A 72,089-nucleotide genomic window follows, 5' to 3' on the forward strand; every position below is an offset into this window, starting at 1 on the left:
TTTATGCCAGTTTTCAGGGGGGAAGGACCAAGTAGCCTGCTGTCTTCTTTTGATCCTATTTTCTTTCCTAGTCTTAATTTTCCCTCCATCCTTATGTTTCCATCTCTAGTTGTGGAATAGTTCTCTTTCATGAGGCCATCAATTTTCTCTGCTATAATATCCTCAGGAGCTTCTCTGTCTCTAAATATCCTATTGTTGCGCTCCTTCTAGATTCCCTAGCAAAAGTGTGGGATAATCCAAGAACTCAAAATTTGGGATTCCAGGCCTTTGTGGTTGCTACTCCACTGGATGAAGAAATCCTAGATACTAGCTGGTGGGCACCAGTAGGAGTTCATATTGGAAGTCAGAAGACTCCACACTCTAGAGGAAAAGGGGCAATGAATGAAAATGTGATTAACCGTTTCCAGGTCATGCTTACAGAGGTAGCATCTGTTGGGAATAATTTGGCCTCTCTTGGCTAAATTATCCAGGGTAAGGATTTTGTCTTGCAAGAGGAGCCAAAAGAAAATGTTGATTTTGGGCGTTAATCCAAGGGTCCAGGCCTTGGCCCAAATAGGTTTCTCCCCTATGCCCACAAGGGAAAGATAGCCTAAGGCTACAATATAATGGCCTCCAGAAGAGTCTCCCCAGACTAAGGCGTCACCTATCTGGTTGATGTTGATAGCGTACAAAGAGGCCATCAAAGGCTCGAGATCCTGTGAAAGCTCCACCAGATTGTGCCATTCATTCCCATTTTTGTAGTTCCTAACCAACATACCATATCTGCCTATTGCCTGATCAGCCCACCTACTAAATGAAGGATGGTTAATGAGAGGTTCCTAGAAAAGCTAGCTATTCTGCCAAAAAAGGATTTTGTCTCCCATTTCAGCTTTCCATTTGGCCCTGGATTTAGCAAGGGGAAGGGCCTTCAAGATACAATTCAAAATATTAGAACCCAACGGCAGCTCGGCCCCCTGGAAAATGGAGGAGAGAGACAGGTCTCCTAGGTACTTCTCAGCCAAGATGTCCCTCCAAACCCCTATGCCTTGGAAGATGCACCAAGGGAGTTTAGCTAAGAGGGATTGATTGAGGTGAGAAATTTTCCTGATTCCAAGACCTCCCTGGCTTTTGGGCAAGCAAACCTGGTCCCAGGCTACCAGGTGGTATCTCTTGTGGTCATTAGTTCTAGTCCAAAGAAAGTCTCTCTAAATCCTCTCCATTCTATTTACAAACTTAACCAAAATCCCAAAGAGACTGAGGGCATAGGTGGGGAGGTTCTGGAGAATCGAGTTAACCAGGGTGCATTCACCTGCTTGACTGAGAGTGGACCCTTTCCAACCAGCAAGTTTCTTGATGAAATTGTCGATAATGCTTGTCCAAAAGGAGTTCGAGGGTTTGGAGCCTAGAGGAAGCCCAAGATAAGTCGCTGGTAGGGACCCAATGCCACAACCCAAAATTCAAGCAATTTTCCTCTGCCTCTCTAGAGGAGTGTTGAGGAAGAAGACAGAGCTCTTGTCTAAGTTAATAGCTTGTCCAATACCCCTGGTGTAGGAATTAAGAATGCTTTTGAAGGTCCTGGCCTCCCGAACTGAAGCTTCACCCCCCAGAATCGTGTCATCCACAAATTGCTGATGAGTGGAAGTGGATGGACCCGAAGAAGGCCTCAAACCCACTAAACACCTGTCCCTGATCTTCTTCTGGATGAGTCTACCAAGGCATTCTGCCATGATAACAAACAGGACCGGAGAGATGGGGTCTCCTTGCCTTAGACCCCTAGAGGGGGAGGAGAAAGGAGAGGGGTGGTCGTTGACCAGAATCGACAAAGAGGGTGAAGACATAAGCTGGGAGATGAGCTTGCAAACTTGATCATCGAGGCCAAAGGCATGAAGAACAGCAAAGAGGAACTTCCAGTCAACCTTGTCGTAAGCTTTTGACAGGTCCAGCTTAAGAAGGAAGCCTTCCTTTTTGCCCACCTCAAGAGAGTGGATAACCTCATGAACTGAAACAATTGAATCAAGGATCTACCTACTAGGGACAAAGCCAGTTTGCTAAGGAGAGATAATCAAAGGGAGAACTCTGAGGAGCCTAGAAGTGAGAGCCTTGGAAATGATCTTATAGAAGGAATTGCAGAGGCTAATGGGCCTGAATTTATCCAAAGAATCAGCACCTGGGATTTTAGGGATGAGGACCAAAAAGGTAGCATTAAGTTCTTTAAGCAAATTCTTGGCTCCAAAGAACTCCTAAACTGCTTTAACCATATCCTTTTTCACTACATTCCAAAAGATCTGAAAGAAGAAAGTTGGGAAACCATCCGGGCCAGGAGCTTTATCCCCCGGGAGAGAGAAGAGGGCCTGATGGATTTCCTCCAAGGAGGGGATTGCCTTCAGCATGGAGTTGTGGTAAACTTGAAGAATGGGGGGAATGGTTGCTAGGATTTCCTCTTGTTCAGACCTAGAGAGGGAAGGATCAACAAAGAGGAGAGATGAGAAGTAGCAGACAGCTTCCTTCTCAATTTCATCCTCTTTGGTAACCTGAACCTAGCCCTTAACAATGTTGGTTATTCTATTATTAGCCCGGTGCTTAAGGGTGGTCAGGTGAAAAAATCTGGTGTTGCGGTCTCCTTCCTTCAACCAACTGACTCTTGATCTATGTTTCCAGAAAAGCTCTTCCTTAGATATGATGTTGTGCAAATTCGAAAGGATGGCCTTTTCTTGTTGGCTATTATGAGCATTGTATCCTGAATGCTGGATTTCATCCTAAATAGAAGAGAGCTAATCCGATATTTCATCTTTCTCCTGGAAGATGTGGCCAAAGTCAGTTCTATTCCATGATTTGATGTTTCTTTTCACATTTTTTAGCTTCTGGGAAACTTTGTACATTGCAGTGCCTTCAACCTCAATGCTCCACCAATGGGAAATATTACCTTCCAACGCAGGGTGTGAGAGCCACATTTTCTCAAAGCAAAAAGGGAAGGCCTTGTTGTTGGAAAGGGGGGAGGTAGAAAGAGAAATTGGGGAATGATCAAAGCCCACCCTAGGGAGGAGGGATAATCTACAGGAGTGGGAGAGGAGCCATTCGGGGGAGATGAGGGCTCTATCAAGATGAACCTGAATACTATCACACCCAATTCTTCTATTAGACCAAGTGAAGCTGCCACCTTGAAGGTCCAAATCCAGGAAGGTGAGATTCTGAATGAACAAAGCAAGGTCACGTTTACTATCCTGATCCGAGGCATGACCCCCCCTTTTTTTTGCATCAGATAGAGGCGAGTTGAAGTCCCCCGTTATAATCCCTTTATTCAAGTTACAATTAGATAATATGCCAAAGAGCTTGGTCCAGAAGCAATTCCTTTCTTTCTTGGTATTGGGGGCATACAGGTTAAGGATTAGCCAAGATTCATTGCTTTGGATGTGAAAAACCTTATAAAGAAGAGCATTAGTAGAGCTATAAAGAGTAGTTAACTTGAAAGCTCTGGTGTTATACAAGGTTAGGACACCACCTGAACCTCCATCCGAATCAGAAGCTTCGCAGCAAAAAGTTTTACTGAAAGATATCCTTCTTACCAAGTCCCTTTTCATCTTAGTTTCCTATAACATCAAAAAGTCAGGTCTTTTGTCTCTAATCATATTTCTAATGAGTTCCTATTTGTGAACCCCATTAAGGCCCCTTATGTTCCATGAGATAACTTTCATTTCTTACTCCCTGAGAAATCCTTGATGGACCTCTGGCTTCCATCTGCCAGGTTCCTTCTTGTTTCTTCTTGCAGAATCTAATTTAAGTTCTTTCTTACTGCTCCCTTGGTGGGTGACCCAATATCAACTTTAACCCTACTTCTGGTTGAAGCAGGAGATAGAGGGGGGGGGGGGGGGGAGTTTTCTTCTGGTTCTTCTTTTTCTTCTTGACCATGCACTAATCATCAAGGCTATCCGTCGCACTGTTATCTAACCTATCTTCCTATAAGTTATGTTGGTTACACTTTATGTTACTAATATTCCTTTTATTTTAGATTCCTCTTAAGTTTTCTTTATTGTTCTACCAAAGGCTTCTACCATAATGATAAAAATAAATGGGGAGATTGGATATCCTTGTCTTATTCCTTTGGAGATGTTGAAATACCCCTCTAGAGTTCCATTGACTAGTATGGAGATTTTAGGTGTTGATATACAGTTGAAGATAAGGTTTATCTATCAGTAAGAAAAGTCAAAGGCTTCTAAATATTTGCAAAGGAATCTTCAATCTACTTTGTCATATGTCTTTTGGACATGTAGTGCCTCTTATGTTTGTAGTATGTACCTTGTTTATTTTGATACAAGATATACTTGTTACTCATGTTATGTTTCACATTTGAGATGACATGAGGGTCAAATGTTATACTTTGATTTTAGTATCATAAATGTTAGATTACTATGTTGTTCAATTGATCATATTTGTATGATGATGTCATTTTGAGATGATAGTATGTTTTATGATGATACATGGTTATTCGGTACTTGGACATATCTTTGATTTGGTCATATGTTGGATTTAAGGTTATGGTGATTTACTTCATTCTTTCTTTGTTATGCTTTGTGCAAAAGTGAGTGATGTAAATGGATTATTTCAGTATATGTGAATAAATGGTTAAATTATAAGGTATTGAATGCATTTATTACTTTGGCTATTTTATGATATGCAATTGCACTTGATCGTGTGTTTTAATTTGTAGGATTTATATCTCTAGCTATGGCACATGGAGTTAGTGATTAAGCCATTCATATTTTATCAATGTCATCCATGTATGGTCAACATATCTTAATCAATTGTTAGATATAACCTTTCAGTGATTTAATTAAATCCAGACTCATTTGCATTTTTTAATTAGACCCGTGAAAGTGTCTATGCATTTTGAGGTTTGGATTATCGTAAAGGTTGTTAAGGAAATTCTATGTTTTTTTGGGTTTTGGGGGTTTAATTCATTTTCTTTTTAATTTTTGGCAACTTTTTCATAGATGAATTCTAATTGATTGGAACATCCTATTTTTGTTTGGGTTGATTTAGGACTTAACTAGGGTTCCTAGTTTTTTTCTCTGATCAATTATTCACTCAAAAAGTGGATAAGTATCCTAAGAGGAAATTAATTCCTCACTTATTACTTTTTCAAATTAAGAATTTTAGAGCTTTTTCCAAAATTCTCTTCTAGAGGATTATGTTTCTATTCATTATGAGAGCTTTGGGCATAAGATCTTCTCAAAATCAGTCTCATTGGATCCAATTCAGGAATACCTCGTTTTGTCGTAACTTTCGGCAACTTCTATAGGATTATTTATTTTGTTGTGTTGATTTTTATTTCTACCCTTTTGTTATTAGGTAGGGCTCTCCCATTATTATTTTTAAGCTCTATTTCTAGTTATGTTTCTAGTAGTTGTTTGTTAGGAGGCTAAGAACTAGTATTACCATTCATTTCTATCTGATGGTTCTACCTGGTTCGCCAAGTATGAATATTTTTTGAGTTTTTAAGATGAGGGTTTGGGGTTTCACACTGTTATGCTAGCCATTTTTTCATACGGTGTTTAAATCCAAATTTTATTGTATTTTCATGGTTTTTGTGCCCCAAGACCAAATGGGTTTTAATTTTGAAAATTTCAAGTTATTGGGTTTTTACCTCGAATTGCATACTACCCAGTTTTTTTGGGTTTTCTGTGCATGATATTGGTTGTGGACTTGGATCATCTGTAGGATGTCAGTCAAACCATTTTTGCACTTTTATGTTGCAATACGATGTCTTTTACATCTATCCTCCCAAATTTTTATTCAGTTGAGTGTTATATGTTTTCTTGTGTTCTCATCTAGTCCTTGTGTTATGATCTTTGTAATGGTCGTGTGCCACACATGAGCACGTGTGCATGCCTTTGTCAAGTGACTTGTGAGATCTAATCTTCCATGGTATTTTCAAGAGTTATGATCATTTGGGGTTGGTCTAGGAATATTCATGCCTATGAGTACTCATCATTAGATGAGCATTAGTAGGGTAGGGTAGCACCATGGAGGGGGCTTCTATCTCACAGGCTAGTGATCATTGCGCCCCAAGGGTTGGTAGAGGAATTTTTAATCAAGTGATAACTAAATAAAATATTGGGTGGTAATAAAACTAAGATAATAAAAAGATTTTGAATTTGCTCCTTCTATTGGGAAGTGTGAGCTACCAATACTAGCTTGGGTTATCTAATGCTAAGCGACTCTCCATGTTGTCATCCCCTACATAGTTATCCATTGAGTGTCTAAATAATACCTAAAGTACTTGCATTATCTCATGATCTTGGTTTCATTCATCATTACTTGTGGCGTGAGTGTTAGCCATGGATGTCTATTTTATGTGTGTTTATGGCTAAATCATTATCTCTATCAACACAGCAAAAGTGAACCTATGGGTTTCACGTGGTTGGGATGTATAGCTACCTATTCCATTGCTAGGGACTAGTGTACAGAGATGGTCTATTATTCCAGTGTGGCTGGTTCTCAATGTTCACTTGGTATTTTAGTTTATCCAAAGTATGTTTCCTTGTGATTTACGCTTCCATTTGAATGCTTGGATATCATGTATATATGATGTTAGTTTCATTGACACATTTCTATATTATGATGTTTAGCATTTGACTAGTTAATGTGTTTTGATTAGTTAGAATATCTATTTCTTTACTTGTTAGCATGTTGGATTCCTTATTCTTATGATGTTATTATACTTTAGTAGTGATAAGACAACTCTGACTATCTAGTTGGTAGTTTGGGGTATTACACATGGGGGATGGCTAGGGCCTTCAAGGCATCATGATGCTATTATGGTTGGGAGGAATTGTGTAAGTGTTTATTCATTTATGTACATTACAATGTTGCTTTCACTATGTTTCCTTTTGGCTTTGGATTAGATGGTTAGATGTAGTTTGTATTTTGTAGTTATTGTGTTTGAGTATCCAAGCCTTGGCTTGTGGATCTGGTACTCCCTGATATGGAGGTTCTAACTCTCTTTATTATCCCTTTGATGATTCTTGTATCTCTTCTTGTAATTTCTAGATGACAATTTTCAAGCACTGAATGATACTTAAAAAGTATCGCACGTCCAAAGAAGGAATATCGTGTGATACTAGAAAGTATTGCATGCCTTAAGGAAAAATGTCATGCAATACTACAAAGTCACATGCCCATTGGATCAATTATGTATGATACTAGAAGAGTATTGCATGACCTTGGAAACTTTTTTACTTGGTCCCTAAAAGAATCACATGGCTTATTGAGAAATATCATACAATACTGCAAAGTGTTGCATAATGTTGCATGAAAGTGTCACCTGGGTCTTTGGGAAAACATGCTTAGGAGAATTGGGGCACTTTTCAGTTTGTTAGGAAGTTCTTAAGAGGTGTTTTGACCATCTTCTATGGTGTTCTTGAATCCCTTGTTATTGGATTTTGAATTCAAAATGTTTCAAATTTGAAATCGTTTGCATTCTTCTATGTGTTGTCATTTTTTGTCAGTAGTAGCGATTGGAGATCTGCTAGTGTTTGGATGTTTGTTAGTCTTCTGTTATGATATTTTTTTTCCTTATATGTTGATTTCCATGTGCATCCATACTTGTTTTAAGAAATATATCTTGGATTATGCAAAACCCAATCAAGATATTCAAAACCCGATCAGGTTTTGAAGAAATAAAAATAGGCTCCACTCTAAAAGCCATGAATTTCACATTTGGACTTTAATTGACTTCATTTTAAATGTGTTGGAAAGATATTGAAGAGATATATAACACAAAAAAACTAAAATAATAGTAGGAAACCAAGATTTTCTTTTCCATCCATTATAATCAATCATGGTCTAAAATAAGTAGTAATTATTTTCTAAACATGGAGCGAATAGGTAGGTAAGAGTACTATCATAGTTTTTATCATTCTATCATCTCTCTCACCCCCTCTATCTCTTTCTCACACACAAATGCACTCACTCATTCACTCACTAACTCCTAATTTCTCTCTTACTAACTATTAATTTCTCTCTTACTAACTATTAACCTCTCTCATTCTCACACCAACTCCTAACCCCTCTCTCTCTCTCTCTCTCTCTCTCTCTCTCTCTCTCTCTCTCTCTCTCTCTCTCTCACACACACACACACACACACACACACACACACTTATTCACTCTTTAGCTCATGATATCTATCTCTCTTAGAAAATCCTAACCTTTGTTTACCTCATAATCCTTAAACCTCTCTCTCTCTCTCTAAGGATCTTCGGGCGGGGCATTACAAGATGTCTAATTTTATCGACATGCACACTTCTTTTCTTTCTTGTAAAAAATGGATAAGCTCTTATATGGTTATTATTCCATCCAATATTGATCTATTAGGAACAAAACATGCCAGTTCCTCTAATATTAATTTTGAAAGGATTGTTTTTAGTCTAGTTACCCATGCTTTTCTTAGTATTTTATAAATAATATTGCATAGGGTGATTGGGTGAAAGTCTTCTGGGATCTCAAATTCTTTTTTCTTGTGTATTAGGGATATAAAGGTGTTGTTTATTTCTACCTATAGAGAGCTTGAATTTCTTGTTGTTTCAATTGTTCTCCATAAGTCTTCTCCTATGATGTCCTAGCATTTTTGGAAAAAAAAGTCTTGAAAGCCATCTGGTCCTGGTGATTTGTCTAGGTCAAGACTAAAAAGAGTTGATTTAGTTTCATCTAAGGGGAATTCTTTGTTCAAGAGCTTGTTGTCTTCTTTTTTTATTAGTTGTGGTATTCAGGATAATATTTTATTTTGTGTTGATAAGTCTGAATATTCATAATAATTGAATATCTCCTGAAAATATTGAGTAAAGGCTTATGCTATATGTAATAGATATTCCACATTAAGTTAGCCTTTGTCTTTTTTACTCACTCTTTTGTTGATGTTTATGTTTTTTAACATACTATTGTGGAAAATTTTTGTATTTCGATCTCCTCCTGGTAACTAGATTTCTCTTGACTTTGGTCTATAGAATATTACTTCTTTTTCTAGGTTGTTAGCTTGTTTTTCCAAAAGTCTTTTTTCTTTATTGAAGCTATTACTATCCATTCTATGTTTTTTTACTTGTGTGTTTAATTTTGTTAGATCTTCTTCTATTTCTATTTTTTCTTTGAAAATATTTCCATAATGTTCTTTATTCCATTTTAAGATTTTTTCTTTTATTGTTTTTAATTTTGATACAATATAGAACATTATTGAACCCTCTACCTCTATTTCCTTCCACCAATTTCTAATGCTTTTCATAAATGTCTCATCCAAGAACCACATCTTTTCACACTTGAAGGGATTTTTTGTTGGTTTTTGTTATTCCTAGATATCAAATCTAATTGAAAAATGTATGATCTTTTTATTGGTAAAATTTATGAGTTGAACACAAAGTTGTTTAGATCTCCTTTCATGGAAAACTTGTCTAACCTGCTATCTAACAAAAATCTTTCCTTCTATTGTACCAAGTGAAGACCCCATTTTTTTGTAGGACAATTTAAAAGGTTTTCTTGTGTAAACCATTCTTTGAAGTCCATCATTTTTTGTGAATAATGTTATAATCCTCCCTTTTTTTGATAATTTTAGTATTGCATCGAAGTCTCCTTCAATACAAATGCTCTCAATTTTTTTGAAGCTCATGATTGACCTTATTTCTTCCATACTTCTTTATTTTCTAGTGTTTGAATTGGCCCATATACATTTATTAAGATAAAATGTATATCATTATTGTGTCTCTTAACCTTACCTCCCATCTAGTTTCTGCTTTCTACTACGTTGGAGTATTCTAGTTTCAAGGGGTCTTATAATATGCCTAGTCCCCCTAAAGCTCCTTCTCTTTCTACCCATTATGTTATCCGTAATCCTAATTTCCTACTCATCTTGCCCCCTTCATCTTTACTTAATTTAGCTTCTTGTATTAATATAAGTTCATACTCAAAGGTCGTTAGATTGTGCTTTACGAGGCACTTTTTGTTAGGGGCATTTAAGCATCTAACATTCCATCTAGTGATTTTCATTTCTCTATGGGAAGGATCTTCCCCTTCCCAAATTTGAGTATTTTACTTATCTTTCTTTGTTCATCCTTTGTGTCTGATTCTAATCTCATCTCCACTAAAGTTTTCCTACCTCTTTTCCTTGATTTCTTTCCATACCTTGGTATTGAGATTCCTTCTAAGTTTTTTCCTATTACAATTCCTTTTCTTTGTTCACTTGTATTGTTTATACTTCCCCTTATTGGTTCATCTACCTCATCATCTTTTTTCTTTTCTAACTTTTTTATTATGAGATCACTTAGGTCTTTTTTCTTAGGTTGGTTTTCTTTCTAAGTTTTTTTTTTAGTGGGATACATATGTGTTTCTAGTAGCCTAAATTCCTCCCAATTCTATAAACTTTCCCTAATCAGATCTATATCCTCTTCTTGAGCATGATATTCTTCCTCTACTTGTTCTATCAAGAATGCTTATACTTCTAATGTTAATTAGAAAGAAGTTGTGTAAACTAAAACTGTATTTATGCTTATGAGTTTGAAGAGGTCTTGACCATTTTCTAGAGTTTGCTAGAATTTGTGTGATGTTTTTTTCTTTTTTTTTCTTTCTCACTATTTTTTTCTTCCATTTATCTAATGATGCTGGCAGAATTTCTTCCTCTTCTTATCCTTCTTCTTTTTTGGATGGTTTAGGGAATGAAATTGACTCTCTCTTTAAATTTGTTTCCCAATCTTTGTCCTTGTTCCATTCTACTTTGATTCACTCTTGTGTTTATGCTTCACTTAGGGGATTCATTTTTTGTTGATCCTTGCTTATTTTAGATTGGACTTTTCCTAACTATTGTAGAGATGATTTTTTGGTTCGTATAGTTCTGATACACTATGGTGGTTCCTTATTCTTTGGTTGTTTTTCATATTGGATATATTTGGTTCTTTCTTATTATTTTTTTCTCTTACTACTTGATTTTATTTCCTTTATTTCTTGCAGTGCTTCTGAAGTTCCTTATCTCCCTTTCCTTTGCTTCTCTTTCTTGTTGGAAATATAAGGGGAGTAACTGAGAGGGGAGGGGTGAATCAAGTACTACAAAATAAATCCTAGATCCCTTAGATGTCAATACAAAAATAAACTCAAAAAATTGAACAATGTTGATGCTTGACAAACACACATAAAATGTTGTAACTCAATAAACATTATAATTTCTTGATAATTTTGTAACATGCAACTCTTAAGATGTTATCAGTGATTATCATTACTTTAACTTAGTTGAAAGCACAAAAAAAGAATAGCATGAACACATTTGACACCAAGATTTAATGTGGAACCCAATTTGGAAAAAACCACCAATTGCAACTAGTTACTATTTTTCACTCTTTCGAAGTGAGCCTTGTTAGGAGCCAATCCTATTAAAGGTTACAAAACACATCGCTAGGTATGACCTTATTAGAGGATTTAATCACCTTGTTAGGAGTGGCCTTTTTAGAGGTCTTTAGACAATTCAATAGAACTTCCACCTTGTTAGAGGATTTACAAATAGTCATTAAGCCAACCATGTTAAGAGATTTAGAAAACTACTACAATGGTTAGAGAGTAACAATAAGATGACCTAATTTTTGATGTAACTAAATTTTTGTTCACAAATCTCTATGTTGGCTTGTATACTTGATCATTTCTAATCGAATATATATTTTTAGCTTTACAAGGATATTATGTTTATCCTTCTAATTCACTTCCTTTTGGCATCACCAAATCTTCAACATATTCACACTTCCATACATCTAATCATCAACTTGACTTATACTTATATCTTTCATATTGTCAAGTTAGCTCAACTACAACTTAGAATAATTAATATGCATTCTTTATAGTTAGTGATTAGAACTTCTACCAAGTTCACTCTCCCTTTTTGATAATTCTTCTCTTCCAATCTCCCTCTATGAAATCTCTTTACTATGATAGCACACTTCTGCATCTTTTCAACAAAATTTCTATGAGATATGATAGTATACTTCTCCCTCTTTGAAAACACATGTCAAAGTTAATACTTGGGGAAAATCAATGTACCTTAAGTACTGATTCATTTTCAAGATGCCCTTGTCAATATTGCACCAACTAATTGATCTTCAACATGCTCTAGTTGATGCATCACTAAACTTCATTTAGTGAGCTTCAAATAGGGGAATGACCCCTTGTTTACCTCTTAGATATAGAAATTTATCCTTAGGTAATTGTTTAGTGAATATGTCTACAATTTATTCTTTTGTATTCATGTATTTCAATTTGACTTCTTTATCTTGCACAATTATCTTAAGAAGTGATATTTGATAGCGATATGCTCTGTTTTGGTATGCATCATTGGATTCTTTGATATATTAATTGCACCAGTGTTATCACAGTATATGACTACTAGATCTTTTATCTCTATCTTCATACCTTTCATTAGTTGTTTGAACCAAACAATATTAGAATAATTAACTATTGTTGCATCATATTCTGCCTCTACTATGGACTGAAAGATACAATGTTTTTCTTGCTTGTCCAATACACTAATCTTTTACCAAGAAAGAATGCTCCACCACTAGTTTTTTATCTATCATCATTACTTTTTACCCAATCAGCATTAGTGAACACCTTTAAGTCCAAGTTGCCTCCTATTTTGTACCATAAGATATAGTCTTTAGTACCTTTCAAATATCTCATGATTCTCTTGATTGCCATCATGTGTTTTTTTTTGGGATTTGCTAAGAATCTTGCCACCATACCAATTGCTAATGCAATATCAGGCCTTGTGTGCACTACATACTACAACTTTCCAATCATTGATCTATATGTGGTTTGATCTACTTCTTTTGAATCATCATTCTTGGAAAGCTTATGTCCAGTAGACATAGGGGTTCCAACTAGTCTTGAATCTTTCATTCCAAATTTCTTTAGTATTTTCTTGATATATTTAGATTGAGTAATGTAGATACCATCTTCCTTCTCTTGAATCTGCAATCCAACAAAGAATTTTATTCCTCCAAACATAGACATCTCAAATTCTTTACTCATTTCTTCTAAAAATGCTTTGCACAAGTCATTATTTCCTATGAATAAGGTATCATCAACTAATATTTCTGCCAACACAATCCTTTTATCTAGTCCTTCTTTGATAGACAAACTACTATTATCATTTGTTCTTTGAAATCCTATCTATATCAAGTAATTATGAAGTCTTTCATACCAAGCTCTAGGAGCTTGCTTGAGTCCATATAATGCCTTGTATAATTTTCAAACCATATCCATTTTTCTAGGATCTACAAATCCTTCTGGTTGTTTAATGTAGACTTCCTTATCAAGAATTCCATTCAAGAATGTAGATTTTACATCCATTTGATATACTTTAAATCCTTTGTGAGCTATATATGCTAGTAGAGTTTTAACACCTTCTAATCTTGCAATAGGAGTAAAAGTTTCACCATAATCAATACTTTCTTCTTGAGAATAGCCTTTATACACCAACCTTGTTTTGTTTTGGAGACTTTTCTATCTTCATTCAACTTGTTTTTGAACACCCATTTCGTCTCAATTACATTTTTATCCTTGGGTATAGGAACAAGAGTCTAGGTTTTGTTCTTTTCTATTTGTTCTATGTCTTCATTCATTGCTTCAATCCAACTTTTATTATCAATGTGTCTTTAACATTTCTAGGTTGCAAGTAAACATGTACCTTTCAATTTGCTTCTTGTCATTGTTCCATCAAATTTGTCTCCAATGATCTAATTAGGTACATGATGCCTTCTAACACATCTTACTAACATAGGTTTTTTGGATTTGGAATGAGTTTCACTAATTTCATCATGAACTTTAGTATCAAGCTTGGGTCCCACTATTTGTGACTTAGGTCCTTTAGACTCAATTTGCACCAGCTCGGTAGCCTCTAACTTGGGTCCTTCAAACTATGACTCAATTTGCACTGTCTACAACTCAATAATTATTCGAGATTTTGGGGACTCGAGAGGTGAAGCCTCATTTCTTCCAAATAGATTTGGTAGGTTATCAAGTTCATAGTAAAAAAATCTTCTATAATCTTTTGGCTCTTTGTTGCTTTCTTCTTTACTCTTTTTTGCAAACTCATCAATTATCACATGTGCACTTTCTATGATTTTATGAGTAGACAAATTCAAACATTTGAATGCTTTACTTCTGCAAGATTATCCTAGAAATATGCCTTTATCACCTTTGACATCAAATTTGTCTTTTCTAGATTCTTTCAAGATATAACATTTGCTACCAAATAATTTCAAGTAACTTACATTAGGTTTGTAGCCATACCATAGTTCATAAGGAGTTTGATTTGAGTTTTTTTTATTTTGTACTCTGTTCAAGGTATGAACTGTAGTATTGATAGCTTCTTTCTAGTATTTGATTGCAACTTTCCTTCTATCATCAATGTTCTTGCACAATCCATGATGGATCTATTCCTTCTTTCAACTATGTCATTCTACTAAGGTGTACCAGGGGATGATACTTGTCTTTTAATTAATTTTTCAATGTAGAATTCATTGAATTCATTGGAGATGAATTCACAACCTTTGTCTAACCTCAAACATTTCAATTTCTTTCTAGTTTCTTTTCTTACTCCTGCCAAGTACCAGTTGAATTTTTGAAAAGCTTTTGATTTTTCTTCTAGATACATTACAATCATCATTCTAGAATAATCATCAACAAAAAGAATGAAAAAAATTTCTCCACTATAACTTTCTATTCCAATAGGTCCACATAAGTCTGTGTGGACAAACTCTAAGACTTCTTCTGAATAATAGTTCTTTCTTTTGAAACTAGTCTTACCCATCTTACCAATTTGATAATTTTTGCATAGACCCATATCAGGTTTCTTCAAACTAGGAATACCTCTTACTCTTTTATGTTTTCTTATCTTATTCAAATTATCAAAGTTTACATGACATAATCTTTTGTGACATAAACAACTTTCTCCTACTCAAGCAATAAAACATGAACTTTCACTGAGATCAAGATAAAATAGATTACCTTTTGTTTGCTAGCCAAATCCAACTAGATTTCCTTTTGCATCCAGTAGTTTGGCTTTTCCATCCATGAATTCTACCTTAAATCCAATGTTATTCAACTATGCCACTCTCAGTAGATTATGCTTTAATCCTTCAACCCAATAAGCATTATCACATACTAGTTCTTTAGTCAAAAAAAAACCTCATTTTCTTTTTATGTTACAAGGTTCATTGTTTCTGAATTTCACACTACCACCATCATAATATTCCATGTGCTCAAATTTTGTTTTATCTCCAGTCATATGATGTGAATAGCCACTGTCAATAATCCACGTATCATTTTTGCTAACATGAGAGATAAGTGCCATTTTATCTCCTTTGTCATCAAACTCATCTTTTACATCAATGTATATTGTTTCATCTTCACTGTTATCAGAATCTTTAGCTATGAAACAAGATTTCTTACCTTTGTCCTTGTAGTTCTTGTAGTACTTGAAATCCTTCTTACCTTTGTGCTTATTACTTTTCTTTTCAACCTTGTTTTCTTTGTTTGGACACCTCTCAGCAATGTGACCAACTTCTTCACGAGAAAAATAGATCAGAGGAACCTTACCTTTGTACTTTCCTCTATCTTTGGAATACTTTCTTGCAAGTAGGGCTTCAAAAACTTCAAGGTCACTGTCTGAACTTTCTTCTATTTCTTCTAGCTTCTTCACTTCCTGATTGATTGGCCTTTTATTTCTTACTCTTTTTCTTGAGTAAGAGTTTAGCTTCAAATGCAAACTTAATACCTTTCGAACTAGGAACATAGTTATCATAGTTATCTAACTCAAAAGTTGTTAATCTTCCAACTAAACGATCCAAAGATGTTTTTTTATTTGGATCACATCTCATCTCTTGAATAGAAGACACTCTAATTGCATAAATAGGGAGAAGAGTTTTGAGTACCTTGCTTACAACTATTTTGTCATCAATGTCTCCTCCAAATGCTTTGATTGCACTCACACTTGCTTTGATTCTTTCCACATATTTTGCAATATTTTTATCTTCTCTCATTTTCATCTAATCAAAATGACCTCTAAGAATTTTTTCTTTAGTTCTTCTTACATTGTCATCTCCTCCATAAATGTCTTTCTATTTGGTCCACATGTCATGAGTTTCTTTATAGTCTTTTACTTCATCGAATTCAGTATAATTGAGAGTAGATGCAATATCAATCATCATAATGTTATGATTCTTCTTTTCAACAATACCTTCAGCTGATAATTTTCTAGTGGGAGTATTGTATTCACAACTTGAATCAATAATAGTAGCCAAATCTAACCTCATAAGTCCTTGCCATGCTGTAAAATTGTCTCTATTCAACTTGGGAATCTCTCTTCTGTAAGACATCTTGAGCTTTAGCTTAGGTCCTTCAAATGTTCTCTGCAAGCACCAAAAGCTCTAATACCAATTGTTGGAAATATAAGAGGAGTAACTGAGAGGGGAGGGGTGAATCAATTACTACAAAATAAATCCCAGATCCCTTAGATGTCAATACAAAAATAAACTCTAAAAACTAAACATTGTTGATGCTTGACAAACACACATAAAATGTTGTAACTCGGTAAACACTATAATTGCTTGGTAATTTCTTAACATGTTATCAATGATTATAATTACCTTAACTTAGTTGCAAACATAGAAAAAGAATAGCATGAACACATTTGACACTAAGATTTAATGTGGAAACCCAATTTGGAAAAAATCACCAATTGCAATTAGTTACTATTTTTCACTCTTCTAAAGTGAGCCCTAATAGAAGCCAACCCTATTAAAGATTACAAAACACACTATTAGGTGTGACCCTATTAGAGGATTTAATCAATCTATTAGGAGTGGCCTTGTTAGAGTACTTTAGACAATTTGATATAAATGCCATCATGTTAGAGGATTTACAAATAGCTATTAAGCCAACTCTATTCAGAGATTTAGATCACTACTACAATGGTTAGAGAGCAACAATGAGATGACCTAATTTTTGATGCAACTGAATTGTTGTTTACAGATCTCTATTCTAGCTTGTATACTTGATCCTTTCTGATCGAATATATCTTTTCAGCTCCATAAGAATATTTTGCTTACCCTTCTAATTCACTTCCTCTTGGCATCATCAAATCTTCCACGCATTCACACATCCATACATCTAATCCTCAACTCGACCTTATACTTATATCTTTCATACTATCAATTTAGCTCAAATACAACTTAGATTAATTAATTATCATCTTCTTAGTTAGCTAGAACCAATAATCAAATCAATTGAACTTAATATGTAGAAATAAGAAAATCCTTCGTTAGTCGACCCTACTTGGTAGACACTAACTCATAAATATTTTTCCTATGTTAACCAAGTGAACTCGGTTAACATTGCATACTTGCACAATTCATTTGGTAACCGAGTGAGCTCGGTTAGCACTGGTTCCATTCAACATTTCCTTCATTAACTGAGTGAGCTTGGTTAACACTCATCATCGGCAAACTTTCCTTTGGCTCAAGTGAACTTGGTGGACATTGCCTTCTGAACTAGGCAAACTCTGGAATGCTCGGTAGACACAGAAAACTATCTTCACTACCCAAGTGAACTTGGCATACACTTACTAATAATGATATGACATTTTGTGTAACATCAAAGACAATACACAATTAATTAATTGTTTCAAAATTTCTTTTGTTGAAGTTTTTTTTTCCTTGACCATAATTACTTTCAAGATAAGTAGAAAGTTTTTTTTTGTGCATTCTCCTTCGATAGTGATAACTTTCTATGATTTTATCCTTTCCTCTAATTTTTCCTAGGATTTTTGAGGATGCCCCTTTCTATGTTGTCAATTTATTTGTCTCGTTGTTCTTGTGCCTCAAATCCTTCTTTGTTTCCTTATAATTACTTAAATAATTTTTATGTACTTCTTCCCATATTTCCAATTAATCTGTTATGTCCTTTTGTGACATCAATACATCATGGATCAATTTATTGTACATTCTCATGCTAGAATTAATCTCTTCTATATAGGCTTCCTGACACTGTGCACATTGTTGAAGCTTACTTCTTTTCTAATAAAATTCTAGACTACTTTTTAGGAGAAGATCTTCTTTTTCTTAGACATTTCCTTTGTGTGTTGAATTCTCATAGTTATATGTTTCCAAAATCTCTCCTTCCTCTCTCTGTCTTCCACTCTATTTCCTTTCAACATTAATGTGATAGGGGAGTTGGTTCTCATTATTATTATTTATACTTGAGGGCATTCTCTTGTCTTCTCTAATCTGATAATTTCTCTGAGATCCGAAGTTCTTTTGATATATTCTTTAGAAGGATAAACTTTATCTTTGTAGATCTTTCTTATTTTACCTTCAAACTTTTTAAAGGACAAGTTGTAAATAGATCAAGAAAAATACAATGTTAAAATATTTGTATGAAGGTTCATTATCAATAACTTTCTAACTATTAATTATTTAGCATGACAACGTATTATATTGGATTAAAATGTTGATGTAATTGATAAGGATTATTTGATTTATTAGATATCTACGAATCCTTTTTGGTATTAATGTTCCCCCAAGATAAATGTTAAGAAAAATCAGATATGAGGGAAAATAAAAATATAATAGTTTGTAAGAGACATTTCCAAGTAAGAAACCTTTATGATGATTTTTTTTAATAGTTCAATAGAATCAGGCAATGACATCAGTTATGACAGGTAAATTCTTGTCACATTCTGAGAAAATAGTTTATGTGTTTTATCATATGCATTCATTATTTTTAATGTATTGAACAAAATATATTTTCCATTATTTTTTGACTTCTCTTAGTGTAATAAGGATTCCTTTGAATCACTAACATGCCCTTATTTGAAATCATTTTCTCATTTAGCTTTTAACTTCATGTGATATTGTTGTCCTACAATAGTGACTTATCAATGTTTTCAATTTTGTTTATACTGTCACTTCATTTTGTAACTATGAAAACTATCACATTAGTGTGACTACTTCTGAAAAATGTTTTGCAAAGATTGAGATGGAAAAAGTAATGAATATATTACAATAGAATATAGGATTACATCCATAATCAACTTAGTATCCTTCAATTAGACCAAAAAAATGAGCACATATAAAGGGGGAGAATGCCTTACTTGAAGCAACTTCATGCTTGCATGAAAGCTCATCAGCTTGCAAAAAACAACATGAAGATAGATGACTTGAGGATAAAATATAAAAGAATTTAAACCAATGGATCTAGACATAAAGCCATTATTTTTAAAATGAACATCTACTTTCAAACAAAATTACCAAAACTCAGGCGATAATGCACACGGGACAAGGCTAGATCATGACTAAATTTAGATAAGATTGGGACAAAAGGAGTACGTATCTATTTCTTTGCTACATAAAAAATCCTCTAAGAAGGGCTCACATAAAGCACAAGGACTAATTTAACCATTTTACCATCTCTTCCAGGTCATTTTTTCCTTACTTGCAATAATTTAGATTTATAAAAGGGTAGCCAATAAAATAGGTTGTTCTAGAGATGCAATGCATTATTTTTTATTAAATATGTTTACTCACATAGAACCAACCATCTACTTCATATTCTATTTCAACTTCTTCTCTGGCTGTTAAGTTCAACTACAAGTGCAACATCAACCAACAAAGAGTTAAAACAATGCTTGATCACATGTATCCATTTCAAAATAGGAACCCATAACACTATCAAATCTTTAAAGACAAACAAAGATACTCGTGTGGGAGTCTAACTAGTGATCTTGGGATAACGAAATTTTTGAAAGGTTACTTAGTTTGCTTTGTCCAGGTATAGATTTATCCTCCTGGTCAATGGAAAAAATACACCTATTTCAACCCATAATATGAAGAAACCAATGTTCTAAAATGATGTGTGACAAAATATTCATATTCATGTGGATACGTGTTACAATATATAACAAAAAAAGGTTCCAAGATTGCAAAAGTGACATAATTTTCCCATCTTTTGGTGTATGTCATTTTTGGTCGTATTCAAAATAAGATTCTACCACTCTTAATCGAGAATGCACATGCAGTTGTGCTCTATATGCATAGACAATAGGTGGAGCTGAAAAAATGCACCATGTTTACATTTATTTAATAAGTCTATTGAGTTTTTAAAATAGTAGACCATCATGAACATTAGAACTCTAGTTGTTATGGCTGAGAGAATGTCCTTAGCAAGCTAGCACGTAGAAAGTCATGATTTGCTTGCATGTTTATGACATTACCCTTGCCTATAAGAGTCAAAGTTGCAATGTTCATGATGCTCTATGACTTAAAATACTTAATTAAAGACCTCTAACAAAAATGCAAACCTGTTGCATTTTTTAGCTCCACATAATGGCATATGCGTATGAATTGAGAATGCATATTGAACTATTGCCTCCTTCTGCATTGCCTAAAATCAAGAGATTCACACAGTTAGTTGTCATGCAATCTTAAGTTGATGTTGAGATTCACTTGGTTTCAATAATAGTTTAATATTCTCTACTAATCATGGCCAACCATGTGAAGGTGGAAGCCCATTTGGCGCCATCCCCACCCCCTACCTCCCAACATCTAAATTCCCCATTAACATCTAAAACTTTAAGAAAGGATCAATCTTAAAAGTACCTAGAAGTTGGGCCACTCTCAAGGGAAGTCCATCTTCATTGTTCACGAGAAAGTCATCACAATTCTTTAGTGTTCTTGTACATCTAACACGAGTACATCTAGGAATGTCCTCATCGCCTCCTACATAAAATGAATCCAATATTACAAAATGCCCCCTAAGAAATAATATTTCAAATGAAATAAACACATGAAAAATGAGAGAGAAAAAGAGAAATCTACTTACCAATAGGTGTTGCCATCGCACTTGTGGCTATGCTACATGTTGCATGAGTTTTATTATTTTATTATTTGGATTCTAGAATATGTATGCAACTAGATCAATTTTTTAGTTGTGTTAAGATGTAATAAGCATCTTTTAAAAAATCACTCTACACACACACACACACACACACACACACACACACACACACACACACACATATATAACCATACATACATACATAACAGAGATCACAAGGGCACGACAACGAAATGTAGTGATCACAAGGGCATGGCAATGAAATCCTAAATCTCTATTGATCTCCACCCAATGTTTGGAGCTCTCCACCCTCTTTCGTGTGCAGATCTCCAAAATTGACTAAAACAAATGGGAAATGATTAATGTCATGTTTTATTTTTCCTTTATAATCCACAATCCACAAGGTCTCTTTGTATATATACATACATACACATACACATACATATACACATATGTGTGTATGTATGTATATATTCACATATATATATGCACATATATATGTATATATGTATACATACATACATACATATATACATACATACATACATATACACATACATATATACATACATAGACACACACATGTGTGTGTGTATGTATGTATGTATACATATACATATGTATATTATGTACATACGTACGTGCGTACATACATATATATACATACATACATTTATACATACATACATACATACATACATGTATATCTTCATTTTGATTTTTTTCAAGGGAAGCCCATCAATGCCACAAACTCTCTCCGGTCCCTTAAGTTTTGATCAAACTTCTGAATATCTGCCTCTACCATACCTAAAATCAACTTCACATTGTGTTGTGACTTTGGCATAGGTGTTTGATCCTCGATAGCTTTCATTTCAGCATTCAATTTTTCAAGATTGGTCAACACCCTGACTTGTGGACCTCTCATGTCAAGTACTATTTGTATTGTTTCAACACCATGTTCTTGCTTCTGAGCCAACAGTTCTTCAGGTGTATTTTCTTGTAAAACATTAATTTTGTTGAATAATTGTAAACTCTCAGAAAGTGCATTGTTGTTTTCTATTAGCATTAGTGGGCTTCCCTTGAACAAAATCAAAATTAAGATATAAATGTATGTAGGTATGTAGGTAGGTATGTAAACATACATACATACATACATACATATTTCTATCTACCGCATCCACACAACTCCCATTTCATATTGATTACTTATTTGGACTATCTTTCTCCCATTGATAAGTTTTGATATTGGTAGAGAACTAAATTATCTTAGTTGTTGATGGGAACCAATAGACATTATTGTCTAGCTTAGCGACATAAAGAGAAGATATGGGTGCAATGAAGGAAATGTCATAATTTGTGTTTCATTTATGCCTCTTAATTTTGATTTTGTTCAAGGGAAGCATGTCAATGCTAATAGAAAACAATAATGCACTTTCTAAGAGTTTACAATTGGTCAAAAAAATTAACATTTTACAAGAAAATGCACCTGAAGAAATGTTAGCTCAAAAGCAAGAACATGGTCTTGAAATAGTACATAAAGTTTTTGACATGAGAGGTTTGCAAGTGAGGGTGTTGACCAATTTTGAAAACTTGTATGCTGAAATGAAAGCTATCAAGGATCAAGACTTATGCCAAAGTTACAACACAATGTGAAGTTGATTTTAGATATGGTAGAGGTAGATATTTAGAATTTTGATCAAAATTTAAGGCACAAGAGAGAGTTTGTGGCAATATACTAGAAGGAGAAGGAGTAGCTTTAGAAAGAGACTGCATGGTAGAAACAATAACTAGACAACATAGAGGATACTATCAAATCACTGGATAGAATCCAAGAAAGTGTTGTGGTAGGTACTATGACATTGGAATCACTTGCAAGTGTCTCTGAGAATTTACAGACCAAATATCAAGAGGACAACAAGTTGTGCAATTTGTCATGTATTGCATTTGCATTTGCTTTTCCATTGCATATAAGAGTGTTTCAAGGTTGGGAACCACTTCAACATCCTTTGCATGGTTTAGAGATAATGTCATCATAGAAGAGGCTTCTGCAAGGGAACGAGCCTCATGATTATGGCATTTACATAGAAGTAGAACTTTCTTATTCAACTCCTTACACTCAACTCTTCACTAAAGTTATTCTTCCAACAGTGAGAATAGCTGCTACAAATTATTGAGAGCCAAGGGACCATGAACCTATGCTACATTTTTTGGAGACATGGGAGAAGTTACTACCAGCTTTAGTACTTCATAACATTCTAGATCATATAGTGATGCCCAAATTAACAACAACAATAGATAATTGGGATCCTCGCAAGGAGACTATGCCAATACATGCATGGTTACATCATTGGCTTCCATTGTTGGGCTAGTGTATGGAACCTTTATAAAAAACCATTCATTATAAGTTGGGGAATGTGCTTCGTGTCTAGCATGCAAGTGATGCATCTGCATATGCAGTTTTATCACCTTGGAAAACTATATTTGATCTTGCTAGCTGGGAATAGTTGATTGTTCATTTTGTTGTACCTAATCTAATGACAGTTCTATAGGAATTTGTAATCAACCTAGCTAATCAAAAACTAGACCAATTTAATTGGTTTATGGCTTGTTTCTTTCTTAAAAATCTGCTATGATATTTTTTTGTAAAATTTCTTGCGAACTCTACCCATTTTTCCTAGTCTGCATTATTTTTGTGTAGGATCTTGAGGTAAGTCACTTAGCATGGGTTGAGTGAGTCTTATTGTTTTATTATTTGGATTCTGCTATATATATGTAATTGGATCAATTTTTATGTTGTGCTAAGATGTAATAAGCACCTTTAAAAAGATCTCTATATGTATACATGCATACATGGACACACACACACACACATACATATACATAAAGAGAAGCTCCTCTAATCACCTTCTAGGGGAAATATAAAGAGATACATGTTTAGAAGGAAAAGAAAAGAACATTTGCATACGTACCTCTTCTCCCCTTGAAGAAAATCATAGAGCAAGGGCACAGAGATCACAAGGGCATTACAATGAAATGCAGAGATCACAATGGCATGACAATGAGATGTAGCAATCACAAGGGCACGACAACAAAATCCTAGATCTCCATTGATCTCCACTAAGGGCACGACAATGAAATATAGAGATCACAAGGGCATGACAATGAAATGTAGCGATGACAAGGGCACAGTAATGAAATCCTAGATCTCCACTAATGACCACCAATGTTCAGAGCTCTCCATCCTCATTCAAAGCTCTCCACCCTCTTTCATGCACAACTCTCCACAATCAATCAAAACAAATGGGGAATGATTAATCTCGTGTTTTCTTTTTTTTTGTTTATAATCATGCTGACATCACAATTATGATGCCAATGTTGGTATAACAAAGGTGTCGAACACACTTGCAAAAAAAACATAAAAATCACAAACAAATCACACCACTGTCACAGTTTGATGCCAAATCTTGTAGTGAGAGGGAGATAAATAATAGAGATGACAAAAAGACGGAGATGAGAACAATGGTAAAGATTAAAAAACAAAGGCAAACAAATAAGAAAATAACTAATAGAGGTGTGTAGTACAAATACATGGAGCATACAATGGAGATATCTAGTAAAGCACAACCAAAAACAAAAAGGCAAGGCAAAGACCTGAAGAAGAGATCAAACTAAAGATACATCCTAAGGGAAGCAAAATAAAGAAAGATGCAGAACTAAGAAATGGCTAAGCCCACTCACCGGTAAAGATTTTAGTAGCACTCCAATCAGGCAAAGGTATATGTGTTTCCATCAATGCCAAATGGGCAGATTGTTGACCCAACCAGCCATTGGCATAATGTAGTAGAGTTGGTATAAGTGTGTTGGTATTGATTGGAAATTGGTTGAAGGGCACACATCATCTCATGTGTACTAGTAGACATCTTCACTGGTCCACACAAGAGGATAAGACACGACAAAAGCTATCACAGTTACAATAAGGAGTCATCACTATGACATGGCATAATAGGTATAAAAAGAATTCAAATTGGTTGGTATTTTGACATGAATGACAAGGCACATAAAGGATAATTGAATTTAGACAAGACCCAAAGTAGATAGATTGCACCACTAGTATCATAGGTGTCATGAGTGGCTCATGAATCACTCAACAATTCAAAGCCAAATTTTGAATTCATTGGTTTGAACAGTATACTCTCTTAGGGTTTTGATACCCATAGGTAAGAGAAGACTTCACACATTCAAGTGTGTAGTTAGGATGAACGAGTGAGAATGTTGAGATAGAGAACTGGAGAAGATAGCAGAGATGAAAAGAAGAAAGAATGTCACACTAAGATCGCACAAAAAGGGTAAAATAAATGGCAAAAGCTACTAATGAAAAGACTGAAGAAGAAGAGCCATGTCCAACCAGACACAGTAGTGTGGACTTAGTCACAAGTGAGTAGAAAAGTGAAATTGCAATAGATATCATCAATTCCACCCAAGTAACAGGGGGAGAACTTGATATCCCAAGAGGCATACACTAGATATCTATCAAGAAAGGAAGTGTTATCTATTCTATATCAAATTTTGATTTCTTTCTAACAACTATAATCAGCTTGTAAGCTCCTAACCAAGAATGCTTTAGCAATAAGCATGTGTTAAATTCTCTAACTAGGTGCCTCTTAGAAGGAGTGCTAAATCATGTAACCATGTAGTCTTAGCATGCTACAATATTCCTTACAGGTTACTGACATTTTTAATAGAATGAGTTCTCAGAAGGAACAAGTTGTAGCTCTTAATAGGGCAACCTTTTATCTGCAATAAAAGGCTAATGGGTATATTATCCTTGTTGTGGTTTTCATCCTCACATCAAGGGTGTCCATGTACAAAAACCTATGTGTTCATTAATGAATGCTCTTATGTCTGAGTTCATTTGCTTTTATCTTACTAAATTCATATTTGTGTTGGCAATCAAGTGGTTGTTATTTAATATATTTGGAATAATCAAGGGAGTAACTAGATTTAGAGTCAGTACTGATTCGCCCTTCCTCCAGTATGAGTTGAGACCAATTTCTTCTTTAAATGTGTGATTATTTCATTGGATATTTATAATAGATAACCTATGGAATTCCATGGTATAGTCTTCAATATTACCTCTTCTCCTTATCCTTGTTAACTCCTTAAAAGTGTTTTTGATGTGTTTGATCAATCATTCATTCAGTCTTCTTTCCCAAAATATGATAAGTCTTTATATTTTTGAGATCTTGGGTAATTAAGCCATGATGTCACTAATCATGGGAAACCCCTTCTATATATAATATAACAAATGTTATGGCATCGTTTTTAACCATAGGGATGAGGATCAAATAGTTTTCAAGTTTTTTGGATTCATGTATGGGTCGTGGTATTTCCTAATGCATCAAAGATGGGAATGTTTAGATTTCCTCTTTTGTTTATAATATCTTGGTTTTTGTGATTATATATCTCCAAGAAAAGGTTTTCATGTTGCCTTCACAAAATTTTATGAAGGGGATGCTCCTTTTTTCCTCAAGGTCAAGTATAGCATATTCTATGGCAAGTTCTCTCATGTTTGAATTATAATCTTCTTCATCTTCCCTCAAGACCTTTTCCTAGGTACAAAGGGCATCTGGAAAGAATTTCTTTGGGGTTATTCTTGAGGTAGCCTCATCATCACTTATAGATTACCAAGAGTTTTTATTTCTGGCACTCCCTTGGTTGGTTCTTAAGGTGGTACTTATGTTTTGTAGTGTTTAGAGAATGGCTTCATTTTTCTTCTCATTTATTTCCATAAAACCCCTCAATCCCTACTTCATTTGAATGAGTTTGTATTGTTTTGCAAAGAAAACTTTCTTTTTTCCCTTTCCATGGCCCTATTTTTTCATTGGCTAGGTTACTTCACCTCAGGCTAGCAAGAACATGCTTTGTTACTGCTTGTAATATTATGTTTCTAGGTGAACTAGAATTCAAGATAGTTTGAATTTTCACTACACGAGGCTTATTTCCTTAAATGGTTGATTAGTATTATTTGATGTTTTATAAATAATGTTAAGTGATATTACCATTATCTCTTATTGGATAATCTAATTAGGATAGATGAATTGAACTATATATCTACACCTAGTGCCACAAGATTATCTCTAATATGTTTGATGTGACTATTTTAAGCATGCAAGATTATCTTGTTGGTCAATAGCCTCTATGTTTGAGAATGGGATATATGTGATAATGCTTCCTAATTTCCTATATTGATGCACTTTTATTTTTGAATCAATCTTTGATATATGAAAAAGCATATATCACATGATAATATTACTTACAGTAACATGTTGTCTAGGACAATTACTTATATCCTTACAACATGTATCAATGTTGTCTTTGATATGAATTACTTATTTCTGCAATAGTAGGGTTGTTTATGATCTTGCCTTTGAACTAATGCAATTAAATACAACCAGTAAGGTAGTTGCTTCCCAACATATCCAAAAATGGATAAAAATTAAGAAATAGAGTTCATTCTTCTAATGACTCAAATTCATTGGGGTCATTCTTCTAATGACTCAAATTCATTGGGGGTTTACCTTGTGGTGTGTTAGTGAATTGGTTGCATTGTTAATGGTACAACTAAGTTTCAAATTCATGTTTCGCCCACATAGGTGTTAATGTCAGTTTGGGCCCATCTTTGTGGATGTGCAAGGAGTAGTGGTTGTTTGGAGGTGGAGGTTGGTGATGTCAAGGAGGTGTGGAGGAGCTTAAAAGATTAATTTGTTAGACCCTCGTTGGGTTGGAGTGCTCTTCGATGTGGTGCCTTGTAAGTGTGTGTTGTTGATAGACCCAGATTCTCCTTGGTAGGTGTTGCTTGCAAATTATGTGTCAAATCCACACTTGTGCCTAGAGTAATTGTATTAGACCTATATAGCTCTTTCGCTTCTATGAGCATGATTCCGTGTTGGGCTTTCATGCTCATGGGTCTAGATTGTTAGGTTTAAGGAGGAGGTGCCCTAGTTGTGACTTCTCCTATTACAAGCCAAGCATTAAACCCTTCTGATTGACCTATCCAAAATAACTTGTATTCAATATATATTAATAACTTGTGATTTAGTATTGTCTATTTTTATTGATTAGTTATTTGTTTGCCTAAGATTATGAAATAATAATAGATGGTTGTCGTTAAACTTCTAACTCCATCATCGATGTGTTGCTTGATTTAGACATTTGATGTAAACTTCAAATGGAAAATGACTCCTGTTTTGAAATATGAAAATGTGTTTTCTATCAATAATTCGATATATCCACTAATAATATGTCATGTATCAATAATTGGATATATCCATTGATAGTTTCCTTTCCATAAATATTTTGTTTGTGCATATAATCAAGGGATGGTGTCCAAGATGGGAACCAATATTTCACATTCACCATTGCTACTATATTAATCCTTGAAATATATCTCTCATGGATTATGTAATCTCTATATTCTTATAACCTGAGCATAGATGTGCTTTGGGTATCCTTATGTGGAGCTTAGAACATGTGCCATTCATGATATTGATCTTGAGTGTAACAATGGCCTCCACATGAGTGCTTCAACTAAAGAGAATATTTATATATTAATATTTGATTTTATAGATTCAAAATCTTAAGACAAATATACGACATGATGTTAAGAGGATTTGTAACATTGTCTTGTAAATAGTATACTTTAATTAATTTATTAGTTTAGATTTTTATGATAGTTTTGTTGGTTTGGGTTGCATGATAGTTTTAATAGTTTGTGTTGCATGATGGTTTCTCTTATCTTTTTCCTTTCCATGTAGCATCTCGTCTTTGTGTGGGAGCCTGTTGGCTTGCCCTCTTTTCTTCGTTGTGCCCTGTTTTGCTATGTCACGTTTTTTTCTAGAGAATGGTCTTGAATATCTTTAGATGTGGGACTTCAAATCCCTCTCAAACTTGTTTTGTAAAGGATTTCAGGGCCCCTTCGAAACTTGTTTTCACCTAATAAAAAGCATTACCCTTTGATCCATTACCAATTCAATCCAATGATCTACATTAAAACCCTCAAAATGAGCCAATAGGCTTCTTAAAAACTCATATGCCCCTTGGCCTTTTAGTCAGGTGCCCATTAAAATTATTGAAAGTACATGCAAAGGTGAACAACTTAAGTCTTCATGCTAGGAGTCACTTAAGTTGCATTAAAAAGCATGCCTGCAAGCTAAAATCACTTAAGTTGTACTTAAGTTGCATTAAAAGATAGAATAGAATACAAGCCAAAGACTACATACTTGCCCAATAATGTTTGACATCATCTTCCTCTTGGGAAATTTAAGGAAACCAGAGCCAATGCACTCTTAAGCCTCATGGCTTGAGTTTGGGACATTGAAATCCTCCCCAATGAAGGATTGTTTGTTCTCAAGCATTTGTAGACTACAATGCTTAAGAATTTCCTCTCCTCCTCATGTCGCATCCTCTAAAGGCAAGCTTTTCCACTTGATCAAATATTCAAAAATTACTTTATTTCTCAACATTATCTCACCTACAAAATAATTCCAAAGAAGCATATGAACTTATCCTCTTCATCCATAGGGGGATATTCTGCATATGTAATCACTTGTTGTCCAAAAGCCTTGCTAAGGAACGATGCATGGAATACATTGTAAATTTTGCTACTTCACGAAAAGAAAAATCACCTTGAAGGATCCTAAAATTTTGGTTTAAGTTTTTTCGCTCCACTTACTATCAATGAGGATTGTCTATAAAGTTGAGGATGCAAAACTAACATGTATCTTGCCTCAAAAGATCTCTCAACTCAATGACATTTGACATATTTATTTTGTTGTTCTTGTGCATTATGAATATTATCCTTAAGTGCCTTAAGGATATATTGATTCTCTTTGGCCCACTCAATAGCTTTGGAGCTCTACAATCAAACAAAACCAAATCCACAAATATAGAAGCTTTGTGACCATACCGAGCTTTTAAAAGGGTAATATTATGCATATGATATGTAGTGTTGTAAAAAAATCTACCAAATGTAACAACTTTTCCCATGCAAAGCATAGTTTCTCAAGTAGCCTTCAAACCATTCATTTACAATCTCTATTTGACCATATGTTAGAAAATAATAACAATGCAATGATTGACTTCTTCTCTAGACAACTTCATCAACTCTTGTCCTTAAATGATTATGAATATGTCACCTCTATCACTTGCAATTCTCTTTGCAATACTATGAAGTCTAAACACCGGTTCAATAGACAAACCATCAACATGTGGTGTTTTGAATTCTAAAGGCATTCGCATATAATGACCATATCTAGAAATGAATCTTCAACTTTGTTCCTTCGACTCTCTATCCATTCTCTTAAATGCTTGAGATTATCTTTGATACATTTTCATGAAAATCCTTCATGTATGTACTGTATGTCTAACCCAGATGACCAACAAGTTTATCATTATTGAAAGATTTGAGCAATACAAATCCACAAAACCCGAAGAACACCTACATGCAAGAACTTGTCACAAAGAAGAAAAGACAAAGAAGAGGCAAGGATTTTGCTCTAAAAATATGGGAAATTATATTATCATATTCAAAAGATGAAAGAAATTTACAATTGATCAATCCTTATAGAAGGAGGTCATAAAACCTAAAAGGGAAACCCTAAGGGCAAATAAAATTTAATAATTTCTATTTAATTATTAAATGAAAATGCAAGTGCATAAAGAGAAATCTTAAGAAGGGAGTAAAAGTAATTTAATAAATTAAATTAAATTAACCCTTTACTCTAACACCTCCCCTTAAGATGAGCAACAATGCAACTACAAACAATGCATGAAAAAACAAGGAAACTACAATGTTGAAAGCAAACTTGGGTCCCAACAACAAGGCCTAATGAGGTACTCAATCACAACCAAATCTCTATGAACTGGAGAAATAGGGAAAACCACATGGGCCCTACTCCAAAAAGAGATAAAAAGAAAAAGTACAAATGATATGTCTTGAGACTCTCTCAAAACCATAAGTACAATGAAAACCCCCATGATAGGCTTGAGACTCGATAGCCCCCCAGAATGGTAGAACTCATGTGTCAATGAACAGGTCAATGTCACTCCAATCTAAAAGAAACAAAGGCAGTGGACAAGGAGGATGAAACCCCTCAATGTAAGGTGAAGCTGGAAGTCCTAGTGGATGCTCAAAGAAGAATGCATGAGAATCCTGAAAAGGAATCTCCAATGGAGGTGGGATAACAGGCATGTTGAACCTGTCATCTGACAATATACTCAATAACCATAGTAGGTGACTCGATGACTGGAGATGCAATGGTAGGCAATGTTGAAGAATAATCATGTGCCATAGATGGAATTTGAACAAGAGGTGGAGGTGTAGAAGTCACAACACTAGTCTCAGGAACAACACATAAGTTCAAGTGACCCAACTTCACCTTAGTAGTCTCTTGTGAAGGAGAGTCAGTCTCTGATAGTGGAAATGGTGGACCAAGATGAGAGAAAGAGTATAAGCAGGAATAATGATCAACAGTCTTTGTAGAAACAATATTGCATGTCTCACAATCTCTAATGTGCACTTAATCTTGTGCAAACTCAACTGTCTTCCCTGTCCCACTATGTGTAATCTGATAAATAGAGAGCAAGTTAGAGGACAAAGATGGAACACATAGTACATCATGAAATGTACCATCATCAATATCAATAGAACCTTTCCCACATACAATCATAATAGTGGTATTCCCCATCAAAATGTGTGGAGTAGGAGAAGTCTCAAAAGAAGAGAACAAATCCTAAGAAGATGTCATATGGTGTGAAGCACCTAAATCTAGTAACCGTCTAGAAGAATGTGAAGTAGTAGTTGCATATAGTGCATTACCCTTTCCTATGTCTTTACCATCTGGCTGAAATGGTGATGATGATGAAGATCTATGAGAAGTAGAAGGAATGTCAATGTTGCTCTTTTGAAGGAGAGCTATCAAAACTCAAACCTATTTGGCATAGCCATCTAACTTCTTCTCATAGCAATGTGACTCATCATGATTGGGCTTATTACAATAAGAACACTTTAGTCTATGTCTTTAGTTTATCCCCCTCAAGAGGAGGTGGATCTGATGTGATGTGAGAACTAAAATCAATCTGAGACTCTATAGGATGTGACTTATGTTTCTTCTCCTTCTTTCCAGTAGATGTCTAAGCTACCAATGCATGAGTCTGTGAGCCTGTGAGAGAATCCAAATGAGAGAGCTTAGCTTTCTCTCAAATCAAATGATCACAAAAAACCTCAAAGGATGGCATGGTAAATCTAGTTCCCAAAGCATCCATGGTGGAATGGAAGGTAGATGTAAAAATCTATAAGTTTCCATGAAGCTTAAAAGAATCAGATAAATGCACTCAGTGTCAGTCTTGGTTTTCCCACAATCCTACAATAAAGATCTATGTTGTTTGAACTTCATCAAGAAGTCCTCAATGGAAGGATAAGATATGATAAGATAAGATAAAATTATTAATGTCCACGAAAAACCAAAATGGTTTATGGAATTGAGCATACAAACAGAAGAGTCAGCCAAGCAAAGGCACCTAACGGTGACTGAAAAGGAACAAAGGAACAAGAAAAAAGAAAGACAAGGAAAGGACTAAGGGTCCTTCATTGTCACAAAGAAATCCGTAATAGAGAGGTACATCCGTGGACAATCCATAGTCTTCGGATGCCGTGAAGAACCCCTATAGGATTGGTGCTGCCTGTAGAGACTCGTACAATGTTTGACAGATCTAGAATGTGAAGCAGTGGAAGGCCTTTTCAAACCTTGCGGAGGAGACAATGGAGAGAAAAAGGTGGTAATGAGCTGATCAGAAGTTCGTCTCTAATGAAAGGATTGCAGGGTATTCTCTCGAAGATGGGTGGCCTCCTGAAGATAAAGTGCTAAACACCATTGATCAATATAACTAAAGAACATCGAGAGAGAAGAACAGTCTCTGAAAAGGCAATAGAATCTCCCTCTGATCTCATAGTATGAGGACAACGAAATATGAATTGAGTCTCGATCTCAACCTCCATCAGAGTGCATAACTGGCATAATCGATCAGCCCGATCCATATGGTGATCAGTCCGAGCCTTCAGACGATAAGAACCAACCCTAAAAGAGCCCAAATAGAAGATAAGATTAGATAAGATAAATCTATTAATGTCCAACAAAAGACCACCAAGGGTCTAAGTGACTGAGAGCATACAACCAAAGAAGCAGTGGATAGCAAGACACCAAATGGTGTATGGGAAAGAGCAAGCAAGAAATAAAAGAAACAAAGCAACAAAGGAGCCAACAAGGAGGCAAGAGCTAGGGAACCTTCCTCCACTAAAAGAAATCCAACACTAAACGAGATGGTTCTAGGTAGGAAAGAACTCTGGTCCATCGCTGCGAGTTGCAGGAGTGGTGTCATTGAAGAGTAAGAGTAAACCTGGTATGAGATCTCACTAATCTAGAGTGGCCAACCATGGGAGTACTAGAGGCACTGGAGGTTCACTTCACCCCCCGTGTTAGAGACAAGAGGGAGAAGAAGGTGGTGATGAGGAATTGATCTGAGGCCTTCTAGGGGGTCAAGTGTTCTAAAGTGTGCTCCCAAAACTACATCGCCTCCCTAAGATACTCAAAGAACGCCATGAGGGAACTAGACTCTCTGAAGGAAAGAATCTAGTACAAGAGAGGTAAGCTTTGGCTCAATCTGAAGTGCCCTAAACTCATTCATTGTACCAAACAAGTCATCAAGCTTGGTCCACATAGCTAGAAGGGTATTCCGCCCATCAAAATGAAACTGTAGACTGTCGAATACCTGTAAAGCAATCAACCCCATTGCCTCATCCATCTTGTTCCTATGTTGCATGACATCAAAATGCCTCTATAAAATTGGTTGCATTGCATCTAAACAAGAGCTTAACCCTTTTGACTGGAGAAATCATGTCATCAGGGACTTCCACGTGTGATAGTTATAAAGGGTGAGAAGTTCTAGACAATAAGAAGTCTCGGTCATTGTTTTAGGTGGTGTTGGATTTTTTTTTGAAAAAGTTGTGGTTTACTAATATAAATAAGAGAAATAATAATACAAAACACCCCCACAATGCATAAAGTTGAATCTCAGCTGCTAGAAGGAATGTGTATACAACAAAAGAGTGAAAAAGATTCAATTTGAGAATTACATGTACCTTTAAAATACTGAGGAAAATAACAGAGAATTTAGATAGTGCTCAATAAGAGCTTTCAGGAGCTTCTTTTGAATCGAAAAACGGAGCTAAAATGAGCAAGTTATGCCTTGGAAGATAGAAAGCATCATTTGACTTTGAGCAAAAATACAGGCACCAAACTGGAAAAAAATCACAAAAATACCTTCACCATCATGTCCATCTCGAAATAAGCTTTTTGGTGTTTTTTTTTAATCCAAAAAATGCCTGTGTACTCAAGTTAGAGCCAAAAAACCAACAGGGCCTCTAGAAAGAAAAAATTTGCAAAACCCCCAAAAAAATTCAATGGGGCTAAAAAATAGCACCCAACCCCCACATGACCGCAAGTTGGGTGATGGAGGTCGAGAGGCAACATGTTGGGTGGAGGCCTAGTGGCGGCAATTTCTAACGGCGACCCGTGGGATGACACAAGCAGAGGAGCAGCATGGTCTCGCTAATTGTAGGCGATGTTTAAAAAACTACTAATGGCCATTGTCACGGTTATGTAAACCATTGCGGTGGTGTACTAACTGTCATGCAATTTTAATAACCACAGCGGTGAATTTAACCTTTTTTTAATTTATTTAAGTATTTTCTAAATTTGTTTGCCTCAGAGTGTGTGCCGAGGGTCGTATGACATTGGTAGACAAAAAAAAATTGTTTCAAAATGCAAAGTTGACCAAAATAGATGTATTTTATATGAAAATGGGGGTTTTGACATCTTTTGAATCCAACTGTGAGATCTATTTGACCTCAAGGTGCTCTGAAATTCAACAAACCCTCATTCCCACTTTCTTCAAAAATTGAACAAGCTATAGCAGATCCAGCTTTGATACCATGAATGATTTGAGCAATACAAATCCACAAAATCCGAAGAACCCCTGCATGCAAGAACCTGTCATAGAGAAGAAAAAACAAAGAGGAGGCAAGGGTTTTGCTCTAAAAATATGAAAAATTATATTATCAGACTAAACAGATGAAATAAAATTACAATTGATCAATCCTTATAGAAGGAGATCGTAAAACCTAAAAGGAAAACCCTAAGAGGCAATGATATTTAATAGTTACTATTTAATTATTAAATGGAAATGCAAATGCATAAAGTGAAATCTTAAGAAGGGAGTAAAGGTAATTTAATAAATTAAATTAAATAACCCTTTACTCTAACAATTATGGATGACAACGACAATCTTACGTTTTAGATTACTCTCCGTACAATACAGATTCTATTCTTATTATAAATGATGCCATTCAACTTATTTTTCATCACTTATTTTAACCATCCACGATATCACAAGCATGCTGATTTTTTTTGATAATTCTACTAGTAGGTGATCTTTCCAAGAGGCTGAAGTTTCTAAAAGTGAGCATAAAGAATGGTTTCTAGATAGTCCATCAATAACAACATTATTTTTTTCCTTCGACAAATCCAATGTCAAAGTCATATCCTTGAAGCTTATCCCCTTAACATTGTTGTCTCTCATTAAATCCCTTTTGCTCAATGAAACATTTGAGGCTATTATAATTAGTCCTACAATAAACTTTTTGCCCACAAGATATTGACAAGACTCGGTACACGTTACCTTCTTAAGGTGGTCATTGATCACTCTAACAAGATATTTGACTTGAGACATTATCCACTTCACTTTAGATTTCAACACAATATACGTTCCAAGGAAATATGACTGTTCCAAGCCTTCAATTGTGCTCACCTCTCCTAAAGCTTATGTTATCAGTATTTTTACTCTTTTGTTGCTATAATCCTTACCTATGATTCCCTTAAAATGTCTATGGTTTTGGAGAGACGTGAAAGGTATCTTCCAATTGAAGGGATTTGTTATGTGATGCCTTGCACATCTTTTTTGAGGGTTGCAATTGTTTTTTAGGGTTGGAGGCCGATTTGGGGGTAAGAATTCAGAGCGACAGGTTTAGTTGTGGACTAATTAATTACAACAAAGGTGTCTTGCATTTCTGATCATCACTAAAGACGGCAACAGAAAGGCCAAGTTAATCGTGGCTATAATTTGAAGTCTTTTTAGAGGACAACTAGAGTTTGAAAACAAATTATGAGGTGTTTGTATGATAATTTGCATATTTTAATCATCTTTATCTCAGAAAAGTAAGAGAAGATCATTGTGAATCACTTTTCTAGGCAGATATAGAGTGACTACTCCCAGATGTACTCTGAGATTTATTTATTTTAGCAGAAAAAGCAGTTCTATAATCTGAATATAAATGAGATTATCAAGGAATTACTTTTATGCAAATTGAGGTTTAGAATTTTCTTGTGCCCTGGTTTTGGAGATCTTGTTACTGTTCTATTATCCCTATTTGGGAATATTACACAGCATTGTGTACCTCTTTGCCATGTAAAAACAGCTTTAAAAATAACCTTTTGGAAATATTACACAGCATTGTGCACCTTTTTGCCATGAAAAACCACTAAAATAATAACCTTTTGGGGGTACATAAAAAGCATATTAGAGGTGGCTTCGCTGGTTGGAAGCTCACAGGCTTCATGCCTTGATGGGTTGCCTCACAGGTCTGAACCCTCCAAAAAAAAAAGAGCAGATTAGAGAAGACTCTTTGGGGTGGCCTCACAATGGAAAACAATACTAGCAGAATCAGTATGCTTTGATACCATGAGATACAGATATCAAACTTTGTGTCTTGGTGCAATTTTTTGCATAGAGAATTCTTTGTTGAAATTATAGAAACTTGACACTTTAAGGTATGACATGTCAGACCATACGATGTCGATAGTTGCTTCTAAAGGATGTTGAGTCTTTTCAAAACAATACAAAAGCAGAGTTGCTAGCAAATAAAAAGCAGATTAGAGGAGACTCTTTGTAGGGCCCTCGCCATAGTTGGAAAACTTGCCAAATCCAAAAACTCGCCGAGCCCCCCAAAAGTTTAATCGGAAAAAACTCGGCCATTTAAAAAAAAAACTCGGGAAAACTCGGGAACCTAAAAAAGCTGCTAAAATTTAATACAAAATACATTTTTTTGCAAATTTCAATGAGAAGATGCATCTAATGAGTTCATTATAGAGAACACAAAAGAAAGAAGCAGGAGTTTAGATATATATAAATGCATAGTGGGTACAAAATCACATTCTCATGCTGAATGTTGATGGCGGAAAGCACAATAGTAAATAATTTGTGTCAAACTAGAAGTAAAAACATCATTACAATCACATTTTCCTCTTCCTAGCTCTACTAGCATATTGTAACTCTTTATCTTACATAATATATATAGGCTTTTTGCCTTTTGTTTTTAACAAAAAAAAAAAAAAAAAAATTTAAAAGAGTTCTTCTGAAAAACTCGACGATTAGTCGGCGATTTTTTCTTGCGATTAAATTTGGGAAAAACTTGGCGATTAGTAGAAACTCGCCAATTATTCGGCGATTATGCCAACTATGGCCCTCCCAATGGAAAACAACACCAGAAGGAGAAATCAGTATGCGTTGATACCATGAGATACAAATCCCAAACTCTGTGTCTTGGTCCATAGTTGCTTCTAAACGATGTTGAATCTTGTCAAAACAATACAAAAGCGGAGTTGGTAGCTTTATTAGTCTGTGGGAAGATTATTTCTTGAGGTAACATAGATGCATGGCTCCAGAAGGAATGTGATTAATGTTAGTAGGCATTCTACAATGACAGCAAGGTGTTGAGCGTAATGGCATGAACATGTTAAAAAAAATTCTTACAATTAACCTTAAATTTGACAGATATTTACATGTCCAGATATTAATATTATTAGAAACCTATATAAGAGCCTGAATGGGTAGCCAAGTTGCCTTGGGCAGTGGGTTTTCTCCCCACACATCATGGGTTCGACTCCAAGGTCCAAGTTCACCATGAGCCTGGGTTGCGAACTACTTGGTCCATCTCCACGGACTAGTCTCGCTTTAGTTTGCTGCAAAAACAGGTGTTGGGCTAGGTCGCGAGGATACCTTGGATGACCAAAAAATAAACATCATATTTCCAAAACAAGTAGCACATAAAAAATATGTTTACATGTATCTAGCAAATAAAAAAATTTCAAGGTAAAACAAAATAACTTTTTAAGTAAATAAAATAGCTTCACTTTGGTATCTTTTGACATTTTTTTGACAGATGTATTTCATATCTATACCATTGATATCAAAAGCATAGTGGAACCTTATTGTGCCACTGCCTTCAAAAGATGTACACACCAGGAAAACCAAGTTGTTTGTCAGTTTTTCAACATAATTTTCCAAAACAATAGTCATTTCGTGTCACAACTTATGCCAATCCTTTGCCAGTCAATATTCAGTCTTAAAATTACAGAAGGCACTCCAACTGATAATAATTGCCAGTTAGACTTATAGGTACAAAAGCCAGTAAAATGGCACAAAACCGTGAGAAACATGGCATACAACCTATAAGACTTTTGAAGCAGATTGTGATAAGTTTTAGTGATTAACACATCACTCTATGCAATAAAAGCTCTTGCAACCTACAGCATCAGCAGTAACTGGCATCTAGCTTACGAATTCTGCGTCATCTGACAATCAGAACATGCCTCTCAAAAATTAAAAAATCTAGAAGAGTCATGTAGGTTTCACTTTGAAGACAATGTAAGGCCTTCTAATTTCTGCTGCCTTCATCTACACTGAAATATATAAGGCAGTAAACCTATATTTCCAAAAATTGTACAAAGCAGGAACCTGTATAATGTTTTGCAATACAAAATTATAAGCTACTATAAGAGGCATATGTTATGGGTATGTTTTCTGAGAAATATGAAACTCGACGGAAAAGTGCACTAGGTAAAAGCCACAAGTCTTAGGCAAGAAGAACTATGAGTCTGAATTCCTATTTATGTTGGAAACTCGGAGCTCTTTATCATTATGAAAAGAATCAAGTGTCAAAGAAGGGGCTTTCTACCATACAACTGAGCAAACTAGTAAAATAAAACAACAGAAGATCATGGGACATTTACTTCGACATAAATCCACCACCATATGCAATGAAGTGTCTCTTACTTATTCAGGCTTGAAACCCTGCATACCATGCAATATGAGGGGAATCCAGGATTAAATGTCCCAATAGAATAGTAGATATTTCTGATGAATGCTCCAAAAAATGGAATGACTCCCAACAATATACTTATAATGTTTCAATTGACATGCATTACAACTTGCTTTGTACTAATCCCAACAGTCTTAATCGTGCCAAGGTGTTTTATGATTGAATTGCACATGTTTGTCCTGAACAGATCTTTTCAGATCATTTGTTACACAATGTGGTAATCATGTTCTCTAACTCAAATTAGAGATAGAACCTATGGCTAGCAATCTGATAACCTTACTAAACTCTCATTGTTTTTCATCTGCATCCAGAAATTTAACTTGCAACCATTTCAATTTCCCGAAATGTCTACAGTGTAAACACTCATTTCTTCCTCATCATGTGCTTTTCGTAGAAGCTTTATGAGTAGCTAGTCATGTAGGTGGAAATGTCACATGACTGCCAATGAGAATGCTGAAGTATAATGAAAATAAATTGTCAGTAGTATTGTTCCGTTAATAAAGTAATTCGAAATGAGGGTTACATCGTCTTGCCAATCAAGCACATTTGTACAGTGAAAAAAAAATGCAATATCTTAATAACGTTTCTTTAGGTTATTATTCTTCCTCTAACTGATACTTCTGCCTTTACAGATCATATAATATCATAAGCTTGACACATCAATCATAGAATCGTGGCCCTTTAAATTCTATAGTGGCATTAATCGCGAAAATCAACTCTGCATTGTTCTGTGGGCCAACAATGGCCCTACAACGATAGACCTCTGCACCACTCTCTGCATGCACCAGCCTTTCTTTCCTTGGTATAATTGTACCGAGAAAGTCATGAAGTACTCGGATGAGAAGGTAGTACCGAAGCAACTGGCTATGTTCCTATTTCTGCTGTCTACCTATAAATTGAAAGGTGCCCTAAGGTGAAATACCAATAATGGTAGTAGATCTGTTATGTTGAGGGAATGGCCCATCGGTGGGCCGGCCCCTACTATTCTAAGGCTAGGGTGCCCGTTGCAGTAGGGGGTGAAGGTAGAGCCTATCTCTGCCTATAGATGCCCCTACAATTCTATAGGCACGAATCCTTAGAAAACTATACTATAGAAAGGGGGGGTTGATTTATTAATTAGCCTGCTAAGAGCCTCAGGGCCGAGGCCCATTCCAACTATGAATGTTAATTCAGAGAGGTTGTGATCAGATAAACGAATCCTTGGGGTGATAGGATGAACAGACGGAATTGAGACCGCAGAACCGGCAGGCCCCCCACGAAGCACCCCTGATATATATATGCAGGCTACCACCTCTGCAGCACCAAGTATATTCCCTTGGATAGGGCGATGCAGATGCCTTTACTATTTGCCTGCAAAGGTTAGGGCCCCTACTATTTGTGAGTGTTAAATATGGGCCTCCGAGTTAATCACACACTTCAACATGATCATTATTTGTCAGGTTCATCTAGGAATGAACATGAGATTATTCATTCTGAATGTCTACACAAGGCGATCCGTTGCCTTCTATCTAAACGGGGTTTTACTATGCGCTCTTAGGATCGAGAGTTCAGTAAGCAAACCAACTAGAATGAAAAATTTTCTCTAAATGAATGCAAGATTAATCTTTTTTTTTGAAATTTTATATGCAAAGATATGAATTAATCTAGATGATATGTGGATTAATCTAAGAACGAGATAAGCAAATTACTCTAAATGGATGCATTGTAATCTATATGAGAAAGTATATAAAAGCAATGGAATTGTGAATGCAAAATGCTTGAGTGTTCAATCCAACAGCAATTCAATACTCGTCTATTGCATCCTCCTCAAATGAGAAGCAAAAGGTTTCTTTTATAGAATCTTGGAAAAAATCAACGGTCAAGATCAAACTAGATGAATGGTTCAAATTAGAGGAGAGATTTGAGTCTTTCATTTTTGAAGGAGTTGAATGAGATGAATTAGGAAGGAATATTGATTTATTCAATTAAATATGACCTTATAATCAAATATTCTAATTAATTGAATAATTAAATTCAACGATTAGAATGAGGGTATTTAATTCCATTTTCATGTGTATTAGCTATAGGAGGTGAATTTAATTTAATTAAAGTGCTAGGACTTTGTAATTAAATTAATTTGATTAGAAGATTAGTTTAGCTAATTTAAGAACTAAATAAAGTATGTGATTAATGCAGATTAGGGGTTTTCTGCATTTAACACTTAGCAAATAAAGACAATCAGAATCAGAAATGCCTAGTACTATTGGATTTAATTGATGTAAGATTGATGCACCAAAATTGGTTTAGAATGCCAATGTGCCAATTTTGGGGTATTACACTATTCGGTAGGTTAGTCCCCTACAATTATATGGAGCATTATAGCCCCTACTATTCTATGGCTGTTCTGCATGTTATGTAGAGATCCCGATCCCTAAGCAAAGGAGATTGACCAACAAGAAAGCTCATCCCCTACTATTCTATGGGCCTGCAGAGGTGAAGCCTGGACAAGGCCAATACTCATTACTGGACTACCAAGTTAGCTAAGTAATGTTGGTTGGAGAAGTGGACCACCCACACCCAATAGTAGTTGGAGCCTATAAGGGAAAAGGTTGAAGGTAAGGGAACCAACAACCAATCATAGATATGCAAATGCAAGCGAGGTCACATGTCCAACCAATTCTATGGGGCTCAGCTACTCTTTACTGATCATTATTAGTTAGCCGATCAACAAGGACTGAGGCCTTTCATTTCCTGGTGGGATCAGTGGACTGGTGGAGGATAAACTGGTAGCTGACCCTAGAAATTCTATGGGCGGCGATTAAGCAGATAGAGCAGCGGCCCCCTACCAATTCTATCAGATTCAGCAGCAGATAAGTGGATACAGCAGAAAGCAGCCCCCTACCCTGCCTAAACTATAGAATGGGCCCCACCCATTGAATGGTTGAGCTAGATGAAAGGGGCAGCCCAAAATAATAAAGAAAGGAGCCGACCCGCCTCCAAGCCAGCCCCCCTGCTATTTCCCGGTGGTACATGCAGAATCATAGGGTTCCCGGTGGATTCAGTTGGTCACGGGCCCTTTACCTCTATATTGTGTTTTTCATCCGTCAGTGCATCCTCCTATTCCCACCCACCTGTTCAATAGTGTATCAGGAACTTCTAGTTGATCAGAAGCCCAGACGCAGATACTTTTGTGGTTATCTCATTTACTTTGCAGCGAAGCAAGGGCAGCATCTTGATGCACCAGGTCAAGAGCTTGAAGCAGATCCAGAAGCATACCTAAGAATCAGCGGGTTAAGTTTTTTGCCTTGTCTCAGTGAATGATGCCAATGACCCAGTTGATACAGCAGTTTAATCAATTGAACCAGTTCTATTAGCAATCCCGGCAGAACCCCCATAATAGAGGTGTTCCGGTAGGTCTTTTGGAACTGCAACCCTAAAATTCTATGAGCAACTGTGCAGTGGAACTGCATCTCAATCTACTGATGGGTATTGACCTGGAACTATGGAGTATGGCTCGGCTGAGTTCCTATCTTTCTCTCCAACCGGTGGTGAGGCCTTGCCCATTCCCCTTCCTCGGGGGGGTATGCATGCAGGGGTAGGGATTTCCGTGTTGCAGGTCAGGTGCCTTTGCCCCTGTTGCTTTGCCTTCATGGGTGGTGCTATCCCTCTCTTTGTCTCCATGCCTAAATCTTTCTGATCTGAAAAAACTGAATCCCTGAGGGCACCATGATCATTGATGAGAAAACAGGAATAGATAGTAGGGCTGTCAGATAAATACAATACTTATAGGGGGCCCTACCTGGTGTCTAAGAACGTTAAGCCACAAGACAGAACCACTGGATTGTTCTTAGCCAACAGAACAATTGAATCTGGCACCTGAAGCGAATAGGATATAAGCCATGCCAAATAGTTTTTGTAGATTATCAACAGTCTGAACTAACCTTTTTCAATTATACCTGAAGGACAGTAAAAATCTAGGCCCAAGATAACCTGAGAGCTTCTTTGCTACAGAAAATAATAGAATTGAAACTTAAACCACATTAAATGTGTGCTTGACTACAGGAAACATGACCTTTTTATACAACAACTCAAGTTGCCATTTTTTATACACAAATGTAACTGGAGAAAGAACCATAAACTCTTGCCTAATGTATTTATTTCATTTGTTATCTTTCTTGGCAGCATTCTCCAGTTCCTTTAAATTATGAATGGTGGGAAGCCATCCCTTTTCGATAATATTACATACAGCTGCAGAACCCATTTTGTCTTCACTCAACTTCCAAAGACCAGCCACTAAGACTTGATAGGCCTTATCAGTAGTGTTATGGTTATTTATGTTCTGAACCATCATATCAAGAACCTCACAAGCAGAAACCATTTCATCTTCTTCAACAAGACTGTTAATTAGCACACTATACGTGAGTGCCTCAGGCAGTATGCCCTTAATTTGCATTCTCTGCAGGTAAACTAAGGCAAGTTTTGCTCTATTACACTTGCAAAGTCCTCCAATCAAAGCTGTGTATGCAACTATATTAGGGTGACATTGTTTTTGTTCCATTTCATTCCACAAGGCAAGAGCTTCTGTGTGTTGTCCTGCATGAAAAAGACCATCTATTAAGGTTGTATATGTAACAACATTGGGAAGCCTCCCTTCTGAAACCATCTTAGGAAGGTACAAGAGTGCTCGATCAACTTTGTCATTTTTACACAACCCATCCATCATAGCATTGTAGGTCACCACGCTTGGTGCATGTCCTTTTTCCAACATTTCATTCAGGATTTGCTGGGCATCACTTACTCTGCCAATCTTGCAGAATCCGTTTATTAGAATATTGTAAGCAACTACATCAGGAACATAAAGCTGTTCTGACATCTGCCTGAAAAGTTTATGTGCATTATCCACTTCACCAGCTTTACAAGTGCCATCAATAGCTGCAGAGTATGCAATCATGTCTGGTAGGAACCCGATTTGAAACATTTCATTCAAGAAATTGGAAGCATCAGCTATTTTACCACACTGACAGAGCCTTTTAACAAGTAAGGTATAATGTTTAATCCAAGGAGTGTAACCATGAAGCCTCATCTTCCTCATCAGGTCAAGAGCTTCACTAACCTTGTCTGTCTTGCACAGGCATCCAAGAATCGAATTGTAAGTATACTGTGTTGGATTAATACTTCTTTCCTTCATTTCATCCAAAAGCTTGTAACTCTCAGCCAGCCTGTTTAAGCTGCATAGTGCATGAATCAAGCAGTTGTAAATTTGTGCATTGGGCATTATGCTTAATAACCTCACCATCTCATTCAAAAGCTCTAATGCAATATCCAACTTTCCCACCTTGCAGAGACCATCAATAACAATACAAAAGGAAGTAGTATCTGGAGAAACTACCTTCGAGAATCTAACAGATCCCTGTTCAACTTTTACAAAGTTTAGAGCAGGTATCACCGATGCCCCTTCACTATGAAACCTTATCATCTCCCGAAGCAGCAAATATGACTCATCTATTTTACCAGCCTTCACAAATACTTCCAAAACCACATTGTACAAAGACACAAGTGAACCACCATGAAATATCAATCCGTCTTCCAACAACCTATTGACTGCATCCCAATGGCCTTCGCTGCTGAGCAAGCAAATCAACTTTTTGTAAATACCCTTATCTGGACACAGCCCTGAATCTCTTATCTCAAGGTATAAATCATAAGCCTTCAAGCATTCTTTTTTTTCACAAAGACCTTCAATAAGTATTCTGTATGTAAATAAGTCTAATCTAATACAAGCTTCCCTCATGTGTTTAACAAGCTCAAGAGCCTTGTCAACTTGATTCTCCTTGATAAATCCATGTAGCAGCACAAAAAAGGTTTTTTCAGTTAGGTTTATCTCAAGCTTTCTAGTGCTTTTTATCAGTTCCAAAGTCATGTCTACCTTTCCAGACTTGCTAAGAGCAACAAGCAAAACAGTGAGCACGTATTCATCAACCCAACCATGCTCGGACATATCTTTGACTAGATTCAAAGCCTCTGCAAATTTTCCCACACCACAGTAAGCTTGCAAAAGAGCTGTAAGAGTAAACTTATCAGACACAAATCCATGCCCCTGCATCTTATTATACCTCATCTCAAACAAATCAAATCTTTTGGATTTTACTAAAACATCTAACAAACAATTGTATGTATATACATTAGGAACACAGTTCAAAGTTCCAGCTTGATCAAACAAATGCATTGCTCCATCCACCATCCCCGCAAGACCAAAGCACCTAATCAGAAAACCCAAAGCTCCTTGAGTCATTCTACATCTTTCTTTCAACATCTCCTCCATGAGATCACTCAATGCCCATGTTTGCTTTTCTTTTGCGAGAATTGAGGCCATCGTGTTATATGTATAGCAGTTGTGTTTATAACCATTCTGGAGGGCAGCCCATTTGAAAAAATCAAGAGCGTTTTTCCAATGTTTTTGCCTATTTAAAACAATTTCAACAAGTCCTTGAGTGATGTGAGGTCCAAGGTTATTCAGTTGTTCTAGTTTTTTATGCGCGTTCCCTTTAGAAAATGCGTTGGAGAGACTGTCTGCAAGTTGCTGAGGTGTAGGCCTTGTAAACCCACTAGCTGTAGTTCTAAGAGAAGGGGAAGGTGTACTTTCAACAAACAAAGAAGCAAAATTTCCGCTGCTATCGTTGTGAAGAAGCATTTTCAAGAGTTTGAATTCATTTGAATGTTTGAAAGTAGGATTTCTGAAATGTGGTAAAGCCATGAAGAATTCGAAGAAGAATAACAGAAATGGAAACTCAACACAGGAAGAAACCTATTTAGGTGGTATGATCATCGGGCATGTACCTGTATCCGTTGCACGGAGCTAAACGCTGTGACTACACCGGAGGTGTTTCTTATATGAAATGAACAGCCTGTTTTTAAAGTCAATGGTTGAAAACCGTGGAGAGGGTTGCAAGACGATCTAACAACTCTCGGCCACTAAACATGAAATCGCACCACTATTTGAGACTTTCCGAGGTGCCGTTGCGATGGGATGGAGGACTGCCTTCTTTTAACCGCTATTTGTTGAACTTATAGGTTATTTGACACGCTTCAGCAAAGTAATGGCCCTGCTGCACTGCCCTGCAATAAATCCCAATTTTAACGCCATAAACAAAGGGATCATAGTCTATCTATCTCGGCGAAGTAAAGTGACACTGTGTATAAACGCTGAACAACCCAATTGCCATGCTTCACCAAAAGCCTCCGTTCAAACCCTAATCTGGCCTGCGGCCTTATCCTCTGCAGGAAACGTTGAAATCCTAGTTTTCGCGCAGGCAGGAGAGAAGCTTATAAAGGCTCTGGAATCAGGCTTTACTTGCCCACTCCATACACGCGAATTCAAGCTCGTACCATTATGGTGTATCCCTTCTTGGTATATTATGTTCGACCTTAGAATCACTAAATGGGTGGAAAAGAGGAGTGTCGGGGAAACAAGGGAGATTTACGGTCGTAGGGAAGTGTTTGGTATTTGTTTATGGGGATAAGTTGTGGCTTAGGATGGAGGTTGCTAAGAAGTATACGGTGATTGTTTACAAGTTTTATGAATGTGTGACGTTCAAAATTAGAACTAAAGAAGGCTTGTCTAAATGCATTGAGAGTCACATTGGTGTCAAATAAGACTTATTATTTAGCTTCTATTTTGTTTGGTCTTTAAATTAATAAGTTGGAAGAGTGGTTAAATAAGGTAAATGAAGAAGACATAAATTTGGCAAGTTATGTGATGAGGTAGCTTTTATATGTTGATGATCTTGTCCTTAATGCTAAATTTATTCATGTCTTGAGAGAACACTTGAAAAAATTGGATTTATTTCTTTAGGAGGTAGGGGTGCAAGTCAATACCTCTAAGATTAAAGTCATATGATCTTTTGTCTAAAAAAGAAAAAGCAGTAACATACATTTATTTTGTAAGGTGACTCTTTAGAGATGGTGGATGAGTACAAATATCTAGGAATTGATTTCCATTACAAACTATGTTGGGAGACATGCAGATCAAAAAGAATTCAAGGGGGATGCAAAGCCTTTTACCTACTCTAGGATAGATGTAGGAAAGTTGGGTTATGGGATTGAAAGACTAAGTAGACTGTGTTTGGTTTTTTGTAGTCCCAGTTATTTTTTACAAATGTGAAGTTTTGGGGGATAATATAACAAAGCACAAAAGGGGACAAATAGAAAGAATCCAAAAGCATCTTACTACAAGTCACTTTGAGGTCAAGTTTGGTGGGACTCAAAATTGCATTCCCATTTTGAGTACCATTCCAAAATTTTGAGTCATTTTGACCCTATAAATGCATTTTCTTGCTTGTATACCCAGCTATCATTTCGAGGCCTAAAAGGTGTTTAATGTTTTTAACACCTTGCATTCAGCATGTACATGTGTCCTATAATGATGAACTAACATTCTGAGTCATTCCGTAAAGTTTTTTTTGAGTAGTGTTCAAATCTGCATTTTTGCCTAAGTGTCAAATAGCGACAGGAGGCCTAGTTTGCATTTGAATATCTTGTACCTGGTAATCTATAATGACTCGCTACTTTGGGATTAATTAGTATTTATATCAGTGAACCTATGTTTCAATTTTCATGTCATTTTAATATGTTTTGACTAAGTTTTGAATCCCTCAAAGTTGGTTACTTATCTCTATCATGCTGATGCATATTTCTCAAAAATCTGAGAAGCCCTATTTGACTGATTGTAATTTTGACCCAGTTGACCATACTAAGAAATTTCCTTTTGAATTATATTCTAGAGGTTGCACACTTTCTATGATTTAGATTTGAGCCTATGACAAATTCATTTAATTAGTTTTCAAATGCAATTTATAACTTTTTACTAGTGTCAAGGAATGCAAATTGATTAGTGCCCATGTTCAAGATGTCATAACTCTAAATCCGTAATAGATAAGATCAAATAGATTGAACCATTGTGTTCTACTCCAAAAATACTTCAAGTATGCCAGTTTTCGAGTCTTGACCAATCCATCTACACACTTTCCTAGGTCCATTCCATTTGCAAAAACCACATTCTATTGATGTCCCCTGTTCTACAATTCTAAGTACCTAACTTCATGTGCTTGTCAAACTCACCTTGTTATTCGTCATGAGCCCAAATCATGAGCCCAAATCACAAAATTATATTACCCTTATGGCAATAAAATAATTCCCTAGTTTTCAAGCCTCAAGTATCTGTTTGCCCTATTTTCAAAGCCAAATCCAAATGCACTTTCTTGTTTTCTAACATGTTTTGTTGCAGGCAGTTTTGACTAGGCAACTTTGAACATCAATATCTTTTGACCTTGGTGTTGTAATGACGCGAGATTTGGCAGAATAAGAGAATGCAGAACAGAGTATTAGCATATCAATTTTTAGAGCCTAGTTATATGTTTGGGCAGTTTTTAAAGCCCACCTTTAGACCGCTCAGTCAAAATGTCACAGTTGAAAGAAAGAGGTAAAGTTAGTTTTAAATGATCAATTAATGATCTACACTGATCCAGATCGAATCTAGTTAGTTCAGGGAGTCAATTCGACAAATTTTCAATATCAAGTGTTTCAATTGGAAAAAAAAATTAGTCGGACCCACTTTAGGGTCTAGCTAATTCCACCAAATAGTGGAAAGTGTTGCAAGAGAAACCCCACTTGATGATGGTATTTTTGTGAAAATCAAAGATCTTAGCATGTATTTGGGTCCAAGCATGTGGAACGTTGTTGACAAAGTACACCCAATGTCATATGAGTAGTTGCAACAACATCCTAACATCTTATTGGCTTAATGATCCTAATTTTTCAATTGAGAATGCAATTTTGAAATGTCAGTCATCAGTTCATGGTTTTAAATTTGAGGATATTGGATTTTGCAAATGCCATGATCTTTAGAAGAGAAGAAGTTAGGCAATAAGTATACAAGAGCAACTATGATGACTAACAAGACCTATATTGAGTGCAACAATAAATCCATGAGGAGAAGTCATGATTGGAATGTGCATAGAAATGTACAATATTAGTACATCATACTTTCAATTTTCAATCATTTATCCTTTACCCAATATAAAATGCATTCCATACTACCAAGTACAAATCAAATATGGTGATCTAAGGGATAGAAATTGTGCATCATTTTCTATCTGATATTAATCAATCTTTTGAAGGTGGTGAGCAATAGGAGATACAGAGAGTGAAGATAGAGCAATAATGTGAATTTTCAAATAGTAAATGGACTTTCTTTGGATGGTTTGATTTTTCCTGCTCCTTAACTTTTTGATGAAACTCACCCACCATTGTATAAGCTCTCCTTATCAACAATAATGTGAATTTTCAAATAGTAAATGGACTTTCTTTGGATGGTTTGATTTTTCCTGCTCCATAACTTTTTGATGAAACTCACCCACCATTCTATAAGCTCTCCTTATCAATGAAAAAATCACATGGAAAGAAGATCACTTGAGAGAGTGAATTTGGGCGGTCATTTGGAAATGCTACCTGAGATGCATAGAATACCATGGGGTTCAGTTGTGTTCCTCATCCCTCCAATGCTCCCACTACCATTGCATACAAGAGCAAGAATTGTGTTGGAAGAAGTTAAAGAGCAAGGAGAAAGGGAGGGCTCCATGAGCAGTGGCATCCATGACGTGGTAGAGCTCCATGAGCAACAAAGATCTATAAAGAACGTTGGTAGTTTGGGGGGCATCCATTTCAAATTTCATGCCTAGTTCACTCACATAGGAAGGTAGATAAGGGAGCAGTTGGTGCAAAAACAATGAAAACTCATTATCCCACATTCAATATATGTTAGATCCTTAATGTGTTTAAATGCACAACTGCACACAAGGTTAAGTGTCTTAAGAGAGAAATGGATTTTGAAAGTCACATACCTATGTGAGGGCCCACCATGGAGTTGGAGGTAACAGAAGCATATTTTTGGGTGCACAAAGTGACACGTGGTGCAACCCAAGAGGCTTTCATAAAATCATAAGATGGAGTTTGTGGAGCTTCGAATTTACACCTGTAAGATCTCACAACAATCTTGGAGGATTAGGGAGGTAAGGATATAGAGGTAAGAAGTTATGATTAAATCTTATGATCAGAGATTGGAAAATTTAATGTTAAGATGTTACAAAAATTAGAGTTGTCAGAAGATCGGGAAGGTAAGGAAGGAATGTCACGATCTTAAGATGAGTTTCAAATTGAAGGGAAATTTGGTCATAAGATTGCTAGAATCATAATATCATAGGCTATTATCAAAATTGGAGCTGTCAGAAGATCGAGGAGGTAAGGAAGGAGTGTCACAATCTTAAGATGAGTTTCAAATTGAAGGGAAATTTAGTCATAAGATTGCTAGAATCATAATATCATAGGCTATTATCAAAATATTCAAATATTACAAAATTTTGTGTGGGGCCCGCCCTGGTAAGATGACGAATGAAAAGCTGACAAGTGGCAACTGGAGATTAGTAAGAGACAAACCAAAAGATTTAAATTAGAAATTTTTAATGTGAATGCACATGAAATTCAAAATTTGAAAGATTTGATATAATTTGAAGATATTTATAGTTCAACTATATACATCATTAAAAAAATTCATTTAATGTTCAGTTCATGGCCTGGGGCCTGAATTTTGAAATTAGCATCAAAGGCATTTTTTTACCTAAAACGTGCACTATAATATACCATTGGAATCGACAAGAGATGAATTTTCGCTTTTGCAATTATATTTTACATAGGTCTTTACTAAAAGAAGATACAAGAGGTTTTATGATTTTGGGGCATCCTCAGTTTAAAGTGCAAATTTGATGTTTTCAGTTTGAAATGAGAGCATATATGATTAGATGGAGATAAGATTTGATTTATTAGCAACCGTAAAGCAAGACTTAAATGATTTTAAAGGAAATTAGAAGAGGTTAGAGTTTTGTTGGCAAGAGCACTTAGAGATACTGGCAAAGGTAGAACAAGAAAAACAAGATTAGATTAAAACCTCTGCGCATCTTATCATGTATTAGTTGCCTTCATAAAGGAGTTTTGTTGATTACCTTTGTAGGAGATATATTAGATATTTCTACAATAGCATTTATGGTTTTGATTGTCGACGGATGAAGAAGATCAGTTTCAACAACATTAGGATGAAGATAGATTCAACAGGACACATGTCAGTATCAGATTACAAATCTAAAAACTTCTTCTCCTCTATAAATCTTTCTTCTCTTCTCATTGTATAGATTCTAGTTTTTCACTGTGAGACCAATAAAGTTCCAGCTCTGGAGATTTTTCCCAATTATTGTGATACCATTTCTTAGTATTTTCTCTATTATCAGCAACAATATTGTACTTTATTTGAAGCATTTATATTACATATTCATTCCTTGGTGTTATTTTCTAAGTTTTGACATACAGATGATGTGTTTATTTCAAGAAATGAATACGGAGCTTTCATTTACAATTTCATTATGAAGTTTATCTCCTTTGCTATGGGTTTTGTAGTCTTTTGTGATATATGCCGAAAGTGCATATCATCCATTTGTAGCTTGTGTTGAAGTTGTATGTCATTGTGTGTCTTGTTCTTGGGTCAAGGACTTGAGTAATTTTCTTGTTATGCCATTGATAGAATTGCAGGGATCATAGGAGGATTTGATAAGCACAAATTTTATTTTAAGATTGATGTCTATTTGCAGGATAGATAGAGAGATTAGATGTCTAAATATATGAGTATATTTCAGGTATCCATGTTTATGTTAAGATTTAATTGATGCTCAATGGATAAGGGACTGGTCAGCTTAGAGGTTTCAGATTTTTGCTATTTTATACTTGGGTTATGTTGATGATCCAATCATTAATCAAATATTTTTTCCCTTTATGTTTAAGAGTTGAAAGAGTTTCCCTCACCTGGTTTATTAGGTTCATGTGCTTTTTTATTAGCTATTTCATGTCCATGAATGCTTGCATAAACATAGAAAATTTGGGGGTTTTATCTATTATCTATATTCAGTTGCATGCCTTTACACTGGTACCATATAAAGAATCTAAGGTCCACCCACCTTGGTCTTGTAGAGCCTAAAGAAGAAGAAGGAGAGTTAAGTAGCCTTGTAATTGGCCATGGTGTCTGAATAGGTGCACCAAGGATGGCAGTTAGTGTTGGAAATCTAATTGAAAAAATCATTGTAAGAAGAATATTGATTGAAAGAGGGAGATTGTTGTTAAAATAATATTTTCAATCATTGTTTTGTCATTGATGTCAAACTTGCTATTAGTTGGAATGGAAATTGCTTATAAGATCCAAGCACTATCACTTAGTTGATTGATGTAGAGGATTTAATCAACAAGATGTAATAAAAGCACCTAAGGGAAAGGTTGAGTTATGGTTTTGTAATGAAGTGCAAAGATCAGTTAAGACAATGGTTAAATGATGTATTGATAACATACTTGAAGATATAGAGGTTGGCCACACTTAGAAACATTGAAGGAATAAGTTGGAACAAGGTTGACTATAAAGCTTAAACTAAGTTCATTAGTAAGTGTTGAGTAAGTTAGTTCAAGCTAAGAAAATTTTTAGTTAGTGCCGAGCAAATGAAAAATCTAGTGTGTGTCAAGTGATACAGAAGGAGCTGAGTGTGTTCAGATGCTGAGCAAAGTAATAGGTTTCAAGCATTAAAAAAACTTAATGGATGTCAAGTAACACAGTATGTGTCGAGCACCAGAATTTCAATAGTGTCAAGCTACTACATTATTGAAAAGTTAAAGATTCGCTAAATCTAAGTTGACAAGTTGGTTACCCTAAATTTTGTGAACCAGTTGAAGGATAAGGATGATGAGCTAGTGGCATAGAATTCCAGTAAACCATTTTTGAGCAAATTCAAGAGGATTTTTCATGATATTTCTAGAAGGAACAAAATGTGGGTTAGATTCAATGAATCCTACCTAACCCATTTGAATAGAAATCAAAGGAGGGAAGAATCGAGTAGGAAAAGAAATTCCAAACTTCTATTTAAGGAGTCACAAACCAAGAAGTAAGAGTTGCTAGAGTGCCAAAAAATGTGAAGTGGTTGAAGGGTGTCAAGGAGAAGGAAGAACAGAGCATAGAGATTGCTTCGATTAGTGGTCAAAAGGAAGATTGCACTAGTACATTGAGCATGAAGACTCAAGGAGACCAAGCTTGAAAAGAGGGCAAGCTGTCAAGAGTTGCAAAGACTGAAAGCTAGGCAATGTTATGAGCTGAAGAAGTGATCTAAAACCTACAAGATAAGTTGCAAAGTTGTAATCAGGTCAAAGGCCCTTATTGTTACTCTCTAGCAATTGTATTAATTAAGGTAAAAATCCTATGGACTTAGGTTGGTTTAACAGCCATTTGTAAATCCTTTAATAGGGTGGCATTTCAAATGAATGTTCTGAAGTCCTCTAACCAGGCCCACTTCTAACAGGATGGTCAAATCCTTTAACCAAGTTACATTTAACAGTGTGTTGTAGCCTTTAACAGGGTAGGCCTTTCATAGGGCATCACTTTAGAAGAGTGAGAATTGAGTAGCATGTTACCAATGATTTTTCCCAAATTGGGTTTCTATGTAAATCACTGTGTTATGTGTAGATCTTTTCATGTGTTATGCGTGTATGTTGATTTGTAGCAACTTGCTAAGTAGGAAAGTTTAAAGCTTGGATGAATGAACAATTTTAAAGGCTCACTTTACTTGGTAAATAAAAATGGTTTTAATTAGACATTTAGACCTTGAATAACTAATTCACCCCCCTCTCAGTTATTCTAAAGCATTTCAAATAATTGGTATCAAAGCCATCTGTTGATTTAGTTTCAAGGTACTAGAAGCAGGAAGATCAAGATGTCCAAGAGAGAAGTTCCCAAGCTCAACAAAGACAACTTTGTTGCATGGCAAAATCTGATGAAATTGCACCTTGGATCAATAGGTGATTGTGCAAAAACCTCAATTGGAGTAAAACATGTAGATCCAACTGGACCCCTCTCTGCAGATGACCTGAACAAAAGGAAGGAGCATAATCAAGCAATGCCAGAGATTGCCTCTGCACTCAATTATGTTGAATTTGATGACATTAAAGGTTGTGATACTGCATTCAAGATGTGAAAAGCCTTGTCAGATATCTATGGAGGAGATCAGAATGTTCAAAGAGCAAAGAGAGAAAGCCTTAGAGGAAAGTTTGATGACATGAAAATAGAGGAAGGTGAGAATGTTGCTCAATATGCCTCCAGAATGAAAGAAGTGGTAAGTGCAATAAGAAGTCTAGATGGTCATTTGGATGATGATACTATTAATAGCAAATATTTAAGAAATTTGCTCCCCATTTATGCTATTAGAGTTTCAACCATCCAAGAGCTAAGGTGTGTACTAGGAAACACACTAACCTTTCAAGGAATAGTGAGAAGACTTACTACATTTGAGTTGTCCAACTTTGACAACTACATACCTAAGAATATTGAACCTACTTTCAAGGCCAAGCTAACATTGAAAGATACTGAGGAGGAGAAATCAAAGAAGAAGAGTAGAAAAGGAAAACGTTCATCCAGTGACAGCAACATAGATGAAGAAGATGTGGAACAATTAGAAGCACTATTGGCAAAAAGATTCCATAGAGGCAAAGGTAAATTCAAAGGTAAGCCTCCTATCATTTGTTTCAATTGCAATGAAGTAGGACATATTGCTGCAAGGTGTACACAAAAGAAGAACTATAAAGAAGGAAACAAGTATAAGAGCAAAAGAGAAGATAATAGTAGAGATTACAAGGACAAAGGAAAAAAATGCTACATTATTGAAGAAGATTCTGATGAGAATGATGATGAAGTAGTCTATGTAGCCATGAAGGAAGAATTAGGTGAAGATGAGGCAACAACACTGGTAACTTGTGTGAACAAGAATGACAAGTGGATCATAGACAGTGGATGCTCACATCACATGATACGAGACAAAAGTATGTTTATTACCTTTACCCAATATGATGGAAATAGTGTTAGATTTGGAAAATGATGCTTCGTGTCAAATCAAAAGAAAAGGTTCAATTAAACTTATAGAGAAAATTTCATCTAATAATGCATACTATGTTGAAGGATTGAACTGCAATTTGTTGAGTGTATCACAATTAGGCAGTGTAGGTTGCAAGGTAGAATTTGGAAACAAAACTACCAAAATCTATGATACTGATGGAAATCTTATAGGAAAAGGTGAACAAACTAGAAGTAATATTTTTTACCTATATTTGGAAGATGCAACTTGTCTTGTTGTTAAATTTGATGATGTGTGGTTATGGCATAAAAAGTTGTGTCATGTTAACTTTGACAATCTGATTAGCATCAACAAAAAGAAGAAAGTCAGAGGTTTGGCCAAACTAAAGAAGCCTAAAAACACAATGTGCAAACAATGTCAACTAGGAAAAATGACCAAGTCAAGCTTCAAGAGAAAAACCTACACTTCCAAAGAAGTACTAGAACTAGTCCATATAGACTTATGTGGCCTAATAGAAGTACAAAGCTACCTAGGAGATAGATACATAATGTTATTTGTAGATGACTATTCCAGGATGATGACTGCCATGTTCTTGAAGCAAAAATTTGATGCATTTCAAATGTTTAAGTGGTATTTGGCTAGAGTTGAGAAAGAAATAGGAAAGAGTCTAAAGTGTCTGAGATCAGATAGAGGAGGAGAATTTATATTAAAAAAAATTGAGATATTTTGCAATGATAGAGGTATCAAAAGGCAAACATTAGCACCAAGAACTCCCCCACAGAATGACATTGTAGAAAGAAGAAACAAATTAGTGATAGATTGTTCCAAAACATTGATGATGGAGAAAAATGTTGCTCTAAAGTATTGGAGAGAAGTTGTAAGTACTGTTGTTTACACACTAAATAGAGTCCAAGTCAAGAAAGGAACAAATGCAACACCTTTTGAACTATGGTATGGTCACTCACCTAATGTAAAATATTTTAAAGTGTTTGGTTGTAAGTGCTATATTCTTAAAGGTACTAGAAATGGAAATTTTGATGCAAAAAGTGATGAAGGCATATTCCTTGGATACTACACTAGAAGAAAAGCATATAAGTGTTTGAATACTAACACTAATAAGATTGTAGAGAGTGCAAATGTAAACTTTGATGAGCATGCAAAAGTCCAAGTTGATGAATCCAAGAAACTAGAAGATTATAGATCCTTTGTATACTTCTTTGAAGGAATGACTATTGAAGATGAAGCTGCAAATCAAGCTGAGAATCAATAACAAATTTTAGTATCAACTGAGTCATAGCTAGTGAATGCCAAGTTGCATTTAGAAGGCGAGTTGCAAAATGAAGACAATGCACATTCTGACTCTAGAAACAATACACATGAAAGAAATGATGAAATACTAGAAGGAGAAGAGAAAAATGACTCTGAAGCTGAAGAATCAAATATGGAAAGAAGGATAGAACCAAAATTAGCCAAGTATGTGAGAAGACATCACCTTGCAGAACAAATCATTGGTGACAAGGATGCAAGACCAATGACAAGGAACAGACTAAGGAACAAATCATGTTTGTTGAGCAAGGTTGAGCCCAAAACAATGAAAGATGCACTACAAGATGATAACTAGCATAAAGCTATGGAAGAATAGATAGATTAGATTGAGAAGAACAAAATGTGGACCCTAGTTCCTAGACCAGCTGATAAGAATGTAATTGGTATAAAATGGGTCTTCAGGAATAAACTTGATGAGAATTGTGAGATAACAAGAAACAAAGCTAGACTAGTCTACAAAGGCTATGCATAAGAAGGAGGATTGGACTATGGGGAAACATTTTCCCCTATTGCAAGAATAGAAGGAGTAAGAAAACTACTTGCATATGCTACTTACAAAGGTTTCAAGGTCTACCAAATGGAGGTGAAGTCTGCTTTTTTGAATGGTATACTAGAAGAGGAAGTCTACATAGAACAACTAGAGGGATTTGTTGGTGACAACAACAAGGATATGGTTTGCAAACTACATAAAGTACTCTATGGTCTAAAGAAAACACCTAGAGCATGGTATGAGAGGTTGTACAAATATCTTGTGAAGATAGGATTTGAGAGAATAGATGACAACAACAACCTGTATATCAAGGTGGAAAAAGGTAAAGGCATTTTGATATCTGAAATCTTTGTTGATGATATAATATTTGGAGGAATAGATATTCTATGCAAAGATTTTGCTGATCGAATGATACATGAGTTTGAGATGTCAATGTTTGGAGAAAACAAATTCTTTTTTGGATTGTAAGTACATCAATTAAAGCATGGCATATTCGTGACCCAATCAAAATACATCAAGGAGATACTTAAGACATTTGGATTAGAAGACTCAAAACCAATCAGCACACCAATGGTAATAGGATATAAGTTATCTAAGAATGATAAGTTAGCTAAAGTGAATCAGACATTGTATAGATCAATGATTGGAAAGTTGCAGTATGTTGTGCATAGTAGGCTAGACATTGCATTAGCTATTGGAATAGGGGCAAGATTTTTTGCAAATCCAAGAGAAAATCATCTGATGGCAGTAAAGAGAATACTGAGGAACCTAAAAGGAGCTGATGACTTTGGTTTATACTACAAGAGAAGTGAAAAGTTTGAGTTGAGAGCCTACACTGATGTAGATTGGGGAGGTAATATTGATGACAGAATAAGCACCAGTGGAGGAGCACTTTTTTTGGTAAAAAAACTAATTACTTAGACCAGCAAACAACAAAGTTGTACCTCACAGTCAATAGCAAAAGCTGAATATGTTGTAGTTGCTATCAATTGCACTAATATTCTATGGATCAAACATATATTGCAAGGCACGAAAGAAGAGATAAATGAGCCTGTGATAATACAGGCACCATCAATATGTCAAAGAATCTTGTAATGTATGCCAAAACAAAGCATATTGCAATCAAGTATCACTATGTAAGAGAATTGGTGGAAGACAAGCAAAGATGGAATATGTCAGCTCAAAGGAGTAAATTGCTGACATCTTCACAAAAGCACTACCTAAAGATTCTTTTGAGTATCTTAGAGGTAAGTTAGGGGTGATACCCCTTGCCAAGGCTACTTGAGATAAAGCAAGATTGCCTTGCATCAAATGAGTTGTTTGTTGGCATATTACAAATTGATGTAGAGGATGTTTACTTTAGGATCATGCCTAAACTAATCAAAGTGATGAAGTTCCAAATTAGTCACAAGAAAGGTGACAAAGGGAGAAATTGGAGTATTTGCAAATGCTACACTTGCATGTTAAGATGCTGAAATAGTATGTCTTTGGAATTGTTGTCAAAGAGGGAGAATGAATAGAAACTGATCAACAATTGAGGGAGAAGAATGAAGAAACTAATCAAATCTACAAGATCAAATGGATAGAGGGAGAAGAAGCTAATACCAAAATACCAGAACATGATCAATGTATATAGAAGGAAAAAAAAATGTAAGAGGGAGTTAGAGAATAGAGTTCAAATATGCAAAAGAATACAATAGCTAAGAGGGAGAAGTTGAAGCAAAAAATCAATACAAAATTAGTACAGACAAGTAACAATTAGAGGAAGACAATTTATTAGCAAAGAACTGAGGGAGTTATAAGCTAGTTTATGGTGCTGATAAAATGAATAGTTCTGAATATAGTTTTCTTTTTTGGCATTTGATTTACTGTTTTAACCTAGTTAGCATTTTTTAACCTAGTTGATTAGTTTGGTTTGCCATCAGTTCCAAAGAGGGAGATTGTTGGAAATATGATTGAAAAGATCATTTTAAGAAGAAGATTAATTGAAAGAGGGAGATTATTGTTAAAAGAATGTTTTCAATCATTGTTTTTTCATTGATGTCAAACCTACTATTAGCTGGAATGACAATTGCTTATAAGATCCAAGCACTATCACTTAGTTGATTGATGAAGAGGATTTAATCAACAAGATGTAACAAAAGCACCTAAGGGAAAGGTTGAGTTATGGTTTTGTAATGAAGTGCAAAGATTAATTAAGACAATGGTTAAATGATGTATTGATAACATACTGAAGATATAGAGGTTGGCCACACTTAGAAACATTGAAGAAATAAGTTGGAACAAGATTGCTTGCAAAGCTTAAACTAAGTTCAATAGTAAGTGTCGATAAAGTTAGTTCAAGCCAAGAAAATTTTTAGTTAGTGCCAAGAAAATGAAAAATCTAGTGCATGCTGAGTGATACAGAAGAAACCAAGTGTGTTCAGATGTCGAACAAAGTAATAGGTGCCGAGCATTAGAAAAATTTAGTGGATGTCAAGTAACACAGTATGTGCCAAGCACTAGAATTTCAATAGTGTTGAGCTGGTGCATTATTGAAAAGTCAAAGATTTGCTAAATCTGAGCTGACAAGTTGGTTACCTTGAATTTTGTGAACTAGTTAGAGGATAAGGATGATGAGCTAGTGGCATAGAATTCTATGTAAATGATTTCTGAGAAAAATCAACATGATTCTTCATGATGTTTGTAGAAGGAACAAAATGTGGGTTAGATTCAATGAATCCTACCTAACCCATTTGAATAGAAATCAAAGGAGGGAAGAATCGAGCGGGAAAATAAATTATAGACTTATATTTAAGGAGTCACAAACAAATAAGTAAGAGTTGTTGGAGTGCCAAAAATTGTGAAGTGGTTGAAGGGTGTCAAGGAGAAGACATCAAGGAGAAGGAAGAACAAAGCACAGAGACTCTACTTCAATTAGTGGTCAAAAGGAAGATTGCACTAGTACATTGAGCATGAAGACTCAAGGAGACCAAGCTTGAAAAGAGGGCATGTTGTCAAGAGTTGCAAAGACTGAAAGCCAAGCAATGTTATGAGCTAAAGAAGTGATCTGAAACTTGCAAGATAATTTGTAAAGCTGTAATCAAGTCAAAAGCCCTTATTGTTACTCTCTAGCAATTGTATCAATTAGGGTAAAAATATTATTTAATGCTTTAGGGTCTATGTCAAGGATATATTGAATTTTTCATGGTTAGTGTAGTAAGTTAGATTTCAATAAAATTTAAGGTTCATGTGGATTTCTATGTCCTGACAATTTTTAATAGTAACTTGTAAACCATGTTTTACTATTAGATGTATTCTTCTTAGAAATTCATTGACTGACCACTCCAATACTTTGACTAGTCTATAATTTGGTCTTTGACATGCTCAATTTTATCAAAAATGAAAGGAGATATTTGGGTTTGAATAGAATCTATAGAAACCCTCTATTAGGGTAACTAGAGAGCATTAAAAATGTGACATCCTTCATAGTTTATGTGAAATAAGCCACCATAATGGGCAGGGTTTATTAGAAAATAAAGCCCACCAATATAACTGGGGAGGGTAAATTAGTTATGCATTTAATACAACTATCAATATCTCTATTAATTCTAAAACATGTAAATAATAGATGCAACAACCATAGAAAGATAACCATGCATAATACACCAAATATGTTAAGTAGGGAAACCCTTGATCAAAGGGAAAACCATGGACATAATAATGCTCGCAAGATAATGTACTAATATAAAAGTTCCTTGTGAAAGGATGGACTATGTTAGGAGCCAATGAAATACAACCAATACATATGATTCCCTATTAGAAGACTTTGAGTCCTTATTAGAAGATTTTGACCCTATTAGGAGTTGTGCCAACCTTGTTAGGAGTTGAAAGGAGAACAACTGAGAACAATTGATAATGTAGCACAAGGTAGGAGAATCCCCAGAGGAGATGTCCTGGCCCCTAACAATATAACCACATAGCAAAAACACAACAATAAGAAGCAATAATACAAGATCTGATACCAAATTACAATAATTTGTTCATAAAAATATAACTGATTACATGCAATATGCTCGACTATAAGGCCTTGTGAGTTATGGCCAAATACAAATAACAATTACAAAATTAGTTCTATAAGATCCAAGAAGATCCAACTTACAAAACCAATCTTAGCTAGTCTAGATACATAGCTAGATAAGAACACCAAGAAGAATCCACACTTGTACCCTCAGGTCCACTAAGAGATCCTCTAGTTCCCAAGCCGCAGCTCTAGCTCTTCAAATTCACATATATCCCTCATTCCATCCCAACTAAATGACTAAAAGACTCCACAAGACCCCTAATTATACCAATCTATGCCACAAGTTGGCCCAGAACACAAATTAAATACCCATACATAAATTAAATGCCAAAAGTCAGCCTCCAACAACAATTAAATGTCCAAAAATTGATATCTAAGAAAAGTCATGATATCTCATAGCTCCAATTGAATCTCATGCTTCAAATTGAGGGTAGTACTTTAGGTCCTCTACAAATCCTTAAAGGCACAAAGGTTGCTTCACCAGGGATAAGTGTGCATCCATCTTGAAAGTCACACATAAAAACTCATCACGCAAACTATCAGAAATTGATACTCTAGGAGAATTGCCATATCTCCCAACTTATAAGGAATTAGGACTTGTGCCTTTGATACAAGGAAGTAATCTAGTCCCTCTTCAAACCTCTAAAATGTGCATCCTCTAACTCATTGCAGAAAATTAGTTACATGACTTGCAATAGGCACCCATAAACTAGAAAATATAGTTCCAATAGTAAGGTAAAATGGCTCAAACTTCAACTCAATCCATCCAATATCTACGCAATCATGAGGAAAGGTTCTCCAATGTTTCTCCAACACATCACTAACCATGAAAAGCATAACTCCACCAAAATCCAAGCTCAATGCTCCTCAACACTTAACCAAAATCCCTCCAAACATGCACGATTGCAAGGAAACCCAAGATGCTCTTGCATCAACTGAACCCACTATTCAAATAGCCTCATACTATCTTTACTAAATAATCTTTAGGGTAATCTATCCAAGTTTTGAAGTGACTAAAAAATAACTTATTTTCCAATGTAATTCCTTTCAAGCTCACAGTACATCCTTAACATCAATCTCTACTTTGATCTTAGCCAAATTCATATTCAAGCTCACATAAACAATACAACAATCTCACCAATCCAATTGCCACCTTTTTACACTTACAACCAAGGAAATAACTTTTCCTTTATATCAAGTCCTAGAATAAGTATTGAGTTGGCATTAAGGATTTCTCAATTTACAATGAATAATATAGGACATCATTAAGATATCACAATCACACATTAAATTACAATTAACACTTCTCATAATGATTTTATCATTATTCAACACACTGGAGAGACTTCATAAGTTGGCTTAAACTACATATTTGATTTTTCTATCTGGAACATAACATCCTGAATATGTCTTTGACCATCCTCTGTTAGCATGAATGTCAATGGTATTCCTATGAGGGAGTATCCTAACATTTTTGGAGAGTTGATACAGTGATTATATGTTATAGTCATGACTGTGTTTGTCATTGATGTCAACATATTGGTTATTTTGTAGGGAATGATAGATTAGCAAATAGAGATTTTGGTCATGTGGTTTGCAGATTAAAGATGAGGCTATCACTACTACATTTGACCTCATTTTTCTACCAAAATTTTTGACCATCAATTAAAAAGGTTTAGGTTGGTTGGATTGTAGAAGGAGAAAAATCTTTTTTTTTTAAATCTAAGCTCGTGTTGGTCAAAATTTTGACCAACATGGGCTTAACTTTAAATGAAAATCATTTTTGATTTCATTAATGTTTGATGGAGTGTGCGAAGGAGCTAGAGTTGGAGCATGGTGTAAGGGTCTTCTTACTATACCATTTGATTGGCATTGTTTTCTTTTGTGTAAGGATATCATATGATGATATCCTTGAATTTTCCTAAGATATTAAGAATCTCTACACTTGAATCCTCAACATACTTACTAGTATCTTGTGTTGATTTGATTAGTATAATAGGTTACTGAAGTCTTACCTATGTATCTTCTTCAATTGTTTAATTTTGACTTGTGGAGCCAACACTCCATCAGAAAGATTTAGAGAGGACACCATTTCAAATTGGTTTATAGGATCTAGATTGACTTGTTCACAGGCCAATTTCAATGAAAGATTATCATTACTGAAGAATAGAAATAAAAATCTCTATTTGGACACCCTCGATTACCGAACTAGGTATATGTTTCAGTGCCCCACAAATTTGAGCTCCTTGGGCTATCAATCTAAAATGAAGTGGGTATTGTATTTTCTCTTTGAAAGTTCATTGTGTGAGATACGTACATGTTATTCTTATTCAATTCGAATACTTTAGAACCTTAGATATTGCAATACAATAAAAAATACACTTAGGGTTTAAAATTTTGATCGTTAACTATTTGCATTTGCTGTAATTTACAATCTCTAAGATTTCAAGGCCTTTATTGATGATTTAGAAAGAAATGTTCATGGGCATTCAGATCCTTAAATAATACCAGGTTTAATCCCCTCAGCACAAATACTTTTAGAGAAAGTGTTAAATTAGATGTGTTTTATTAGTGGGGTGAATCAAGGAAAGTAGAAGTTGAGGGAAAGACTAGGCATTTGATGCCCCTTCAAGTATCAAATTTCAGGGGAGATTCAACAAATGAAAAGATTAGAGGTAAAACCCATGAAGATGTTTCACATTCAAAGCAACACACTTCTTGTAGAAAGATCTCATATAACAACAATCTTCCCAAACATTTAATTGAAGAGAATATAGGCATTTCCTTACAAGATGCTCATTAGAAGAAAAGTAAGTGGTAGTTAGGAGTATAGGAACAACTAGCTTTACAACTACGGGTAGATATGAATCTATTCACATATGACGTATGAATCTAATTGTTTGCATGTTGTTTATCAAACATTATTTTATTGTGTTTCATGATGCATTTATACATTTTTTATTAATGTAGTTACAAACAAGAATATTAGCATAGAAAATGGATAAACTTCAAAGATTCTATCTAGTTGAAGAAGGAGAGAAAAGTGACAACTTATCTCTTTCATTGCATTTTTCTCTGCATTTGATAGTCCTTATTTTACACTTGTGCCCCCCAACTTCTCCCTGTTGCTCAACTTTATCTCCGTTGTTTGGTTTCTCACTATTGCTAGCCATGACTTTAATCTTCATCTATGAAAAGCTCTCTTCTCACTTTTATTGATTTAAAATCATAGATGAGGTTTACTTGTGCACCCATAATAGAATTTAAAATTGAGTGATTGCAGTGTAGATGGCAATGGAAGGAGCAGAGTGGATGCAGAGCCATGCAAATTCTCAAGCTCATCATGCTAGGCTTCTAAAAATTGTTCTGACCTAGGACAATTTTGACCTCATCAAGCATTCCAAAGTACTCACTTCACACTTTACTACTTGTGCAATGTTTTTTCTCACTAAAATTAACATTTTCAAACAAAACATTGGTACGAAAGATAGAAAGTATGAAGTAAGAATACTACCAAAGAGGGTGTAGCTTTGAAGAAAGTAGGGAGTAGTTTCAAAGATTTAAATGAGTATTTGAGGGTGTTTGAGCCTCTACTCATCACTGGGAGGTTCTTTCTTCAATTTTATTTTAACTAGAAAGATGAATTTGTGCCTTGAGTATTGTTTGAATGCAATGATAGTTTTCTTAAGCTTGTTACATTTAGAATGTGTTACTATAAACCCAAATCTCTATTACAATGATTAATTTGTGAGCAACCCATTCATTACATTTCTAGGTATGATTTGATTTGAAGGTAAGAAAATAAAGCAGAGACAGAATACTTTAGTTCAAAAAGTAAGAGCAAGAAGATTGGTTCTAATGACACCCCAAATGGAGCATTATCTTCTTGGAGGATGAACTATAAATATTATGCCCCCGCCCTAGGTAACTGCAGCAACACTGACATCCTTCATGGCAATACTAGCTCTTGCTCCTAGACCACCCTATTGGGATGATCCTCTGGAAATGGAGATAGCCAAGACACACGCTCTTGAAAAAGTATGTATGGATTTTTTATGTGCACAATTATATTCATTTGCTCCATTTATCTGTTTGACCCTTTTATTTGATCTTGATCTGCCTTTTAGTTTCTGGGTGACGTAGAAATGATTTCTACTAAGGAAGTCGTCAAGAGGCAAATTTTTTTGAATCAACTGGAATAGGTTATGTTCATTCTTTTTCTTGTTGGTTTTTAGTGCTTTATAATTTGTAATGCTGTGAATTGCATAGTGTAATACCCCAAAATTGGCTCATTGCCATCTCAACCAATTCTGGTCTATTTCTGATCAATCTTAAAGTCCTATTCTAATAGGCAATTCTCATTCTGTTATTCACTACTTGACTTAATTGTCAGATGCAGAAAACCTAAATCTACATTCATCATGCTTATTATTTAATTCCTATAGTATTTACTCATATTAGTCACATTAAACCTATTGATTAATATTTAATTTAATTATTAAGTATTTATACTTTAATTAAATTAAATTATATCCTAAGGCTAATGTACTATGGAATTAAATTTATTTAATTTAATAAATACACCTATCTTAATTAATTAAATGGGAAAGGTATTTCTAATTAATTAAAAGAAATTATTTAATTAAATGGAGTACTTACTTCTAAATAATTAAACAAAGTTATTTAATTAAATGGGAAGCCATTCCTAATTAATTAAATGAAGTTATTTAATTAAACAAAAGTGTCTCTAATTAATTAAAGATTATTTAATTAAATAGAAAAAGTAATTATGAGAGCATATCTCATTTTATTAAATTAAATATCTCAACAAAATCTCTCTTCAGTTCAAAAAAGGGAAATTTCCAGTTCACTATTGATCAAAAATGAGTTAAATGAGTTAACTCCTTTTTCTACTCAAATTAAAAAAGTTAACTCCTTATTTTACTCAAATTAAGTTTGTTAACTCCCTTTAATTTGGGAATCTCCCTTTATGACTGAACTTCATCTTCAATCCTGACCGTTGATCTGAATCGATCTCTAGCGTTGATGGATTCCAGGAGAGTCTATTTAAGAGACCCTCATCTCCTCATTTTGGAGGATGAATTTGGAGAATTTGCATCGAATCACTGCTGAAATTCATGCTCATATTTACTTACATTTCTTGCATACATTCTCATTCTTAGTTTAATCTCATTTTAGTTTAATCATGCATATGCTTAATCTAGTTTGTTTTATTTGTTCTTAGATTACATTGCATCTTTCATTCTAGATTAATCTACATACTCATTCTTAGCTTAATTTCATTGGCAAATCCTTCGTTCTTAGAGGGTCTGGTTGCCTGCACCTTGATTTTGAGGATATTAACAGGCAAAATCCCTTTAGATAGAAGGCAACAGGTCGCTTTGCAGGGCAAATTTTGGATGAACAATCCAATGTTCATTCCAAGATGAATCCGCGTGCAATGACTGTGTTGAAGTGTGTGTGTTAGCATAGGCCACATTTTCACATATACATTTCTAGCGCCCACCGTGGGGCCCAAAAATCAATTTTTCTGGCCTCTTTCTGTATTTTTTATATCATTTTTTTGTTCTCTGTACGTATTATTCTGTACAGATTCAGGAATCTTCGTGCGAGACTGTTCATTTTCGTGCGAGGATCCAGAATCTTTGCACGAAGATTCTTTTTGCGTCACGCGAGAAAGTTTTTTGGTGCACGAAACTTTGTGCGAAACTTGTTTCTTCGCGCGAGCCGAATATAATTTCGTGCGAGATAGAAAAAACTTCGCGCAGGCTTCGAACAGTTTCGTGCGAGACAGAAACAACTTTGCGCAGGCTCCAAACAGTTTCACGCGAGATAGAAATAACTTCGCACGACTCTATCAGAAATTTCATGCGAAACTCTACTATTTTTGCATTGATTTTCATGTTTTCTGGTTTTTCTGCTAACTGCTCACTGTTTCTGGTTTTTTCATGTTTTCTGTTTTTTTTTGGAATAGCAATACAAAAGACAGCAATAATGTAAAAGAGTATAAAACGAATTTTGGCTTTTGATGTTTTCATAGGTTTTAGCATTTTCTAAGCTTTTTTACGGTTATAAAAATGAACAAAAAAAGTTAAATTTTATTTTCCCATAGTTAAGCTTCAGTTTTCACTAACATGTTTTCTTTTAAGCATCTTTATTTCCATTTTTTTGATTTTTTTGCAGCATAACAGTGGTTTGCAAAACAATGGGAAAAGCATGCTAAAGTTGCTAGAAACAGGTAAAAATCTACTAAGCGCATTGTGAGGATTACCAAGTAATTCTTTTTTACTGATAACACTTCATTTGGAGCTAAAACGAACATCTCTCGTGTCAAGCTTGTGTGTGTTTCCTTCCATGTTCTCATTTTACAACACATGCATAATTTGATACTAGGTTGTGATCTCTATTCGTTTCATTCAGTAGGCTTAGTCTTTAGTGATAGATCTAATTAGCTATCTTAGGTTATTGGACTCACTAATCCGTCGGCCCCTCGTTCCACCCTATGGTTGCAAGCTCAGCACCACGTTAAATAGGGGAGGGGTCTACAGGACATAAGCGTTAAAGGCTCCACAAGACAACCCTTTTGTGCTTTCTAGAACTCACTGGTTTCTGAGTTGTGGACTCGTTTTGGCTTGTGTGAGGGGTTAAATGTTCCACATCTTTGGACTCACCTCACATTAGTTAAAGCGTTAAGTGTACCACCTTGTGCTTTTTGATTACTTTTAGATAGATTTGTTTTCAGGAATTAACATCTATACACACAGTAATTAAGCCCCCATGAACACTATTCGTGGATCTTGAGGGAGTGGGTTCCTAGTGAAACTCCTCTCTAAGACGGATTCCTTATAGGTGGGGAGGATACTTTGAGCATCTCATAGATAGATGAATCTTCGACTTGTTGATTAAGGCATCCTTTCTCCGGAGAGGTTGATAGATCACTAGGAGTTGATATCATAGATCTTTAAGAGATACTCTTAGTTTAGCGTGTTGGATTAATCTATCTACTTTGATTGAGCTAAAGGTGAAAAGGTGTCAAAACCTTGAATCTAGAAGCTAAGTCCCCTTGTGGTACACTATTGTGAGTCGATCACCTTTAGAGAGGGTTAACCGTAGCAGACAATCTCTCTACAGGGCAAACTGCGTTGATGGAACCTCAAGCAGTAATAGCCATTTTTGCCATGGTAGTGACAACCGCTATATAAATGTCCTTGTGGAAGAAATCTCCATGGGTGTGGTTCATTGTGGGTTGTTAGATCTCCCTAGCAGCTCTTGAAGATTAAGTTCTCGGACTGTGTCAAAACCTCAGTGTGCCGAGATTGGAGGTCACCCCTGTGAGTCATAAAAGTTGCAGAGTCAAACCATTACTAAAAACCTTAGAGAGGCCAACTTTTTACTTTCTAGGAATGTGTGCAATGATTGCAAAACTCTTTGAAAACATACACAATTAGCTCTCTTAGGAATCAGTGCATACTAAGTCACTTGATTGTTCATGCACAAGGTTGCTTTTGCCCTTGCTCATTGTTTTCAGACATGCTTGATATCACCTGCTTGCTGTTCTACATGCCTGTTTATCTGCTTGCTTACTAAAATGATCAAATTTTCTATCTGTTAAATTGAACTTGTCTCAAAAATCTGCCCAATCTGTCTAAAAAGTCCAAAAATCTTGCCAAAATCAGTTGCTGTTCTGAAACTGATCTGCTTTCTCGCGCGAAAACTTTTTTAGTCTCGTGCGAAATCATTTGGTCCTCATGCGAAATCATTTTGTCCTCACGCGAAATTAAAATTCTGTCATGAGTCTTCACGCGACCCTGTGAGCTTTCTCACGTGAAATTAAAAACTGTCACTGAACTTCGTGTGAGACAAAACTTCTTTGCACGACTTGTAAAACTTCTTTGCGCGACCCGTAAAAGTTTCTTGCGCGAGATCTTGCGTCAACATTTCCACTTTTGGTCTGATCTAGCTATTTGCGATCTGCATGCTACCCTTTTCTGCATCATTTTATCACTCTCTATCTACAAACATTCCTCAAACAGTGGCATCTTGCTTAGCTAATGACTTGTGATCCATACTTTAACTAGTCTTGTCTCTCAGTTATCTTGCTCTTGTCCTTTAGTGCTTTTTGTACTCTGTGTCATGATAGTCATAATCTTTGTTTGTTCTAGCCTTCAAATTAGACTATTCATACCTTAGTATACTGCACTCTTATCTTGCTTTTCTGAGACTACATTCTAGTGTGGTCCTTGTCTAAGCTGCTGCTTTTTGTCATTGTCTATGACTGTGGCAACTTGACTTATGTTCTAAAACTTGGCTATCACTACTTGAAACATAGTACATCAAAATGGCTAACAACAACTGCGCTAAATCCAATATTCCTAGTGAGGAAGAAGGGATTCTTATTGCAAACATGAAGCAAAAAATCCAATCAATGAGCACTCAACTTCAAAGATTGAAGGAGAAAGATGACACATCATCGAACAAATTCTCCTTGCAAGATTATTTACCTTCCTATAATGTTGAGTCCAAGCCATCTCAAAACATTCTGCAAATACCCAAGAAATCTAGAAATATTTTTGAAGAAAAACCTTGGGAATCTAAACCAAAGCATGATTTCACACCTTTGGGAAAATCTTATGAATTAACCTTGGAAGAACTTCTTGAAGAGAAACTCATTGTATTACCTAAGGTCACTTTGGCGGGAGTTTCCTTTATGAGTAACTATTGTGCCTATCATAGACATAATTTACATAAAACTTCGCATTGTAGGGAGCTGAAAAACAAGATCCAAGATAAACAAAGATACACATACTTGAACTCTTCATGTTCACCTTTCCATCTAAACCAGTCATATTTGCCTCATTCATCCACAAGTCCTAAGTCCTTTGGAAGAAATTTGGATGATCAACTCAAACACAAGTGCATGAATCCATCCTCAAAAGTTCACTACGTCTCCTCTAATCGACATGTGAATGTTAAGAAGGAAAGTACACAAAAGAGACCACAAAGTTCCACTATTCAAAGAGCTCAACCAAAGAAAGTATGGGTTCTTAAATCTATTATTGAAGAAATGCATTCCAAAGCATCTAATGAAAAATCAAAAGCTATATGGATTCCCAAGTCTCTTTTGAAGGACTTGAATATTGAAAACAAATCAAAGTTGACATTCAAGCTTTCAAAGACTTCCACTCCATCTTCTTCCCAACATCTTTCTAAAAAGGTTTCAAAACCTTCTACTCCACCCCTCTCCAAAATGGCTTTGCTACCTCATATATCTAAGCCTCAATCTATTTCATCCATATTTCCTCCATCATTCCACTACCCTTCAAGGTGTGTGTCAATGTTGATCTTGCCTAATATCTCATCCACCCTCATGAGATTCTCTAAATCTTATGCCTACTTGCCATCCTTGCTTGTTTCAGTCTTCCAAAACCAACAACTTTATCCTCCATCTACCTCTCATTTTCCTATTATTTCCCTTCCATTACCTTATTAGCATCTTTGAGTGTACCTTGCTATGGCCTTTTCTTATCATATCTTATCTTACTTATAGGAGTGCTATCTCATTTGAGAAAGGCTTGAATTCTTTCCAAAAACTCTAAAAATCCAAAAAAAAAGAAAAAAAGAAAAAAATGTGCCTCGGTGAAAACCTGGAAATAGGCGCCTTGGTAGAAAAAGTAAAGAAAAATAAATTTGTCCTATGGTGAAAACCACTTCTTGTGGCATCTTGGATAAGTACCATGATGAAAACCTGATAAATAGGCGTCATGCATAATTCTTCCATCCATGACATCCTATCATGATCTTGCTTATCCTTCAGATATCCTCATTCCCGAAGTCATTTACTCATAACCTCCATAACAAACTTTGCTATCCTATTCAGTTAACCCTTTGGTCTTGATCAACAAAAGAAAGAAGAAAACTCAGTTCTTAGCAATCTCTTGACATGGTCATTTTCTTCGTGACACCCTTCATTACACCATGAGCTCATATTGTTATATCCTTTTCCCTAACTTGGGTAATCTTGTGAAGACTTTCCTTGAGGGTAACATTCATTGCTTCATACTCCTTGCCTTTCCATCTCTGCTTATCCACTAGCTTGCTACTACACATTTTCCTACACCTTGCTAGACACTGGAACAAAATCAAGGTAATCCTTCTTGAGAGCTAGTAATCTCTGAAAAAGTTCTAAAATTTTGCAAAAATCCTAAAAATCAAAAAAAGTCCTGAAAAAATTGTTACCCTGGTGAAAACCTAGCAACAGGTGCCTTTGTAACACCAAAAATAAAAAAAATTGAAAATCTCAAAAATACAAAAAAAGTGAAAAATCTCAAAAATACAAAAAAAGTGAAAAATCTAAAAAATACAAAAAAATTGAAAAACAAGAAAAGTGCCATTGGTGAAAACTTAGAAATAGGCATCATGGTAGCAAAAAAAATAAGAAAAACTTGCCAAGAAGGTGAAAACCTGGTAAACAGGTGCCTCTTGTTCCCAATGCTCCATCTTGCAGTGCATCTTCTGGCTATTTTGTATAGTCACTTTCATGTTTTTGCTTTCTTGCTTCCTACTCATGTATCCATGGATTGAGTCTTGTCATAGCTCGGGGGCATTCCCCCTTAGTGTCTCTCTTTTTGAGATTCTCCTCATAGAATCTCCTTCGTGACAGTCACCAGTGGTCCTCATTGTGTCTACCTACTGTCACCAGTGTCACTCTTTTCGAGATTCTCCTCATAAAATCTCCTTCATGACAGTCACCAGTCGTTCTGATTGCGTCTGCCTACTATCACTAGTGTCACTCTTTTCGAGATTCTTCTCATAGAATCTCCTTCGTGACAGTCACTAGTCATTCTGACTGCATCTGCCTACTATCACTAGTGTCACTCTTTTCGAGATTCTCCTCATAGAATCTCCTTCATGACAGTCACCAGTCGTTCTGACTGTGCCTGCCTACTATCGCCAGTATCACTTTTTTCGAGATTCTCCTCATAGAATCTCTTTCGCAACGGTCACCAGTTGTTATAGCTGTGTCTGCCTACCATTGCTCGGGTCATGTCTCAAGATTCCTTTATGGAA

The 72,089-nt window shown here is 35.5% G+C and overlaps 1 protein-coding gene and 1 long non-coding RNA gene across 2 annotated transcripts; both read right to left on the reverse strand.

Moving 5' to 3' along the window:
• Nucleotides 1–37,775: 37,775 nt before the first annotated feature.
• LOC149568446 (uncharacterized) lies at nt 37,776–46,526 on the reverse strand. The gene is made up of 2 exons (XR_016362562.1): nt 45,980–46,526; nt 37,776–38,061 (listed from the first exon to the last, which is right to left on the reverse strand). It is a non-coding gene; the product is annotated as an uncharacterized LOC149568446 (long non-coding RNA).
• Nucleotides 43,200–45,982, reverse strand: LOC149568447 (Tetratricopeptide repeat (TPR)-like superfamily protein). The gene has a single exon (XM_089821371.1). It carries the CDS (start codon nt 45,894–45,896, stop codon nt 43,302–43,304), a length of 2,595 nt encoding a protein of 864 aa, XP_089677497.1. The 5' UTR covers nt 45,897–45,982; the 3' UTR covers nt 43,200–43,301.
• Nucleotides 46,527–72,089: the final 25,563 nt, after the last annotated feature.

The sequence above is a fragment of the Cupressus sempervirens genome, chromosome 3 (assembly GCF_028749045.1).
Source record: "Cupressus sempervirens isolate cs-2001-9-10 chromosome 3, ASM2874904v1, whole genome shotgun sequence".
In the NCBI taxonomy this organism is placed as follows: Eukaryota; Viridiplantae; Streptophyta; class Pinopsida; order Cupressales; family Cupressaceae; genus Cupressus; species Cupressus sempervirens.

Excerpts from the sequence above, each read along its gene's own strand:
- LOC149568447 (XM_089821371.1), bottom strand. The coding sequence starts at position 45,896 with ATGGCTTTACCACATTTCAGAAATCCTACTTTCAAACATTCAAATGAA.